This window comes from Vigna umbellata, chromosome 3 (genome assembly GCF_029865625.1).
Source record: "Vigna umbellata cultivar VRB3 chromosome 3, Vumbellata_1.0, whole genome shotgun sequence".
Classification (NCBI taxonomy): domain Eukaryota; kingdom Viridiplantae; phylum Streptophyta; class Magnoliopsida; order Fabales; family Fabaceae; genus Vigna; species Vigna umbellata.
In genome coordinates this window covers 51,461,864-51,524,589 of record NC_142167.1, presented here as the reverse complement: position 1 = coordinate 51,524,589, position 62,726 = coordinate 51,461,864, and the positions used below count along the sequence as shown (strand labels likewise).

General features: G+C 32.6%; 4 protein-coding genes and 2 pseudogenes across 7 annotated transcripts in view; 4 read left to right on the top strand and 2 right to left on the bottom strand.

The window, feature by feature from the left end:
• Positions 1-4,895: 4,895 nt before the first annotated feature.
• Positions 4,896-6,030, top strand: LOC148202898 (transcription factor MYB106-like). The gene is made up of 3 exons (XM_088109306.1): positions 4,896-5,028; positions 5,154-5,283; positions 5,382-6,030. Exons 1-3 carry the CDS (start codon positions 4,896-4,898, stop codon positions 6,028-6,030), a joined length of 912 nt encoding a protein of 303 aa, XP_087965432.1.
• Positions 6,031-22,868: 16,838 nt separating this feature from the next.
• LOC148202897 (transcription factor MYB8-like) lies at positions 22,869-24,003 on the top strand (annotated as a pseudogene).
• A 5,555-nt stretch (positions 24,004-29,558) lies between these two features.
• LOC124848515 (uncharacterized) lies at positions 29,559-30,850 on the top strand (annotated as a pseudogene).
• Positions 30,851-44,128: 13,278 nt separating this feature from the next.
• Positions 44,129-47,758, bottom strand: LOC148202896 (protein argonaute 7-like). Its single transcript, XM_088108170.1, has 2 exons — positions 46,087-47,758; positions 44,129-45,921 (listed from the first exon to the last, which is right to left on the bottom strand). Exons 1-2 carry the CDS (start codon positions 47,355-47,357, stop codon positions 44,463-44,465), a joined length of 2,730 nt encoding a protein of 909 aa, XP_087964296.1. The 5' UTR covers positions 47,358-47,758; the 3' UTR covers positions 44,129-44,462.
• A 3,595-nt stretch (positions 47,759-51,353) lies between these two features.
• LOC148202895 (hyperosmolality-gated Ca2+ permeable channel 2.4-like) lies at positions 51,354-57,474 on the bottom strand. Of its 3 annotated transcripts, none has more exons than XM_088111017.1 (11): positions 57,190-57,474; positions 56,341-56,666; positions 56,049-56,204; positions 55,826-55,889; positions 55,431-55,640; positions 54,774-54,965; positions 54,191-54,489; positions 53,811-54,087; positions 53,363-53,638; positions 51,954-52,187; positions 51,354-51,844 (listed from the first exon to the last, which is right to left on the bottom strand). In XM_088111017.1, exons 2-11 carry the CDS (start codon positions 56,619-56,621, stop codon positions 51,689-51,691), a joined length of 2,145 nt encoding a protein of 714 aa, XP_087967143.1. In that variant the 5' UTR covers positions 56,622-56,666; positions 57,190-57,474; the 3' UTR covers positions 51,354-51,688. The 3 variants fall into 3 exon arrangements, with proteins under 3 accessions (XP_087967143.1, XP_087967142.1, XP_087967144.1); XM_088111016.1 differs by having other exon boundaries at positions 57,072-57,473; XM_088111018.1 differs by lacking the exon at positions 57,190-57,474 and having other exon boundaries at positions 56,069-56,204; positions 56,341-56,478.
• Positions 57,475-62,010: 4,536 nt separating this feature from the next.
• The window catches only part of LOC148202894 (uncharacterized), a 5,934-nt gene continuing 5,218 nt past the window's right edge, over positions 62,011-62,726 (top strand). The window contains exon 1 of one of the 2 annotated variants that reach the window (XM_088111014.1): positions 62,011-62,332. The gene's annotated coding sequence lies outside the window, so the exon portion shown is untranslated. The remainder of the gene's footprint in view (positions 62,333-62,726) is intronic. The other variant, XM_088111013.1, reaches the window with a different exon arrangement.

Here is a 62,726-nt window from a genome sequence, read left to right as displayed (position 1 = left end):
TTTTTATTATTATTTTATAAAAGTAAATTGATTGATTGAAACAACAAGAAAATATATACTTTACTGGTATTGGTATGGGTATGACCGTATATCCATTATCATAGAGATAAAATAAGACAAAAAATTTATACTTGAGTATTGAGTATAAATAACGAAATCGGTTTCTAACTGTATTCATCGTTTCCATCCCTGCTACTTAGGACCATCAAATATGATTCATTATTTATCATTCTAGTTAGAGAGAGTGAGAGTGAAAAAAAAAATATGAAAATGTTTTTTTTCTAATAAATGTTCAACAACAAAAAAATAATTCGCTCCCAATAATTTGAACTTTCTGAATGTTGTAATTTTATTACGTTGTAAAACATGTTTCATCATCTTTGGTTGTGTGGCTGCTATGAATTTCTTTTTCTTTTATTTGGGCCAAACCCACCCAAATGCAATTATTCCACCCACTTCCTTTTGGGCTCTTTCTTCTCCCACCTTCAAACTTTCTTTTCTTACCCACTTCATCATATAAAAATATTTTGACCAATCTTGTCTATCATATATCCAAAACATATTTTAAATCATATAATTTGAAATGCTTAGGTTGCATAATCTTGGATATAATTTTGAGCATATTAATATTAAAATAAAATATAATTTTATGTTATATAATGCACAAAAATATTTTAAATTAATTAATTCATAATAAAAAACTGCAATTTAAAATATGGGTTCAGATAAGGTAATTCGGAACAATAATATATAAATAGTCTAATCCATAAAAAAATTATCTAGTTGTGAAATATGTAATTTAAATTTTGGACTACATAATTTAAAAAATAATTACTTTATGATTATTTTAAATTACATAATTCAGAATATGATTTTCCTGTTATATATTTCATATAGTTACGTGTTGTTATCATAGAGATATATTACTTTTTTTTAAAATTATCAGTATAAAAGAGAAATTACCAAGTGTCAAAAGGAAACATCCTTGATTTTGTTCTGAATACTCTAATTTGTTAATCATTTTCACACACACACACTTACATGCTTGTGAGATATTATTATACTTTTATGATTGAACCATGGTGACTGGCTCATAGGAGTTGGTCTTGAAGGTGTAGCACGTAATGATATTATTGATTAAAAAAAATAGTATTTCTTAAGAATTGAATGTGCAAGTTGGAAAGTGTTCTGTTGGATATATCTTGATGTGTTTATGTTCTTATCGTCAATTGCAGGGTGTTGTGTTAACTCATAATAGTTGGTATATCATTTGGCCTGAATCCAATCAGTCATATGAGTTGCTTTAGTGAATGTTCTAGGTAGCACAATTGCTTGGAAATGCTGCTCTTTTATGGACTGAAGACTCACCTGTTTGCTTATTTATTTATATATGTCAGTTTGTTCATGTAGGGCTGTTCAAGTTTTGCCTGTCTTTTAATTAATTAATTTATTTTTATTTTTATTTTGTCTTAGGCCCAGAAACCCACCAGAGATAAGAAAACATAGTTATTCTTCTTTGAACTAATTATCCTTTTTCTTCTTTAGAAATAGGTTAAATAAGTGTAAAAAGTAGAAATATGTTTTTAATAAAAATAGGGTTAATTTTCTCTTTTTTTTTGCCAAATAAAATTGGTTTTTAAAGAATTAGGTTCTTTCTCTTTTAGAAAAAATTTAGAAAATAAAAATAAAAATATCAAAAAATTTGTAATATCTTTTGATATAACAAAAAAATATCAAAAGATCGAAGAATATATTAAGTATTATTAATTATCATTCAAGTATATTTTTTAAGTCTCATCAATATGGTTTTATCAGCGAGTAAGTTCAAGTCTTACTCACTTAACAAGCTATTGTAATTTGCTTAACAAGAATGTCGAGAGTATTATTAAATAATTTTGAAAAGATAAGTATTTTGATTTTATTTATGAAATATTTCGTAGAAAAGATTAAGGATTATTAGTTACAATTCATTTAAGTATAATTTTTAAGTCTCGTCAATATGGTCCAATTTTCCCAGTGAGCAAGTTCAAGTCGTCCAATAAGTTATTACAATTTGTTTAGCGAGAATGACAAGCTTGGTATGTGAAATTATATATTTAAACATGTTTTTACAAGCGTTTTGATATCTTCCATTCTCAAAACTAGAAATCGTTTAGGATATTGGAAAAATGCTCTTTGAAATTTTTTGGACTGCTACGAAACTCTTCCTTCTCCTCCTTTGATCTTTATCTACATCCATCTTGTTTTGTTCTTTTGGGATCGAGGAGGAAGATGAGTCACAAAATTGCAAGTAGAGATGCAAATAAACATCATTTAGGCATTGAGTAGTACATAGAACTTTGGGAGAGGCATTGATTCTGATCTATGATTTCAATTTCTTTCCAATTCTTCAATTTTGTAAACCCTAAGTTCTCCACCATGGAGAACTAAACCTATTTGTTGATATTAGATGTAATAAATTGATTTCTTGTGTATTTTGCATATACTTTTCTGTTTTAATGTTAGTATTTGATTTTTGTACTTAATGCTTGACGTCTGCAACCATGACTTGATTGTAGTTTATGAGATGTTGCAAAATGTCTCTTAAACCTAGAATTGAATTTAATTTTATCTAGGGATAAAACTTTCTTTCATACTTAAAACAACAAAATATGCAAAAAATGACTCAACTGGACCACCACTAGTACAATAAGAAGAAAAGGCACCGATTAATTTTTATTATTGGCATCGGTTTTGTAACCTAGGCATATGTGGGCGAGGTAAAAATGACAGATTTTATGCCTTGGTCATGGACTGAGATAAAAAGCAGACAGGAATATGCCTCGGTTCTTACATAACCGAGGCAGTATCCATTCCACATTCTACTCCACCTCCGCCACTCGCCCTCCAAGGTGCACCGGCACTGCCATTTCCGTCGCCCTCGGACTTCTAGAGTCTTGCCTTGTCACCACAGGCTCCAAGATCATGCTCTTCACCTCCGGACCTGCCATTATCGGACCTGGAATCGTTGTTGATTCTGATCTCCGCCAACCCATCAGAACCCACCATCACATCTTCAACAACCAAGTCAGACACCACGCCAACTCGTGCTCTTTCTATAACCAACTCTCCAAGAGGCTATCTGATGCGTCTGTTATTCTTGATCTCTTTGCCTGTTTGCTCGACCAAGTTGGGGCCCCGAGCTTTGACAACCTGTTGAGCAGTATGGTGGATTCATGATTCTCTCCGAATCTTTCGAATCCGATCAGTTCAAGAAATGTCTCGGGCATATGTTCAAGTCTCCCATGGAATCGAAGGTGAGGAGAGCGACGAGGGCGTGATCGGAGAAGTGGTGGAGGAGGAGGAGGAGGAGGAAAGATCGATGAGAAAGACGAAGGCGGGGGGAGGGGGAGGGGGAGAGGAGGAGGGGAGAGAAGGAGAGTACTCGATGGTACTGTAGGTCCACGTGCAAATGAATTTGATCCACATCATTAAAATTTGCTTCGTCAGCGTGCCACGACTCAATAAATTTAATGCCGTCTATTGAAATTAACGGCAAGGTTCCAATTGACTCAATTTTACAAAAATAGGGACTTAATTGAGATAAAAATAAATACGAGGACCTATTTGAGACAATCTTACACAAATAGGGATGTCCGAAAGGATTAAACCTAAGTTATATTGTTTGGTTGATGTGCTTATTTGTTGTAATTCTTTATTTTTGTTTTTCAAGTTTCTATTGTTTATGCTTTTCCATTTTCAATTCTCATATATTTTGTTATATAAAATTCATTGATCTAACCTATTTATTCGAGTATCTTTTGTGTTTTTACGATGTATTGATGAAAATAAAGAAAAGAAAAAAAACAAATAGTATTTGTTCAACATGCAACCCTCAAAAAAAGAGTTTGTTTTTCTTTTTAGTATGATATAACAATATTTTCTATTTTATTAATGTTAAGTTTTGTAAATATAAAACAATTATTTCATAACTTTATATTGTTAACCGTATCAATATGAATTGAATGTTTGCATCATCAAAATATTAATATATATTGGTTGTGATTGAATCGAGGAGGTGCTTTTAAAGTAATAAATGCTGCCTCGTAGCTGACAATTTAGTTTAAAAGCTACTTACGTAAAAATATATTTTTATTCTATAAGTTTCAGGTGGGTATATTTGTTACTTGAATATAAAATATTATAAATTATAATCACATTTTGGGAAGTAGGGTCAAGAAATTGGGACTCATGTTTCTAAAATATTATAAGGATTTGTTTAATGTCAAAATATATTTTCAGAAGCTCTTTTAAAATTGGAGTGGTTAAACTGTTAACTTTTTCTAACGGAATTTTCAGTATATCAGTAGTCTATATATTTTTGGATAATTCAGAGTGAAATGTGTAGACTAAATGTTTGGAAGGTCTGGTAAAATAAGAATATCAGTATCATGTAGACTCAATAAATCTCAGTTTCATCAACTTAAATTGTATGTTTAAATTTATTCAATCTACAAAATGAATTATATTATTTCTATCAAATCTGGACTTAAAAATTTGAGATATCTAACACTCGTATTCTTAAAAATAGAAGAGCAAATAAATACTCAAGGATAACAGCAGAAAGTAAGAAAACATGATAAACAGGTAAATACTATTATATATGAACATTTCGAGATAAGAAAAGCAAGAGCCTAAAAAGAAGTGGGCATAGGGAGTTTACGGATCTACAACTTTGATATTGACCCTATCTTCTTAAAGATGACAGATAAATATTCACCCAAAAGGTTTTCCTATAGGGTACGGTATTTATACGTATTATAGTAACAATCACCTACTGCTGTACTCTTCCAATATATCCTTCTATGTATGCATATGACTGATTCGAGTTACCTTACAACAGTTCGGCATTGAAAATGGGAAGGATGCCATGTTGTGAGAAGGTAGGGTTGAAGAAAGGACCATGGAGTCCAGATGAAGACAAGAAGCTTCTCGACTACGTTCGGAAGAATGGTCATGGAAACTGGCGTACAGTGCCTGCCAAAGCGGGTAATAACAACTTCCGTGTACCCTTTTTTTCTCAATCAATGAGTGTGCATGTTGTTGATATTGAGGATTCAAAGGTTCAAATCCCGATTTTATTTGTTACATATGTATGATTTATATATATCTAGGTCTTGAAAGATGTGGAAAGAGTTGCAGATTGAGGTGGATTAACTATCTCAAACCTGATATCAAAAGAGGAAACTTCAGCGCCGAGGAAGACCGTACCATTCTTCAACTTCATGCTCTTCTTGGAAACAGGTGACCTTCTTTTGGTTTTGATACTTTCGTATTAGTAAATCAAAACGTTAATCATCTATTTCTCAGAAGCTAATCATGTTTCTCTATTGCACACACAGATGGTCCATCATAGCAGCTCACCTTCCCCAAAGAACCGACAATGAGATCAAGAACTATTGGAATACCAACATCAAGAAAAGACTGATCAGAATGGGCTTGGATCCCATTACCCACAAAACAATAAAAAAGAACACGTTTGAAACCAGTGGTGTTGGCCATGACAACCCAAAGGACACCATCAATGTTTGCCACGAGGCTCAATGGGAGAGTGCTCGACTCGAAGCTGAAGTCAGAGGATCTATGATGCAAGCTGGATCGGGGTCCTCGTATTTCTCTGGGCTAATTTTAAGCAAAATTCCAACTCAACCTTGTCTTTCATCACATTCAGTGTCAACCGAAAACAGCACAGCGTATAATATGTATGCCCTCGTGCTTGCCACAAATCATGATTTTCCGTTACCTGTATCCACTTGGAGCATTCCCACGCTTCCTGCAGTTTCTAATACTCTACAAATCAGGAAAACAGAAAGTTTACTTTCATATAAGGTTGATATTAATGATTTGGGAGCTAGAAGCCAAAGTGAAACAGAAATGGAAGTTTGTGTTTCAAGCTTACAAGACGATGACATTATGGTGGCTGTGGAAGCATTTAGAACAACAAGGTCTGAGAGTATGAAAGAGCTGTTTGATGAATCCACTTCCATTTAGTGTAAAAGAAACTTAATAGGCTCCATCCGCATGTTTTAGTGGCACCACACGGTCTTCCACTATGCTAATTTTTGTGCTACTTTTAGTGTGTTGGTATTATATGTGTGTATTAAGTTCTCCAATGTTGTGAGTGAAGAGTGTAGTGTTTGTATTTCTGTAAAAGTGATTGTTTTCAATATAAGAAATATACGATGGTAAGAGGTATTTTATTTTATTTATGGATGATTTTTCAGGGAAGACATGGGTATATTTCTTGAAAGAAAAGGTATATTTCTTGAAAGAAAAGTTTGAGGTGTTTAAGAAGTGCAGAATGATGGTGGAAAAGGAAACATACAAACACATTAAAGTTGATCGGTCTGATAGGGGAGACCAGTCGAGTTTATGAAGTGTTATGAGAAACACAACATAAGAAGATTCTTGACAATCCCATAAAGTTCTTCTCCACCCCACATTGAAGACATCCTTGATCCTCCCAATTGTCAACTTCTATTTTTATTTTGTTATACCCTTTGAGGGTAAAACAGATGTGATCATAGAGATAGGGTTTTGTAAACTAATTACTACTGGATCTACCTTTTAACATTCTAATACTCTTTTTATTCCTGTGTTTGCTTTTCTTTTGTGATCGGGGCATTCTATTTATTCACATTCATATATATATATATATATATATATATATATATATATATATATATATATATTTCCAACTTTCCCTCAATCTATTTATTCACATTCATATGTTAACCCAACAAGCTCTAGTGAATACGATTTGAGAACTAACACAAAAGTCCCTCGAGCAAACTGGGACAATTTGAGTGCTAGTACCAAAACTAGAAACGAAAAGTCCCCCTGAGCAGAACTAAGTCATGCAGAAAAATACTTAAATAGCAGAAAAATACTTCTTTTCTTATCTCGACAAGATATAGAATAAGAATTTATTTTCCTTGTGTTGGGGTGTCAGTAGTCATTTCATGAAAATCTGAAGTTTTAATAGTGTTTGGTGGTGCCAATATTAATGTCCAAAGATCTCTTAAGCGCAACACATCGCCAACCTATCATAGAAAGAGGATATGTTTTGTTATTTTCACGCCAATCTTGGTTAAAAATTCACTCTTCAGCCTGTTTTAAGAAATTGAAAAATATTCTTGATTGAAATATATTATGTTGTATATTACAAAATTGCATTGTGTAACTCAGTATTATTTGTCGACATGCATAACAAAAATGCATTTTGTTTAAAAAACATGTTAAGATACGTAACAAAAATGTTTTGTTGTATTATTAGTTGATTTGCCTGTATAAAAAAATATATTTCCGTCAATGATTTTTGTATCACAGTTAAAAAAGTTGGGATGTGGAAAAGAAAACAGCCTACGGAGGAGATACTGCATACATGTCATTCATTAGGTGGAGATATTCACATTATAGAAACATTAACATTTTGCATAGCTAAAAAAGTAATACTAATTAGCAAATAATGTCGAACTTGATGTATATATAATGTGGAAAAATTGACCTAATAAAATCTTGTGTAAAAGATTCTTAGATCATTTTGTTGGTCAAAGGACTGTAGTTATATACAGTCAAGTCAGCGTACACAAAAAGGCAAAATAATCCAACTGGGAAATGTACACACTTGTACAACACCTTTTGGAGTATAAGGAATCTTCCAACAAAGGAAAACCTTGGACATAAGGACGTAGTGTTGAATAGTAGAATATGTACACTATGTAGGGAGTAAAAGAAAACAACTAGACTCCTATTCCTGTACTATAATATATATAGTGTTTAGGGTATAAAATATGTTATAGATAGATAGAGTAAATACAATATACCATAACTAACCTAGGTCAATTTCCAACATTTTTTCTTGTTTGTAATTAACCATAAAAGGAATTTAGTTTGAAAGATTATGTGAATCTCTGTTATCTGTAATAAATATGGTATCAATCCAAGTGATATTTAGACAAAAGAAATTTGATGCAAAAAAGAAATATTCTTCAGAGCAATAGGTAAAATATTAAAATATATCAAATTTAGTGTATATCTTGAGTTTAGGGTTTAGGTACATTAATTAACGTATCTTTACCACCTATGTGTTGGGATAGGTCTATCTGGAAGAGGTTCCATATGGGTTATACAAACACCAATAATATCTAAGTCAACTATATAAGGGATTGACATCACTCTCTACCCAAAACCTTAAAGCAATGGGTCTTTCATCTTTATATAATGCTTTACTTTCTCATTTCTATGTAATAGTTATTTTATTATTTCTGTGTAATATAATAGAGCTTTGTATAAGGTTAAAACTAGGGATGACATCGGGTGGCGGCACGGATAGTGCCTACCCCCAACCTGACCCGACAAAAAAAAAATTCACTGCACGGATACCCGCTTAAAAAATATTCGCGGATATTTTAAAACCCGCGGATATCCGTGGATACCCGCAAATATTTCAAAAACTATATTTTTATAAAATATTATAATAAAACTTAAATAAAATTACAAAAAATATTATAATATAATATATATTAAATTAAGTAGAAATTAAAATTTAATTTTAATTATATTTAACCTTATAAAATATAAATTAATGTTAATTTTAATTAAATTTATCTTAATAAAATATAAATTAAATTTTTATTTTTATTTTTTGCGGGTAGCGGATATCCGCGGGTACGGATAGTATAATACCAGCACTTGACCCGTTTATAAGCGAGTATTAAAAAACCCGCTACTCGCAACCCGTGGGTAATAAATATCTGCGGATACTAACTATCCGTCACTGATTTTATCCACAAATATCGGCGGGTGCGAATTTTTTTGTCATAGTCAAAACTAATGTCTTTTTTATATTATTTTTTTCTTGATGACAGAAAAAGAAGAAAAAAACAAGTAATATCTTTACTGATGTTGGGTTTCTTTGTAATATAGAAATGTCTGCCATCCAGTAACCCCATGGCAGTTCTGCTACTAATTCCAAGGTTAGATTATAGATGCAGTCAACTCTGTGACATCCCAAAAATATAGCACACAACTATATACAGGTGTCCACATTTAGTAATATGATAGAACAATTACTATAATACGAACGTCAAACTTACAGTTATTACAAAATAATCATTAAATTTTTCGTTTAACTTTGCAAGAGCTTCCTATACTACTATCGAACGTTCAACATATAACCGAACAGTTATATTTACAGAACAAAAATGGTGAACGTTTCGTTCACCAAAACTATACATTTTATATGACCGAACGGTCATCAACTATTCAGTAGGAGTCTCACCACCCAGCTCCTGCTCCAACGTAAGCTCTTCCCCTTCTGCTCACATCCAACAAGGATGATCATTGCAATAGAAAACCGAACGGTAACATGGATAAAACAGAAAACAAGGGTAAGCTACTATAATTCAATTAAGCAATGTATTCACACATGTAATAAACTACAAGTCCTTACAGAACGAACGCTATAACATACAGGAGCCAATATAGATATCACACATAACTGAAATATAATATTACTACACAACCGACACTTGACTTGACCATCCGAATTGTATGAATACGTAGCTTGAGGCTGTTCGTGTACTCGGGTGGTGTAGTAACTAGAAAACCATCAGCTGCCACCCGAGGTTAATCCGTTATAACTCACCCAATTACCTATGGGCTAGGACCTCCTGCCATTCTCACACAATGACTTACCCATCTCTACTTGAGAACTAGTAATCATCAGAATATCAGGATGAACTCCATGAATTTCATTATCGTATTCATACTTTACCACCACAATATCCTTTCACTGAGACATTCCTCCCCGGAATTCTCTTCCACATTACTTAAAACATACACATATACTTGAATACCCATAATGTTTCTCATTTATAATGAATCTTTACTATAATAAACAACTAGCACCAATCCATAACATCAGCATAACAAGATCAGACAACATTTCATATAAAAAGACCGAACGCTCACATAATACTACTCTTAAATACAACTGGACAGGAAAGATCAATACAACAGACAAAATAACCGATCGTTCATGTAATCGTGAGGACTTTGACATGAACCAAACCCATTTTTAAGAATACACACTCTAATTAAATCAAATTCTTAACTTAAGGCTGAACTATATTTAACTCGTCTCGTCACTAGAACGAACGGTATTCCACTATCCGACAAAACGGAACGCTTAAAGCTTATACTGAGCACTTATAACTACTGACACTTGGTGTAAGACCGAACGTTAAGATATTTTAGCTAAAATATAAATAAACTTATACACTATCATAAAGTAACATATCTTAAGCCTATTACTAGTACGAAGTTTACTAATAATAATATATGAACTATCACAAACCCAATTTACCTAATCCAATAAGACTGATTAAAAATGTATATAACCATCAACACTTGATATATTAATCACTTCCTATAAAACGAACGACTACAAACTGGTAAGGCCAAAATGCTAACTTTATTGATAGTTTATTCACTCACCATAACCGAACGGTTGAAACCGAACACCCAACTATTTCATAATTTTGCAGAATCCTTATCGACTTATACAAAACCACCAAAATCCAGAAATCATACAACTCATACGCTCATGTACAAATCATCAATCCATTCATTCCATACATACACAATCAACACATGCATAATTAAATTTAATAGCTTCTTTACCTCTTAACAGACCGTTCGCTCACAAAATGGAATTTGCACCATGATCAGACACTCAACCTCCCAGATTCACTATTTTTAGGAAAACAAACCACCCAAAAGACCATAACCGTGATCAGAACCTTAGAAGAAGAAGAAGATAAACACATGCAACAGAAACTTGGTTTGCATGTCCCCCAAACTAAACTTTATTAAAATCGGAAAGACCTACCAGTTCAAACCACTAAACGTTCGATAGAAAGTAGAATCCTTGCCACCATCAACCTTACATACACTCTGATGGATGATCAGATGGAAGAAAACGTGAGATTCAATGGAGGAAAAACTGATAATTTTAGAGAGAATTTAGAGAGAAGGAGGGGAAACTAGTTCAGAAGATTTGGAGGAGAAGATCGCATGCAGAGAGTGGAACCAACTTTTGAAATTTTAGCTTATATACTCCCTCAGAAAAACCGATCGTCCACTCTTCTGCCGCCACCTGTCTTCCACTTCCTGAGGCTCATTCTCCTCTTGCAGACACCTGTTTCCCATTACGATGGGGAATTTAATGGTTCTGACACAACCAATCTATGAGTAGAATTGGCTTAGAAATAGCAAGAGGTTATTTTAAAGTCAAGAATGTTTTTAATTTTTTTTTAAGGATTAAATATGTTTTTAATTTTGAAATTATTATAACTTTTTAGTTTTTTTGTTCTTTTAAAGTTTTATTTAGGCTTTTTTTTATATGAAGTAATGATTTTGGTGTTTTATGACTAATTTCGTTAGATTTTTTTTACATGACAAATAATGTGTTATTGTTTAAGATATGTATAATGTATTCTCAGTTGGTAAGATAGTTTGGTGGCAAATAGTGTGTCACATTCCTATCTCCACAAAACATGTGTCCCCAAATCGACAAAACATTTGAATAGTTTGGTGGAAAGTTCAGATAGTCTGATAAGGTGAATGAAAAACTCATATAGCTTGATGAAAAGTTTAGATAGTCTGATAAGGTACATGAAGAACTCAAATAGTTTGGTAGGAAGTCTAGATGACTTAGTAACGTGTATGGAGAACTCAAATAGTGTGCATTTGAGATAGCTTAGATAATACTTTACCGAGTTCTCTAGACTTTTGATCGAGTTATCTTCACCTTATACTAGACTAAGGACGTGACACAACATACTGTCACCTTAAAAAACTAACTGTATTAATGATGAAAAACTTAATCCGTGACTATTAAAAAATGCAGACGAAAATAAAACAAAATTAAAAGAAAACTAAAAAAAAAGTGATAGTTTAAAAATAAACTTAAACTTTCTTTTTTAATATCACGTGCGTAGAAGAAACATACAAACTATATCAAGATTCGTGAAAAGAAGAAACAGAACTATAGAGTGGAAAAAAAATGAAATTTTACAATATCATAATTTATTCCAGCTAAACTCATCACGTGTCAAAGAAGAAGAAAAATTCCAAGAAATAAATTTTTGTTTATGAATCACGTGTCAGAGAAGGAGAAAAGTCACATTACTGTATTTTCTACAGCAAACCCTATATCAGTAAGCTTGATTACGGCAGTTAGATATAGGTACACTTTGAGTAATTTTCTGGCCAAAAGTTCTTCCATTCCAACTTCCTGCTTTAGGGGTAGCCAAAAACAAGTTGATTGTTTGTCGTTTAAAGCATTAAGAAAATGAGTTATGACAGTATAATAACATTTGTACTCTCACATGTTTAGGCATGTTTATAATATGGAACAAAAATGATATGAAAAAAGTAGAAGTTGTATTTCCATTTTCTTAAGGAGAATACAAACTGATACAGGGAAGCAGGTGAAAGATATGGGTTGATGCTAAGCAGCAGTGTGATGCACATGAAAGTGGAAAAAAAGGACATTCGAAGGGCAGTATAGTTAATTTCTCTAGCGATGGTACGACTGGTTCAGATAAAGTTTCTCTAGGAATTGCAACATTCGTACTTTGTTGTCTCATGCATTCAATTAACTCAAATGTTGTGAAAACACCATTGGTTCAAACATATTGTATGCTGCTGAATATGTTGCTTCATTCATCGTGGGTCCCGATTATTTGTTGGAATCGCTTTAATTATCACGTGTAGACTCGATTCCCAACCTGATTTGAGTGGAGAGTTTGATAATATTGTCATGCATTTATGATTTATTAGGTTTATTTTTATTTTTATATCTTTTTAAATAATTCAGGGTTAATATTAAATAATTTCAAAACGGTAATATTTCAATTTTATTTGTAGAATATTACAAATAAAAATATCAAAAAGATCGATGAATATATTAAGTATTATTAATTATCATTCAAGTATACTTTTTAAGTCTCATCAATATTTATTTAGCGAGTAAGTTCAAGTCTTACTCACTTAACAAGCTATTGTAATTTGCTTAGCAAGAATGTCGAGAGTGGTTTTAAACATGTTTTCACAAGCATTTTGACATCTTCTTCCATTCTCAAAACTAGAAATCATCTAGGGTTTTCGAGAAATGTTCTTTGAGGTTGTTTAGGATATTACAAAGCTCTACATTCTCTTCCTTTGATATTTATATGCATCCATGAGGTTTTATCCCTTTGGGACTGAGGAGAAAGATGAGACACAAAAGTGAAAGTGGATATGTGAATGGAAAACACTATTTAAATGTGGAGTAGTACCAAGAACCTTGGAAGAGGCCATGATTTTTATTTATGATTTCAATTTCTTTTCTATTCTTCAATTTTTTAAACCCTAGGTTTTCATGGAAAACTATGTTAGCAAATTCGTGAAGTTAGAAGTTTTGATGATATCCAAATCAAGTCTCAAGTGCTTAGGTTGCAAGAAGATCGTTCTAAAGACTTGTATTTTGTGTTAAAGTTTTTGTAATAAATATACTTATGTATAGAGCTTCATTTGTGGTTGATTCTTTGTATTGGCAATAATCGATAAACACTTAAGATAATCGATTATCATAGAGAGGTTTTTAAGTTTGATAAAAGCTCTATTTGTCTCTGGAATAATCGATTACCAATCTATGATAATCAATTATACATAATCGATTATGACTTACAATAATTGATTATCAAGACTAGCTGTTGGAGTTTTTAGACATGTTTTTAGCTGTTGTGCTTTCATTATGCATAATCGATTACCATAAGTAGATAATCGATTACCACAGGTTAAATAATTGGCAACGGATTTTTTGGAGATGTCCTTGAGTGAGATCTTTACATATTGATTTAAGACTCTCATTTTGATACACGAAAGTATATCTAAGTATTTTGTTTTGTGAAAAATGTGTTTTAGGGTTTGTGTAACCCTTGTTGTGACTTTGAGAACTTGGTGTTGGCATAGAGCGAAAACTTTCACTAGGAGTGTAATTAAGTGTTGTTGTTGTTGCTGGGTGAAACCTATCATCCTTTGTGAAGATTCAAAGGAAGTGTTCATCTTTCGTAAAGCATTTGGAGGAGATGTCCATCCCTTGTGGCCTTCAGGAGAAGTGAGTTTCATCTCTTGTGGTAACAAGATAGGCGTTTTCTAAACCTTAAACTTGTCTTTCTTTGTGATTGTAACAGTTGTTTTTGTCCTAGTGGAAAGTTAAGCTTTGTTTGGGATTAGCAACCAGACATAAGATTTTTGTAATATGAACTAGTATAAAAATTATTTGTGCAATTTTCTCTCTTCCGTGCTCTATTATTTTAATTAATCGCTAAACAAATTAAAATATAGAGAAAAATACTAAAGGCACAAATTTGGGATAAGAAACCAATTCACCCCATCTTGGTTTGTTGTTCACGTTAACCATTCCGTTGCACCAATCTGACAATTGGTATTAGAGTTTGCTTTGATAGTAATTCAATGACGAGACAACAGATACACCGTTATCGGACCAGTGGCACCAATCTATCTTAACGAGTTCTAAGTTGGCATTCCATTCTTCTATTCCACCTGTTATCGGACTACCCAATTTCTACTATCACGCACGAAATGTCTATACCTCAACGTGAATGGGGTGTATCAAAAGTCTCACATCGACTAGAGATAATGCCAAATTATAATATATAAGTGAGGTGCAAACCTTATCTTACAAGCCGGTTTTGTGGGATTGAGTTAGGCTTAAAACCCATTTTCTAATCAGAATTACGCAGGGCCATAATGGATTACGTATATACTATTTCGAAGAGAAAAATATCACTATATGTAATATACCATCCAATCTTGAATTTTTATTTGTTTCCATATGCCTCAGTTATAAAGAAAGTTATTTCACTTTTTACTCTATAAATAATCAATTACAAATTTTGTTCTTCTAATAATAATTAATTTGAATGATAAAAATTTTGTTATTAAAATAATTTATACAAAATATTTTATATGAAAATAAAATAAAATTTAATATTTAAATGAATAAGTAATATTAACTATCATAACTCAAATTTATTTCATATTAAATATATATATATATATATATATATATATATATATTTATATATTTATATATCCTTATTATTAATAACAAATTTTATTCAAAATAAAATTTAACAAAAATACTTATGTTATTTTATATTCAAATATTCATTTAAACAATTAAAACTGTTAATATTAATTTATATTAAAATAAAATTTAATTGATAATATTAATTATTAATATTTAAAATGTTTAAAATTTTAAAAACTAATAAAAACATCTATTGATTATTTAATTAATATTACTTTATTTTAACGTAAATTATTTACAAATTGTTAACATTTCTTATTTTTGTTTGAAGAAATACAAAAAAAAAATAGGGTGAAGAATGAAATTTGTAATTGATTTTTCTGACTCAACGACCAAAAAATGAGGGAGAAATATGCTTTTGTATCTCCGTCTCAAAATATAACCATTTCATAATTCTTTTATTAATATTAGTGAAAACCTATGCACCGAATATTTTAATGAGTTATTAATAGTGTCTGAGTATATGATGCTAATGAAAATAGTTGTGTAACATTTGTAATTTGAAATTACTTTTAGCATATGAGTAGTTTATTTTTTGTTTTTAAAATACAAAATATTAAACATAGAATATATGTTTATTAATAATATAGATAAATAATAAAAAAAATATTTATTTATTCAGAAAAATAAAATTTAAAAATAATTAAATAACTTGCCCGTTTTAAGAGATAACTGTTAAAAGACGTTTTTGATATTATTTTTTAAAAATTATATATATTTTCACTATTATTAATAAAAGAAGTTGTGAAGTGGTTCTGTTGAAATGAGGATGCAAATATATAACTACCCATTACAGATCCTCGAATTCGATGTGGTGTCATAAAATTCTTAGTAAAGGGTGTTGTAGATATATATACCACGCATTTGGTTTTGTAATTTACTGTGGCATGAACAGTGCTATTTATGAAAAACATTGTTGGTGATTAAGACATTTCATGTACATACTGTGCAAATCTGCTGTATGATGTTCATCTGCTCTCTGTATTTGTTTTCTTGGCCGTACCTGTTTTCTGGAACTACTATTTTAATTAATATAATCCTATTCAATAACATGGGCAGTTTTAATGGTAAATTGAAGATAACTTTTCTTTAATTCCGCTATTTTGTTTATTATTTAATTTAAAAGTAAAACATTGGAGCTGCTATAAAATGTAAATGTAATATTGTAAAATAGCTGTTTAATGATGCCAAATCTTATTTGAAATATTTAGAATTTAATACTATATATTTTTGTTTTGTCTGTGGTGTTTTATAAGTTTGGTGCAATGCAATGCAATGCAAGGATTTAAGATGTCTTGATCGTAGGTTGTCAGTTTTAACAGATTCATGCAATGCAAGGTAAGCCATATATATGTATTACAAGACAAGGTTGTTATGTACCCTTAACATCAATTTACATCCTTCAGAACAAAACCAGGTACAATAATTAACATATCACATTTGTACGTCTTTATTAATCCAGTGACTGTTCTGCTACTCAGATTCCAAGGTTAGATTGTAGATGTAGGAACAGGAAGAAGGTTCTATTAATTAAGGAATCGGGTTTTCTTTTTAAGATTGAAGTAATGATGTGGGTAAGAAAAAAGAGACAAATAATGACAGTACTATATTAAGACTCTTGAAAAGCACAAACACAAATATGAATTTAGAAATTTTCGAATATCAAATTTATTACAGCTAAACTCGTCACCTGTCAGAGAAGGAGAACAAATTCCTTCAAATAAATTCTTGATTGTGAATCAAAGAAAAGTTTGCAATCATGTGTGCAAAGGAATTTCCTTTCTTAAGGAGATACGAAGAATGAAAAATCATGTTACTATTTTCTCCATCTAACCCTATGTCAGTAAGGAACCATATGTCTTCATTACTAAAGTTAGAGAGAGGTACAGTTAGGGTAATTTTCTGGCAAGATCATGCTACCTTCATGCTTTAGGGTTAGGCATAGCAATTTATGATACTACCACTTTTTCTAAAACGAAAATGAGTTATCCCAATACAATAAGTACATTTCTTTAAGCATTTAAGACCATGATATTTACTAGAAGACATATTGGGATATATATTTTAATATTTTATTGAGAACTATTTCAACTAATTTTTGTATTTCTTTTTAATCTGAGTAATAACATTGATTTTTCTTAACTACAGATAGAAATATTGTTGCAAGAAAATGAGTTGAAAAAATAAAAGAGCTATTATATATTTTGAAAACGAAAAGCATAAACCTGACAAGTACTCTTGTTTTTTTGAGAGAATTCAAACTACATATATTTAAAACGTGGTTGTCATCTGCTGCATACGGTAATGAGATGGGGGAGCAGGTGAAGATATCGGTTGAAACTTATTGTGCAGCAGCAGTGTGCTGTTTCATTCATTATATTGGTCCCAAATATTTGTTGGAAGGGACGAATTCTGATGTGATGCATCGATTTTAGAAACAGAACCATTTACTTCAAAATCTTGTATGCTGCACAGATGTGTTGTGTAGGACGGATTCTTAACATGGATTCGGTGTAAATATGTCACTCCATTAGTAAGATATTAGTCACAGATTTACTTTTAGTACCACTCCAAAAGGCCTCTTACTAAGGGATGTATCTTATGTGTATATAAATCCATGTGTATTTCATATTTTATCCGATGTGGGACTTTGTTTGTACCCAACACATATAATGATAAAAACACACTTTTGGTCTATTCTAACAGAAAAACAGAAATGATTATAATCTCAATTTAATTTGCTTGATCTTTTGGTTGTAAAAAGTAAGGTTGTTTCTTAAATATGGAGGTTACCGCAAAGAAAGCAGTAAGAAAGGCATTCAAATCTAGCGTATTTACTACATTTAAATGGATTTATTCAAAATTTAAATCTATATTTTAATATTTTTAATCCAATTCACTTCGTACTATATGACCACCATGCTGACCATTAGGCTGGCCAGGCCGATCACCAGGCCAACAACATGGTTAGATTATCAGAGGTAATAATTTATTAAACTCCTAATGTAGATTAAGGTATGATTGGACTGTCATTAGGTTAGCGAAAGGTAAAAACCCATTAGAACTATTATATAATGTTCTTAGGTATGACTTTAGAACATCATGCACACAATATGCATCTTTAGCTAATTAAACGGTCACCTACTCACTTAAGCATTGGAGTGCTTTCTACAAATACCTTTCCACATGTTATGGATGAGCGAAACAAAATGTAGTCGAGCTTCCCAACATGTCGATCAGTCTCCTCCCTATCCTGCACGATTTGCTGCAGTGCTCGGTCGACCACCTGCATATCATGCCTTGGTCTGCTACAGTGATTGGTTTGCTACGTCAAGTTCATGACTGCTATTGTGTTCCTCAACAATCTCCATTCTCAAATTCGGCCTAATACCCTTTGCGCGGTAACATTTTGGCCCCATCGTGGGGCCCGAACGACATCCCATTGCAATCACAAGGAGTCTAATGAACAACACAAGGGAGGATGACTACCTAGCCCGCTAGTCTTAATCATCTTCAATCATGACGACCCAACTTTCGTTCTAATGCACGTTCATCTTCATCCAAGCTTCAAGCATAGACCGTGACATGACACTATATATTGATCGGCCAGTTTCGATCAACAAGAACAGGTCAACAGGGAAAGTTCTTCGTGAACTTCTATCAGAACATTCTCACAATAGCTACTTTCTTAGTCAAACTCCTTAACCAAATATTCATTTCTACAATTTTCCTTTGGTTAACTTTTACTTTCTTCATCAACAATTCTTCCTAACTCACCTTATCCTCATTTGCATCTTCTCGCGGCATTGTCCCCTCATCCAAATGAAGGGCACCACAAATGATTAGATTCCCACGGTCCTCCTCACGAAGGAACCACTCCCAACATATCTATCAACATTAAAAATATTTAGTTCTTTCAATAATCACATGATTTAAAACATATCAAGTTAATGCATCCAAAGATATCAAGTAACTTACACCTTTTGTTATGGAAGAACAACTCTATTTTCTTTGACCTCAACTTTAGTGAAAGCCAACTTAGGATTCTAGGGAACACAACATCATGATTGGGAACCACTAAACACAGATGTTCAGTGGCCCAAAGCTACAAAAATACTATAAACTAACATCAACAACAACTCTTTTACAGTTTTAACATACCAAACTAAGATTATAATTTTCTTACCTGCAACACTGTAGCATTGTTACTAATGCCAAAAGAGTCCAAAATTTGTCGCTCCGGTATGATTATAGATCTCTTATTTAAATTCTTAACCAAAAAAGTTTGGACAACAGTTGCCCAATCATAATCATAGAACCTATCTATATCATCCAATATTGTACATGGCATGTTACTAACTATCCTAGATTTCCTAGAAAAATAAAATATAATATAAAAACACTAAAATATACAAACGACGTACACGATCTACATCGTTCTCCTTATTTTCTATTATTAATTTTATCTTTTTACAAGTTTGAACTAAACTATTCACTAATAATGCCACAAACATTCTCATCAAAATTTACCTCCAAACCACTCACACCCAATCTTAAACACATTCGAACATCAATCACGATAAATGGTAATGGACCTTTGTGTATGCAGTCACAACTTAATCGGAGTCTCATCGATACACGCAAGATCATTATCTCTTAATAAAACATTTAACTCATTATATCTTTCGTGTCATACCACGGTCATAAACAAAACTACCAAAATTTTCAAAAAACAATCAATGATTAATAAACATTATTAAAAGAAAATAAAGAAATTCTAATATTACATATTTACTTATCTTGTTTTCACCTTTTTCTTGTAGAATGGATTCCATTGATGTAAGAAGAAACAAGGTCGAAAAAAGAAACAGGGTCAAAAATTCGAAACTATACACCCAACAATAAACCAAACCAAATCCCTAAAATTGAATTTTCCAGATCATTTTGTTTTGGTTAATAATTCAAGCAATGTGAATCAATCATTTGTTGACCTGTGTCGGAGTTAAAAAATTGTCAAAAAAAAAAGATGTCAATATATCATTACCTATATATTATACAGGTTTTAACCACTATCTTATCTCTACTAACCCACTCACCTTAATTGTCCTTCCATTGGTATTTCAGTTTCCCACTTTTCCTTAATTCCCTGCACTAATATGTTTTCTGCACTAGGTCCAAGCCACATCTCGGTTTACTCCTTGACTAAGCAGAATTATTAGTGTCCAATATTAGATGGATTATCAATGTTAATCTGACACTACTATAAATAATTAAAAATATTTATAATTATTTTTTTAAATAACTTTTTCATTGTATTAAATTCAGTTTAACAACATAGTAATTTTGCTGACTCTTTGAAACATGTTTTGTTTTGTAGTAACACTATAATTAAACGAAGAAATGTTACTTTAGACAAATAAGGTGAAACTCTGGACTTGACATTTTGTTTGGTAATTTGATCTAACCATAAAATTTGTTTTACTAAATAGAACTGCGAAACCCACATGCAGACAAAGGACAACACTTGTTGGATAATCTCATTTTGTATAACCATCTTTACCACCTGTTTTCTTGTTTTCCTTAGAGTAGGCTGTGTTGGAGGAGAAAGTTAAATTATTTTTTTATAGGCAAAAATATATTAATAATAGAGCATTTGAGATGCTAGAATCCTTAAAAAGAAATATTTACAAGGATACTTTCTCGTACATATCCATTTGATTTTTCCTGAAATATCAAATATATCACCATTTTAAATCATTCCAATTCGGGTCTGCTGCACGGTGTATATATGTGATAATCGCATAAGAGTGGGTAGCCCCAAGTGATATACTAGTAAAACTACTGTGCTCCCATATGTCTGTCATTGTTAAATTGGTACTCTATATAAGTATCCGCAAATTTAATGCTCGGAAGTGTAATATTTTTGCTTTATTCTAGGATACGAATATATCCAAAATATACTGGTCATCATTGAATTGACGAGGATGCTTTTAAAGCAATAAATGCTGCCTCGTAGCTAACAAGTTAGTTAAAAGCTACCTACTTAAAAACATATTTTTTGTGGATGTATTTGTTGCCTGATCACCTTGTTAACGTTTTAAATATAAAATATTGCAATAACCACTAATAAAAAAACAGCATTTAAACTCGTACAATAAGTCTCGGTTTAGGAGAAACCGAAGCCTATCAGAATGCGGTGATATTTTTGTAATTCTGTCGAACTTATATGTCTCGGTTCAAAGGAAATCGAGGCATATAAGCTGTATTACCTCGGTTGCAATTTTAACCGATGTCTAAAATCCTGAAAAATTCAACGATTTTTCAGATCCTGCTTACTGCTTCGGTTCTGTGGCGAACCAAGGCGTATAAGTTGAATGTAATTTCAAAAATGCCATTTTATATTTTTCTTTTATTTATTTTTGAGGTGTATAGGCATCGGTTGCTTTGTTAACCGAGGCATATAGACATTTATTGCCTCGGGTAAGTAAAGAACTGAGGTAGTATAACTTTTTATACTTCAAAACTCGTTAAAAATTTTAACCTACTGTTTAATCTTCTTCTTCCTCCCGCAAGAGCTCTTCTTCCTCGCACACCCAAGAAGTCTTCTTCTTCCTCGTGCAAGCCTCCATTGCTCTGGCGCCATCCTCGTTGCTCGCTTTCTTCACACTTTGGTGCCTCTGGTTCTCTCGCTGTTGCTCCAAAGTGTCTCGTTGGGCTTGGCTGAGTTTTGCGAGATCGGAAGGAAACTCTTTTCTCATGGCACGACGAGGACGCAACGACAGCGACATGGTGGCGGTTAGGCGCTGGATCTTGCGATTTGGGGCTTGATTTCTAGTTTTGGTGATTTTTGTTTGTAGGTCGCGAATGGAGTTTCTGTGAAGACGAAGCTTTCAAAGGCGTTGTCTCACAATTTCCATGGTGGCACGATGGCTTCGCGTGATGAAGATGAGTTCTTGCGGTGGTTGTTGCAATTAGTTTCGCGTATGGAGGAGATCGCGACGAGCTCGCATGCTTGGAGGTTCGGAGATGATTTGGTGGAGGCGCGAAGAAGGAAGAAAACGCGGCTAGGGTTTCTAGAAAAATGGATATCCGATTTGGATCTAAAAAAATTAAAAAAAAATTAAAAAGACTCTACTGCCTCGGTTGTCTGTGAACCGAGGCAGAATCCGAAACCTTTTGCCTCGGTTCTGAACCGAGGCAAAAAGTCTACTCCTTTCTACCTCGCCTGTATATACCTCGGTTGCGGAACCGGTGTCTATAAACGAAAATAACCGCTGTCGTTTCTCTTAACTGCACTAGTGAACATTTTGAGAAATAGGGTCAAGAAATTGAAATTCTAAAGTGGCGTTCATAGACCTCAAGCCCTATATATTTATCCACCACAATTTCATTATAATATAATTCATTCATCAATGTTATAACTTTATTGATTGTCATTAGGGCAAAGCCACTTCCTAACCCTATCTTCTTAAAAATGACAGATAAATATTTAAACTAAAGGTTTTCAAAGATGGTACCGTATTTATACGTATAATGGTAACATTCACCTACTTATGTACACTTCCAATATTTCCTTCTTTGTATATGTTAACTCCTGGCTTGCACTCAGCCTAAGAACAGCAAGGACTGATTCGGGTTACCTTACAACAGTGTGCCATTAAAAATGGGAAGAGTGCCATGCTGTGAGAAGGTAGGGTTGAAGAAAGGACCATGGACTCCAGATGAAGACAAGAAGCTCCTGGACTACGTTCGGAAGCATGGCCATGGAAACTGGCGTTCAGTGCCTGCCAAAGCCGGTAACAATACAACTTCTGTATACCCTTTTTTCTCAATCATCGACTGTGCATGTTCTTGATATTCAGCAATCACGCTCCATATCCCCAATTTATTTGTTACGTACATGTATGATTTATATCTAGGTCTTGAAAGATGTGGAAAGAGTTGCAGATTGAGGTGGATTAACTATCTCAAACCTGGTATCAAACGAGGAAACTTCAGCGAGGAGGAAGACCGTACCATTCTTCAACTTCATGCTCTTCTTGGAAACAGGTGACCTTCTTTTGGTTTTCATACTTTCGTATTAGTAAATCAAAAGGTTAATCATATATTTCTCCGAAGCTAATCGTGTTTCTCTATTGCACACACAGATGGTCAATCATAGCAGCTCACCTTCCCCAAAGAACCGACAATGAGATCAAGAACTATTGGAATACCAACATCAAAAAAGACTCATCAGAATGGGCTTAGATCCCATTACCCACAAAACAATTAAGCAGAACACGATTGAACCCTTTGGTGGTGGCCATGACCAGTCCAAGGACACCACCAATATCAGCCACGTGGCTCAATGGGAGGGTGCTAGACTTGAAGCTGAAGCCAGAGGGTCTCAGTTGCAAGTTATTGGATCCGGATCTTCGCAACTCTCTGGGTTAATTTTAAGCAAAATTCCAACTCAACCTTGTCTTTCATCACATTCGGTGTCAACCGAGCACAACACAGCGTATAACATGTATGCCCTCGTGCTTGCCACAACTCATGATTTTCGTTCATCTATGTCCACTCTGAGCATTCCCACGCTTCCCGCAGTTTCTAATATTCCACAAATGAAGAACACAGAAAGTTTACTTTCATATAAGGGTGATAATAATGTCATGGGAGCTAGTAGCCAAATCAAAAAGGTAATGGAAGGTTGTGTATCAAACTTACAAGATGATGACATTATGGTGGCTGTGGAAGCGTTTAGAACAGCAAGGTCTGAGAGTATCGAAGAGCTGTTTAATGAACCCACTTCCCTTTAGAAGGCCTAATATGACGGCTTCTTTTAAAATATGCGTTGTTTTAACAAAATGCGTGATAACTTCTTCTCTGTGTAGGGATTTTCAGCTTCATATCAGTTTGGATGTCTCGGTATGTGTCTCACTCAATTTATGCGTTCTTATATGATAGGCGGCGAGATGGTTCTGTTATCAGGAAACAGATAATTATAATTTTTTTTCCTCATGTTCTGATGCTGTATTCTTGAGTATTCATCGTGGTTCAGATCCTGTTTCCTTTAGTTTTGGCAAAATATTTCTTATAAAAAAACTTCCGGTGAGTGCCAAGGTCGTGATGTTGCATGTTACTATGATCTCTATAAGGAATTTAGCAACTTTCAAGGAAAACCGCATGATGAAAAGAGATGTATGTATCGATTGTTTTCGGGAAAGTGTTTGTATGGTTGTTAAAATATCATTTTCCATAATTAAAATAGTTAACCTAGTCTTCTCATTTTGTCAATGTTTCTTTAGTTTCAGTCTTATTGGGCATACATTCAATACTATATTGCGTTAGTCATGGAAGACGTCATTTGCTTTGCATTGTTGTAGTAGTAATTTATGTATTTTTCTTGTTTTTTATTTGATACCACAGAAAAATGTAATTTCTTATTTTCAATTCATCTCTAATATTCTGTTTCACAATTTGCAAAATATAGCATTCATTTTCTATTGGCTCAAACTTAGAAATAATTGATCTATAATGTCATCCACAACTGATCTATAATTGATGCGAAAAGAAACAAATTGATCTTGATATTTTGATATTCGTAACTTTTACACTTAATTTATCTCTTTCTCTTTCTAATCATTAAATATAATATATTTAATATAGATGTCAGCGTGTAGGAAGAGGGGTTTGAAGGGTAATATTTATCTCATGCAGGGAAGAGCCTCAATATACCTGACAAAATCTGCAAAGTGTAGTGTTGGTGGGAGGGAATGGCTTATACATCATGAGAAAAAGGATCAACCAAAGCATCTAATTGAAGGACTATAGTTATGTGGCAGAAATAGAAACAGAAAGTAGAGATAATAGCAATCAGTATGTTTTTGTATGCATGTTATATAATACTCGGATGTAAGGAATCACCAAGGGTAACTTCCAGACGCAGCAAAGAAAACCTTGGAAGAATGAAATATCTACATGCTGTGTATATATATAGGTTTATGACGATAAATTTAGTACGTCAAATTTTAATAAAAAAAATCCATGATATTTCATACTATTAACTCTATACATTAAAAAAAAAAGGTAAATTACTCATCATTTCAACCATTTTTGTTTTACTGGGATTTTTGGCTTATAAACAAACGTTAATTAAAGGAGAGGGTTCTTGACAACAAGTGTATCACTTCAAAAGCTGCAGGCCTATTAATGCCATGGCCTTAGGAACAACCCTATTCAAACCCCAGAATTGCCTTAAATTAGGTGATGGATAAATAAATTATGTGTAAGCTTTTTCATATCTGATTTATAGTTTATGTTTCCCGTTGTTACAGTTTTGTTACATTAACAAGAGTATAAGACCTAGACAATATATAAATATTATTAATTATTTGGTTAGCATTAAAACTGATAATGAAAACAAGCTAAAAAATAAAAATGGTTGATTAGTAAATTAAGAAATAACTTTACAATTTTTATATGCTACTGTTGTAGAGACAAAAACAATTAACCAACCTATTCATTCACTTTCCAGCCCTTTCGAACATTAAACTTGAAATCAGTAATTTTTTGTACTACTTATTTGAAAAATATGGTGAACACTTACTTTTCTAACTCTTCTATTCACACACTAGTGCAAAATTGACCTTTAACGTCAGTCCATAGACGTCCGTCCACCAAAATTTCAACGTAAATAATTGACCGGTGGCATAAATGTAAATAATTGAGTGTGGAGACATCCGTCCTGGAGGGGGCCGGACGTCTATAAATCTTCAACTCTCCCGTCAGCCTTTTGAACGTCCAGGGGCCGGACGTCTACTATATTATAGACGTCCGGCCCGACGTCCGGCCCCCTCCAGGACGGACGTTCAAAAGGCTGAAGCAATCAACTCTTCAACTCTCCCGTCAGCCTCATGAACGTCCGTTAGAGGGGTCGGACATCTACTATATTATAGACGTCCGGCTCCCTCCAGAACGGGGACGTTCAAGAGGCTGACAAGGTAGTTGAACCCGTCAGCCTTTTGAACGTCTACTATATTATAGACGTCCGGCCCCCTCCAGGACGGATGTTCAAAAGGCTGAAGCAATCAACTCTTCAACTCCACCCGTTAGCCTTTTGAACGTCCGTCCTGGAGGGGGCCGGACGTCTATAATATAGTAGACGTTCGGCCCCCTCCAAGACGGACGTTCAAGAGGCTGACAGGGTAGTTGAACCAATCAGCCTTTTGAACGTCCGTCCTGGAGGGGGCCGAAGGTCTACAATATTATAGACGTCCGACCCCGTCTAACGGACGTTCAAAAGGCTGACGAGAGAGTTGAAGAGTTGATTGCTTTAGCCTTTTGAACGTCCGTTATGGAGGGGGTCGGACGTCTATAATATTGAGACGTCCGGCCCCCTCCAGGACGGACGTTCAAAAGGCTGACGGGTTCAACTACCCTGTCAGCCTCTTGAACGTCCGTTCTGGAGGGGGTCGGACATCTACTACATTATAGACGTTCGGCTCCCTCCACAACGGACGTTCAAAAGACGTTTAAAATAAGGACATACACACCAAAACGCGAACCCGCGAGGAGTTACGCGAACCCGTGAGAGTTCGCTCTGCGCCTTGCATTTCCAGGTTGGTTTTTATCTGTTTTGGACCATTTAATCTTACTTTTATTTCGTTTAAATTGTTCAGTGATGAAATATCTTTCATTTGGACAGATTAAAAGTCGTTTTCGGTGCGTTTTGGTACAGTTGGTTGCGTGTTCTTGGGTGGCGTTTTTTGGCCTACGTTTTAGGTCGTGCACTCCTCCATTTCCCTCCATTTTCATTTCGAATATGCTCTTCAGACGTGTGGCAGTGCACAAACAAACGTCCAAACCCCGTAATCCTAAATAACTCGTTCAGCCATATAGACGTCCGTTTCGACACAAACAGACGTCTATATAGACGTTTGTTGTGTCGGAACGGACGTCTACATAGACGTCCGTCCTTATACAACGGACGTCTACATAGACGTCCGTCCTCACACAACGGACGTCTACATAGACGTCACCCACAAAGACGTCGGGAGGTCGTCGGACGTTAAAACCCACAGAACGGACGTCTATACTCCTTTCTGCACTAGTGACATTTACGTAATGAAAATATTCTCAATTTTTCTCAAATATTATATTATGATAATTAATTTACTCATTTTCATATAAAAAAAGTGCATAGATGTTAGGACTGTTTTGAATGTACATTTATTTATGTTTTCTTTGAACAATTAACCTAAAGCTACATCTTGTTAAGGGTAATGGTAATATCAAACTTAAAAAATAAAGGACTGCAATTAGTCAAACTAGAAAAAAAAGGAAGTACATGAATATTTAATGATAGATACTATTACATCAGTTCCTAAACTATTTAACTGCGCCACTGCATTGGAAGGTCTGATACCTGATACTTTCTATAAATATGCAGGCGAGTTTGGAATCAAACTTTAATTTACTTGCCAACTATATAATAGTTCTTTTTCTTTTATTAAACCTATAAAAAAATAAAAGTAAAAGCTACGAACTGGAGGATTCAATTGGGTAATTAAACTCTAGGTATTTTCATGCTACGGATTGTAGAAGATATAGGACTGAGATTAATGGTTCTGAAAGCTTAGGACAGTGGTTTGAGGACCCCCACTACTGTGAAAAGCAAGGTAAAAGGGTTTTTCCAAGAAGTACTGTCGGAGACTACTGAATCTAATGTTATGGTAGGACACATAAAATTTGTTTTTATCTCTAATGTAGATAACATAACACTAACAAGTGGGTTCACGAAACTAGAAACTAAGGAAAGCTATATGGCAATATGAAAGGGATAAAGGTCATATATAAAGTTAAAAATATTGAAGTTAAGTGGGTTTGGAACATGAAGAAACACAAGAATATATATTTAAATCACCGTATAAGAAATCTCAGGATGAGATTAGAGAAGAAGACCACAACTTATTTGAATTACTTTGGAAATTAAATGTCGTCTTTTCTACACAATATTTTGTATGGGGAGAGTCCTATTTCACAGAGTAACAACATATGAAAATGTGATTAACAGAGGGATCATGGTAGGGAACACAATGTTTGTTATGTGTGCAACTAGTATATAAATGGTGGGCCTTTTTGGGTTGTAGGATTGTAGGACAAGTATGGTATATGGACCATCGATGGTAGGAGTAAGTACAATAAACCATAAAGATTATTAGTACTAGTTTCTAAGGTATTAGGACCAGTGAAACTATGATGTGAACGTTGGAGTATGTTAAAAATTGTATTGTAAAGATTATTTGATCAGGTTTAGTTTATTAGATCCAACTCCAATGAATCTTTGTCTCTTTTATCCTACGACTTTATAATCAATTACATTGTTATTTTGATACAATGAAGTGCTAGAAAATCAAAATAAATTCACTTTGTAATTTTACTTTTTTCTAAACCAATAATGAAGCATTAATTTAACTAAACACCAACTCGTTACGACTTTCGACCTAGATTAACCCATCACAAAATTCGACAACAAACACATCTATTTTATATATCATTATCGATTCTCACATTAAGACAAAGCTAACTGATAATGATAATTTTCAGCGGACGTAATGTTGGGGGACATTAACCTGTTCATACACAGTTGGGAAGCACGGATAATAGTAATGTGAAAAGTACTTGTCTAGCTTCTACTTATTTATAAACATTTGTCTTATGGAAAAATATATTTTCAAAACAACTTTTAAAATTGGAATGCTTAAGATGTCTTTTTTTCTTAAAGAGAATTTTCAGTATATCAGTACTCTATTTTGGATAATTCAAAGTGAAATTTGTTTACTAAATGTTTTAGGACGGTCTGCTAAGAGTGGTGTTATAGACTCAGTAAATCTCACTTTCATCACCTTAAATTGTTTAAATTTAATTCAACCTCACAAAATGATTAAATTATTTAAATTTAATTCAACCTCAAAATATTTATATTTTGATCAAATCTAATTTTAAAGATCTGATATCTCTAACACTCGTATTCTTAAAAATAGACGAGCAAATACTCAAGGATAACAGCATAAAGTTAGAAAACATGATAAACAGGTAAGTAATAAATATGAATATCTTGAAATAATAATAATAAAGAAAAGCAGGAACTGAAAAGGAAATGGGAATAGGGAGTTTACAGACCTACCACTTTGATCCTGACCCCATTTTCTTAAAGATGACAGAAACAAAATTTAAGCCAAAGGTTTTCACTTAGGGTACGGTTTTTATACGTATTATAGTAACAATCACCTACTGCTGTACTCCTCCAATATATCCTTCCATGTATGCATATGACTGATTCGGGTTACCTTACAACAGTTCGGCATTGAAAATGGGAAGGATGCCGTGCTGTGAGAAGGTAGGGTTGAAGAAAGGACGATGGACTCCAGAAGAAGACAGGAAGCTCCTCGACTACGTTCGGAATCATGGTCATGGAAACTGGCGTTCAGTGCCTGCCAAAGCGGGTATAATAACAACTTCCGTGTACCCTTTTTTTCTCAATCAATGAGTGTGCATGTTGTTGATATTGAGGATTCAAAGGTTCAAATCCCGATTTTATTTGTTACATATGTATGATTTATATATATCTAGGTCTTCAAAGATGTGGAAAGAGTTGCAGATTGAGGTGGATTAACTATCTCAAACCTGATATCAAAAGAGGAAACTTCAGCGCCGAGGAAGACCACTCAATCATTCAACTTCATGCTCTTCTTGGAAACAGGTGACCTTCTTTTGGTTTTCATACTTTCGTATTAGTAAATCAAAACGTTAATCATCTATTTCTCAGAAGCTAATCATGTTTCTCTATTGCACACACAGATGGTCCATCATAGCAGCTCACCTTCCCCAAAGAACCGACAATGAGATCAAGAACTATTGGAATACCAAGATCAAGAAAAGACTCATCAGAATGGGCTTAGATCCCATTACCGACAAAACAATTAAGCAGAACACGTTTGAACCCTTTGGTGTGGCCATGACCAGTCCAAGGACACCACCAATATCAGCCACGTGGCTCAATGGGAGGGTGCTCGACTTGAAGCTGAAGCCAGAGGATCTATGTTGCAACTTGGATCCTCGCAGCTGTCTGGGCTCATTTTGAGAAAAATTCCAACCGAAAACAACACAGCGTATAACATGTATGCCCTCGTGCTTGCCACAAATAATGATTTTCGGTCGTCTGTATCCACTTTGAGCATTCCAATGCTTCCTGGAGTTTCTAATACTCCACATATCAGGAATAAGGAAAGTTCACTTTCATATAAGAGTGATAATAGTATCATGGGAGCTAGTGGCCAAAGTCAAAAGGAAATAGAAGGTTGGGTATCAAACTTACAAGATGATATTATGGTGGCTGTGGAAGCATTCAGAACAGCAAGGTCTGAGAGTATCGACGAGCTGTTTAATGAATACACTTCCATTAGAAGGTCTAATATGACGTTTTCTTTCAAAATATCTGTGATTCTTAGTTTCTTCTGTTTGAAGGGTTTTTCAGTTTCATGTCAGGTTGGGTGTCTGTATGTGTCTCACCCACATTATGCTTTCTGGTATCATGAAACAGATTATTATATTTTTGTTTTCGCATGTTCCGATTCTCTATTCTTGAGCATTCCTTGTGCTTAAGATTTAGTTCCCTTTAGTTGTAGTGAAATATTTCTTATAAAAAACTACATACTGTGAGTGCCAGGGTCGTGATGTTGCATGTTAGTATAATCTCTATATGGTATTTAGCAACATTCATTGAAAACCATACGATGAAAAGATATGCATGTATCAATTGTTTTTCGGAAAGTGTTCGTATGATTGTTAAAATATCATTTTCCATAATTAAAAGAGTTAACATACTTTTCTCATTTAGTCAATGTTACTTTAGTTTCAGTCTCGTTGGCCGTACATTCAATACTACATCGTGTTAGTAATGGAAGACGTCATTTTGCATCAGGTAATAATATATTGACATATTTTTTTATAACCTTTTATCACTGAAACGTGTGAAAAGGTCATTAGTCCAGTTGATAAGATTTTTTAATAGAAAAAAAAAAGTGACGTGAAAAAGCTCCTTTTGGAATTTAGTTTTGCGGGTTTGTTTTAAGGGTTTAAACTGCATTTTCGTTTATTAGACCTTCTTAACGGAAGAGCATTGTTCATCGAACCACCATTTTATCCTTGTTTGTGTCGAAGTTTTGTCGTTCCTTAGTCGTGGGTTTCATCTTTGTCTTTTGCTTTAGGTTTTCGGACCCTTTTTTGTAACGTCGACGGTTTTATGTTTTTTTTTTTATTATTATTTTGGTTTGCACTTTTTGAATCTTTTTTCGTTAACATTAGGTTTTTCCTCTTTCTTGGTTCCACATTCTTGTGTGACTTTGTTTTGTTCTTTCGTGATTGTGCATTGTAGGGTTTTTTTTTTTTTCAGTGTCTTTTTTCGTTGGTTTGACTCTGTTTCTTTTTCGTGTGTTTAGGCATTATGGTTTTTTGTTTTTACAATAACGGAGTCCATTCCAGAAAAAAGGTAAGTAAATGCGTGTAAGTAGAATTGTTTTTTTTTACATTGAATCTTGTTTTTCGAATGACTGATTGTTTTGTCTTTTGCGTAGGAAGGTCCAGACATTTGTTCACATATTTTTAATATAAAAAATATTCATTCTCATCCTAATGCATTGTTAATGTCATGAATGGTAGCAAGACCAATTCTGTAGTTGTTTTTTTTACTCATTTTGAATGTTTTGTTGACAGCTTTGGTTTATTATATATTTTTAATGGTTATCATTCATTATCTTTGGGATTCATTAACATGAGAAAGAATATTTTTTGTATTAAAATTTTGTGAAAAAAAAGTGCTGGAGCTTTTGCAAATGATAAAACAATCAATCATTAGAAAGCAAGATTCAATGCAGAAAAGATCAATTCCACTTATTTACATTTGCTTACCTTGCTTTCAACTTTTTCTAGAATGGACTCTATTGCTATGAAAACAAAGGGGATAACAACATTTTTTTCACAACATTTTAATATCATTTATGTGTCATTTTATGATTGGTCCAAAATTACTCCACAATCAATAATAATAATAATAAACACCAACATGGACCAATAATAAAATTACATGTAGATGATGTTAAAATGTTGTCAAAAAATTGTTGTCAAAGTATCATTATCCAAAAAGAAAAAACCATAACAGCCTAAACACAAAAACAAACCGAATCAAACCAACCAAAGAGGACACTGAACAGAAAACCCTACAATGCACAATGACGAAAAACCAAAATAAACCTACACACGAATGCATAACCAAAAAAGAAGAAAAACCTAATTTTGACAAAAAGAGGATTCAAAAAATGCAAAACAAAGGAAAAAAAATGCCAAAAAGCAACTGAAAATCTAAAGCAGAAGACAAAGACGAAAATTCGCGGCCAAGGAATGACAAAACTTAGGCAAGAATAAGGGTGGAATGGTGGATTGATAAAGAATTTTCCTCCGTTAACGAGCTCTGAGAACCAAGGTAGAGTTTAAACCCTAACATGAACCCGTGAAACCAAGTCTCCTAAAATGAGCTTTAAACATCACTTTTTCCATTTAAAAAATATTACCAATTAGACAATAACCTTTTGACACGTGTCGGTCTAAAAAACTTGTAAAAAAATTATCAGTATATCATTACTCTTTTGCATTATTGTTGCGGTAATTTATGTATTTTTCTTGTTTTTTAATGTCTTACTCTAAATTCATCTCTAATACTATTTCACATTTTATATATGATTTATAGCCTTCTAATAGAACTACATTCATTTCTATCAAAATTAAAACAACAGTTTTGAAAAATATATATTGGCTCAACTTAGAAGGCACTAGAATTGATCCTTAATGTCATGCACAACTCATCTATGATTTTTCACTTAATGTATTTCCTTTCTCTTGAGGACAAAAAAATCCCTCAATATTTTACACCTTGGAGGAGTGAAATGTCTACATGGTATAATAAGAAGCTACCTTGGAGGCTAAAGTATCTCAATTTTAATTAATTTTTATTCTAATCATGTACAATAATTATTATAAATATAATTACACACTTACACATAAAAAAAATAATTGATGATAAANCAATTAATTATCTATTAAAGAGACATAAAGTGGTTATACGGGACGTATAAATTGAAAGATCACATCAATATAAAAATATATTTTCAAGTTGTTTTTTGTTATTATTCTTCGAATTTTATGGTAGATAAAATTGGATTTTGGATCGAGTGTCAGAGAAGTTAATTAGATTACTTAGAATAACTCAAACGTGTGAGCAATTTATTAACTATATAGAGTGAATTTGAAATTATAATATTAAGAGTGTTGCCCTTTTACCTTCAATTTAAACTGATTTGCTATCTAATATTTGATATTGATTAGTTCATGTTTCAATTTAATTTGCTACAACCACAAAACAGACATCTTAAATTTTTTCTTATAACATTATTTTGGTCTATGATTGGGTTCGCTTTATAATCATACAATTTTTTCAACAACAATGTTATGTTACACTTTTTTCTTACATATATTTTTACCTTCAATTATTTATATTTATACTTTTCTATTGTCTCATGTTTATCATTCTCTTTCTCATTGTTTTCCTTTTCTATTCATATCTTCAACAATTATAAAAAGAACGTAAAAATATCGTTTTTCTACTTTTTCAACTATCTTTCAAAGTAGATTTAGTTTACCTTTCGGCAACCTTCTGTCACCATCACTAATCCTTTTGAATTTACCCATCATCACTAATAATGTAATATATATATATATATATATATATATATATATATATATATATATATATATATATATATATATATATTATTTATTTTATTTTTGAAACATCTAATTCCGAAGAACAAGGGCCTTATAATTCGGGTTTGGTAGGTCTATTTGTTAAACTCTTATGGGTCGAGTCAAAACATGGATTGGTGATAGTGGTCCACCTCTAATTTGGTTTATTTGAGTTATTTATATTATTAGAGTTTATTTTCTTAAAATAATTTATATAACTAATATGTATAAGGAAATGTAAAATAACCAGTATTGAAATATTAAACTTAAAATAAATAATTTCTTGTTTAAAAAGTAAATTTTGAGTAAGAAACTTCATAAGTATAGTTATTAATTATAATTAGACTTTGTGAGTTCGAAATGAGAATAAATATGTGCTTGTGGGTATTCTCAAAACTGTCGACATGAAATACTCAAATTGATAAATTATAAGTATAAATAATATTTAACTTTTTTTATGGGTGTGGATATATATATATATATATATATATATATATATATATATATATATATATATATATATATATATATATATATTTGCTTCTTTTTAAATTATTAGAAGTCTTTAATTTAGTTTGTACTCTAAATTTATATAAATTATAAAAATTTTCATTATTATTAAGCATTAAACAGTAAAAAAACAATTTTTTATTGAATCCCTAACAATATTATTTTTTTTATAAAAAGTGATTTAATATATATTTGGATAACTATAAAGATAAATATATTTATTACTTAAAAAAAAGAAGGATGAAAGTTTTTTAATATTTATTGAATATGCAAAAATAAATAAGACATGAGCCTTTACACCTCTTTTAACTTCAATTTTATCAGCTTAACTAACTTATTTGTTAAGTTTTAACTCTTCATTATTTTAAGAAATATTAGAGTTTCCAGTTTCATCAATTGGAACAAGATATAGATTAGATAAAGTCACTAGTCCAAACAGCTCAGAAAAATGGTAACTGATTCTAAAAGTTTATTTGAATTTATTTTTCTTTTTAAATTTTAAATAAATAAAAACTCATGAGATTACCTGTTATATTGTCATCTAGCTGATAACAAAAAATGGTAAATATCATAATCTAACAATTTATTTTGAATTATTCATCGTCTAACATATCCGTTAATGTTAATTTAAGTTTTTCCTAACTTAACTTAATTTCTCACAATTGTATATTAATTTATGTCTGATATTTAATCAATGGACTGGAATCCAATACTTTCTTTGATTCACTGACCAGTTAGATTTTAAAGAATTAGTTATAATTTATTTTAAGAGTAAAATGTCAAATATCATGTATTAAAGTGTTCTTTAATCAAACTAGTTTCTTAAACTTCCAAAATATCTATAATAAATTTAAATATAGTTTTGGTTGTATTATACCTTAATTTAAATATCAGTGTTTTTTGATAAAAAAAAAATTCTATTTGCATTTTCACTATTGATAATATGTAGGATATAAGTTGGTATATAATAAAAAAATATCCTAGGATAAACACAAAATTACAAACACTCTAATCAAATAAAGAGTGACTCATTTTGTATGCTCAATTGTGTAGAACGCAGAGGTTGTATATTTATCTCTCCAACTCAATATGTCTTCATAGTTATCTTGCCAACTTTCTTGGTTATTTTCAATTCTCAACTAGCTAGTTAAACTTATAAGATTCAACTTAGAACAACCATGGACATAGCTCTTTCCATGCTAGAACAAGCATTAGAGGCTCGTGACCAAGCTATCAAAAAAGCCATTAAAGGTTATGCCTATACTAGGACTTGGACCCAAGGCCATCTTTGCTAACCACTTCTTCCGATCAACATGTCTCATGTCTCATATCTCATGTCTCATGATAGATATTACTACAAAAATAAGTTTTGGCGACCATTATTTTTTACTTTTGTCGTTAGTCCAAATAACGTCTTATTTGGATACATCAATTTAACATTGGAGGAGAAAACGATGTTGAATGACGTCGGTTAGCAGCCAAACCAACGTCTATTGACGACGAACATCACTCAATTAAATTGACCTTTAAAGTCATCAACGAAAGGATTTGTACTTTTGAGCGCGTCTTTTTGCAAAAGCTTTGGCGTTTAGTGATAGGACATCGTTGAATGTATATTTTTGTGAATGCTTTAACACTTAGTTGAAGGGAAACCATTGAGTGCGAGAATTTACACTGAAAATGGAGGGCAATTGTCATCGACTATGGTAAGGGCCGACTATTATGATTAAGGCTGATGCAAATGTGGCAATTTTTTTAAAAAAATTGTTTGTTTTTACAATTTTATCAAACTTGAAATACATAAAACCAACACTATTTTTTGTATTAAATGTTTCCAGCACACATTTTCAAGATTAAAAGCCTAAACTAATCAAAACTAAGACTAAAAGCTAAATCTATCAAAACTAAGAATTAAAATTAAACTAATGAATGTCTTGAAGAAAAACACAATTGTTGCTATAGTGGGTCCTAGGTCTTAACTCTATCGCTCTAGAAGATACACTGCCTACTCCGGTTGTATCTTCTTCATTGCGTCCTCTGTTATTGGTGATGGATTCTTAAACCACCGCAAAAATAACATAACTTCATTATGTTTTCATACTAATGTTTAAAGGTTAATATGATTTGTCATATGATAAATGTATATATTATTACCTCAATCAAATCATCTATAATTCCTCCTCAAATGATGGTTTTGTTTCAAGACATAATATAGTAGTCACATTCTCATGAATCTAGCTACTTGTTACACTAAATATAACAAAGAAAATAATCACATATCTAGGTCATAAATTGACATATGAAAATTAATAACTAAAATATCAATGAGTTCCAACCTTTCAATACAATATTTGAATTTATTATGCTTTAGGCCTACCTACAACTCTAATTACATTTGAAACATAGATTAATACTAATATATAATTAATTAATATGAAAAATTGTTACACTTACAATCAAGAACAAAACCATACAATTGTACATTGTCTTGGTATGATCACCATCCATTGTTAATGGGTCATATCATAAATCACAAATAGTTAGTCGATTAATTAAGTAAATCTTCATAAAATTTTATAATCAGTAACACATACCCACCAATTTTACTCAACCATCCATGTTTGCAAATATGTTTGCTTGAATTCAACTATGTTTCTAAAAGGTTGAATGGTCTAAGGTTCAATATATCCATACATGGATGTCCGACCTTGATCCACAATGATTATGTCCAAGTACCTATATAACAACAAAGTTAAGTATATATTAAAAAGTAACAATTTTAATATTTAAATATGAAAGAAAATGAAAAATTTTACATGCACCATTGTTGTAGAATTGAAATATTTAACATCTTGTTTTCCACGATGACTTCCAGCGCATCATTTAGAGTAATATACATAAGCACATGGCACTCGAGGTCAAATACTATAAATTCTTTAATGAAAAACAATTGTTTCAACTTAAGTATTATAGGCAAGTACCACACCATCTTAGGAGGTGAATCATCATTGTCTTCATCACCATTGTTTCCATTAACTTTATTTTTAAATTGTGATAAATTTGTTTCATGTGAATATTTATAAAGAAATTTTCATTATAAATAAGACCTCGTAGCTTTAGTTGAAACAAATTAAAACGTGTAATGTTTGAATTGTAATGAAAGAGCATGTACTGAGAGAGAAACTTTTGAGTTGTAATCTCCATTACAGTGAATGTTCTTCCGTTGATGTAGATTAAAATTCATTAACAATTCAATTGAACCACATTAGTTTTTTTTCTTATATAACCCCTTTCAAGTAAAGTATTCTTTATGTGAAAAACATGAAATAACACAAGAATATAGGGTTGAATTGTGCTTTAAAATTTTCATATTTTTTCACTTGCATCATTTGCGTAAGTAATCATAGTTTCATTCATTTTTAGAATATTTAATATTAGTTTTCTTGAATTACAATTGAGATTAAATCCATTATTTTAATTGGAATTTTCTCAAATTAGAGTCAATTGAGCTTTTACTAAAATCATTGATAAAAAACAGTTTTTAAGCCCTGATATATGCTAGACAATCTAGATGGACGAGTCTCACCAGATGATTATTATTAACTTTTACTAGATGGTCTATTGAATCATGATTATATATTATATGTTTGAATGTATACTGTTTCGGATGTGTAGGGCCGTGCTGCTCCAAGTCTCCAAATCCTCCTGTGGTCTTGCTTCGGGGCCGGTTCCTCTCCTCAAGGCTTAGCTCTCCTCTTGTTCCTGAGGGGTGGAGACCTGCAAAAGATTCTCCGATGCCAAAGTCGTTTCAGAGCAATGGCTTTTCTCAAGGATAGCAATAAATATGCATTCAATGTAACCTATCTATCACTCACCGTGGACCTGTATTTATAGTTTTTGCTATGGGCTTGGGATTAGTGAAAAGTTAATCACGGCCCAAAATGGCCCAATAGCTTCTAATTTCTACTTACCTCCAAACCAGATTAATTTACCTAAGCCACAACGATTAGCCATTTGGCCGGTTAACAAGGTACGGGCGTCCGCCCACGTGATATGGGCGTCCGCCTTACCCTATTCGATCCTTCACATTTATTTAATAGGTACTCTTCCAAGCCTCCAATGTCAGGGAAGGCGGACGGTCGTTGGCCCTTTGGATGACTCGGGCCACTGAACTGGGCGGACGCCCATTTACATGGGCGTCCTTCTGTACGGCGCCCGGCACTCTGGTACAGATTTGACGCAGTGGCCATACATACTTTCCAGACGTTTCGTCTCTCGGCCTTTTCTTGACGAACACCTTTTGTGAGTGTAGAGAGTGCGGGGTTATCTTGTGGTGATAGAATTCCATGTGAGTTCTTCAAAGTTTTTCTTACAAACAGAGGTTCTATCCACTTGGGCGGACGGACATTTAGTCCTTTGGGTGACGTGGGCACCGAAACGGGTGGATGGCCGCCTACTCGAGCATCCTTCCGTACGGCGCCCGGCACTCCCTGGTACATATACATATCTGAACATTCTAACGTATGTTTTGTGAAGTACCTAAAAATAGGGTTCTCACACACGCACGCACGTGTTTGTGTATTTTAAATTTTTAATATTTTTATTTTGTATTTTATTATGTTAATTTTGTAATAGTTGCAATTAAAGTGAGAAAACAATAAACTTAATACAAACATAGTGATCTTAACAAAATTAGAGATATAAAAACAACTTGAGAGATGATGAAAAAAAAAATGGTAGAACAATCACATATTGATATTAAAACTGCTAATAATAATAATTTCAGCAAGGGACAGAAATAACAAGTATAACACTCATTACATCAACTAAAAAGTTTACAAAATTTGAAGTGAATTTGAAAAAGTAGTACAAACCCCAAATCATAAATATGCATGTATCTATTTGGATTGTATTAATAAATTGTAGAGAAAAAGAAAATAAGCAGAAGCTTTTCTCATAGAAAAAGTTCATGTCAAAGATCGATTGATCGATTCTCTTCAATGCACACATTAATTATAAACAGTAGCACTGTGCTGCAATCATCACATCTATAGTAGGAAAGAAAGTGACCACAAATCTTAGATGCATGTGATTTATAAGTATTTGAAAATCATTATGATGCTACTTTTTTTTTATAATTTAAAACACTAACGAATACTTTTACACATATCTATTTACTCAATTGCATTTCTTTTATTCACTGTTTTTTCATTGTGAAGGTAGAGATTCCTGGGGATGCACAGCTGTGACTCCATTAAATTTAAATAATTTCATAAATTAAAATTAAAATTTTATTTTATTTCAACTAAACAATCACACCTTATTTTAAATAAATTTTTATTAATCACGTTTTTTTATTTCAAATAACAACTCATAATTCAATTTAACATAATTTAAATTAATTATATCTTATTTTAATTAATTTTAAACGTAAAAGTAAAATTATAATCTTATAATTTTATTAATTAAAACATTTTCTTTTAATCTATCACACATGTAATATCTCACTCTTTCCTCTCATTTTCCTAATTTTTCACCATCTTGTTTTAATATATACAAACTCATTTTCACATTTATTTTCTCATAAATTCATTTATTTCCATTCTCTAAACCAAATACTAAGAAAAGCTCAAATATGAGTTTATTATATATGATGAATAATGTAAGATGTAGTATAGGTGAGGAGCCTAAAGAGAGAGTGAAGTTGTATGTTGTAGGATCTTAGTAAGGACAGGTCCCTATCAGTGGCAGAAACCATATTCATTTATCAGTCTTTCTGTCCCTTCCCTTGCTATGGACGTGAACTTCTGAAAAGCATCTCTCACCCACACAGACTATCTAATATTTTTCTTCTCTTTCTATTCTCTTCTTCTATTTCAAAAGTATTAAAACAGTTTAGGTCAATTTTTCACTCATTTACACAATAGGTAGTGTAATTTTTTTGCTTATTCACTCTTTGGTACCTTAGAGTCAACAACAATTTTCTTGCTTCATTCTTATAGTTTAAATTCTTTATCAAAGTATATCAATAAGCTGTAAAACAAAAGAAAAAACATACTGTGCTTATTGGTTGTTATCTATTTTATATTTATGAAGAAGTGGAACACTTGAAAAAATATGGATAAACACTTGTCATGAAAGAGGACCATTGAATGTACAACATTAAATGTTCTTCACCAAATAGTCAAGTAAGCATTTAATGCTTGCAATCAAATGCCTCCAATATTGATGTTCTTGACAAAGAAGACAGAGTTAAAAAAAAAAGACAGAGAAAGAGAACCTCAAACCACCTTTGTAAGCTCCATTGCCTCTCCAAATCTTCATGAGAAGTGGTTTATTCTATCTTTTATAACTTTTTACAGAGTATATAGACTTTGTAGGTCTATCTTTTATTAATTTGTAAGACATTATTAAAGATAAAAAAAATTATTTCAAGAAACTAAAATATATAATTTTATTTATTTCTTAAATATTTTAAATTTTAATTTCTTTTATTTAGATAAAATATTTTAAGTTTCTTTATAAAATAAAATCCTATATTAAAATATTTTGATAATTCAATTTTATCTTTGAGTTTAAGTTTGTTTAGTTTGACTTTTTTATTCAGATGAATTCATCTCGAATCATTTTGATAGTTGGATTAAGACGAATCATCTTGACATTCAATTTATGTCAAATTGTATCAATTCTAGATTCGATATAACTAGTCTTGACCATTACATGAAATTGTTCAATTTGATTTTTGGTCGGACTAATTTGTTTTGACCTTTAATTTGGACCTAGTCGTCACGACCTACGATCCAAGTCGACTCGTCTTGACCTTTGACTTGAACCGACACATTAAGATCTTCGGTCCAAGATGACTCGTCGCGACCTTCATCCAGACTTACTCGTCGTGATATTTGATCCAATTCGAAGTCTCAACTTTCAGCTCAGGTTGATTCATGTTGCTCATCCAGAGTCAAATTGTCTCGACCTTCAACCTAGCTCACTCGGCAAGACCTAAGGCCTAGGTCGACCTTGCAAGACATTCGATCTTGGTCGACCCAGGTCTGAGTGACCTGTCTTACCTTTGACTTAAGTTGACTTGACTTTTTCTTTGACTCAGGCCAAATTAGTTCGACCTTTAGTCTAAGTCAACCTGATTAAGCCTTTTGGTTAAGCTGACTCGACTGAGCCGGCTTGACTCGACCTTCATAAAAGAACTGAAAAGGAGTGAAATTTTAAACTTCTTATATTTTTAAGGCATTTAAAAAGTTTTTACTTTGTTCACTTGTAATACCTTTCAAAATTTCTTAAATTTCAATTTTCTTTTTATTCGCTTTATCTAAATAAGTCATTTTAATATAAAAAAATTTAAATTTTTCAAACAAATTGTATTGTACTTGTCCAGATACATCTCGGCCACCCAGGATAAGATGCACTCAACTTAAGAATATTCTACCAAGACGAAACCATCTCAAACATACTAATAATGTAGATAAAATATGTTTAAGTTAAATATAAAGGTAAAGCGTATTAGCAAAAGTTAATTAAGATAATTATGTCACATTGATCAGACTCATCCAAATAAAAATCTATAATCATTATATAATAACACATAATACGAGTTAAATTAATTATGTTCATTTATTATTACATTCAATATTGTTGTCAGCTGTATTTTTATACTATTTCTATTTCAAATCCTAAATTCCCTATAAATTTTAAAACCATGCTAAAAGTGAAATATAAGACAAATAAAAGTCTTAGGAAAATGCAATAAGTCATAAGATAGGAGCATGAAAATTGAGTCATCTATATTGCCTAGGTGTAGATGCCTATGGAGCAAACAGTTTGATGATGGAGTAGTAAACCATCTCATGACCAATAACCATGTATATATGTTCTAGTTAACTAGTTAGTTAGAATATTGTTTGTAGTTCTAACCATTCATAACCACATTATGTCCCCTTTATAAGTATGTTTGCGTGCTTTCATAGGAAGATGCAAACCTAAACGCTTATCTTCATGATACAAAAGATTATTTAGTTTATTCTTTGGTCTTTGTTTTCATTTTGTAGAATTTGTTATTTATTTTATACAAATCTTTCATTATTTTGGACTCAATTTGACATTAGACGAACGATAACAATTTTTTTTGTAAGTTTATTGGAAATGCAATTCAACCTTCTTGTATATTTCTTGTTTTAAAGTAAATTATCATTATTTTATGATTTTAGATTATTATGATTTCAAATTATACTTATAAAAAAATCCCAATAAAATCACCGACCTAAAAGATGGATGACATTTTAAATTATAGTGAATGATATTTTGATAAGACATGTAATTGAATATTTGTTTTGGTAAATTAAAAATGTTGGATTTGTGTTAAGGAAATGTTGACTGAAATTATCTATCCAGGAGGATGGTTTGATGACTGCATATGTAATACTTTTTTATGAATGTACAGTGAAAGAGAAAGTAAACGAGGAATATAATAACCATAAATTATACAGTTTAAAGGGACAAAAGGGAAACTTTAAAGCACTCACTTTACTTCCTTTTGAAACCCCTGCTTTTCTTGGCTTTTGTTTTGTTTCTTCATCTCTCTCTCTCTCTCTCTGCATCTCTGATAATACAATTGGCTGGCATTTGCCGTGCAATGTGATTCTGTAACTGAGCTTCTGTACCATTCCCTGTGGGTCCAGCAACAGTCTTTTACACCTTTGATTTTTAGTATACCCATAAACTTGTCTTTTGCTTTCAGATTTGGATTCTTTACCCTGCCACATACACCCTCATGGTTGCATTGCATGCAAAAAAAATATGCTCCATTTCTTTCATTTACGCCACTTCCTGTGCTTTTCTTACCTCTTCATTAACTACATGTTCAAATTAGTGTTTAGCAACATTTTCAGTATATATTGTTGAAGAAGTGAGAGATGTAATAGAAAAACAAGATATTCAAACAGAAAAGAGATATGGTTGCATACATTGCATGCCAAAACAATGGTCCAGTTGTTTTATCAACGCCACTTATTGTATATAATGTGTCAGAAGAAGTGAGGGATGCAATGAGAAAGGATTATCTTCTGGTTTCCTTTGACTTGGCTTCATTTCTTTACTATTGTGCTTAAATGAAGTTATGTTTATAGTTATATAAATAGTTGCTGTTAGTCTGGCTTTTGTACCATATGTAGTTCACGTTTGCTAGGGTAACAAGCTAGTTGCACATATTGGATGCACAACTACCTAAACCTGAAAATTGAAGATTATGATTGCACAAGGAACTGACAACTATTTTGTCCTTTGGTTGAAGCTATTTTTTGTCTCTGGAAAATCAGATGTTTATTCTCATACCAATTTGTTAGCATCCATCTAAAAAATACATACAATTTTAACATTGAAATGAGATACATGGAAACAGGGAATAAAAGTGGAAAGGAGGGAGAAATGTGTTATGGATTTGGGTCTCTAGTTACAAATACCACTATATTAACATCTAACATTTGTCTGTAAAAATAATATTACATGGAATAGAACCAATACATTAATATAAGCATGCTGGTGTCACAATAATTTGCTCACAGGTGAATATAATGGTTTTTACTTGTTACCAGTTTAATAGCAAACATCCTTAAAACCTTCAGAACTAACTCCGTTTGTACAAGAATTATGAAATCATACTAATATTCTCTTGAATGTCTCAGCTAAACCAGAAAAATACAGTCAGAAAAGCCTTCTAATCAGCCTACACTATTTTCCTTTGAGCGGAGAACCTTTTAGTTAGATAAAACGCAAATCTTACAAGTCTTCAATTTTTTTCTGCAGCACTGACATTGATCCTGCACATGCTATATCAACTGATTACATGTCATTTAAATAAACTATCTAGAAATGGAATAGCATTGGCGAAGAGTTATCACTAGCAGTAGAACATGAGCTTTTTGATGTTTTCACTAAGTTTAGGAAGAGGTGCTGTCTTTGGAGGAGCAGCTCTGGATAGTGTAGATGTACTTCTGAACAAACCTAAGGACTCTGATCTTTGGAGGTAGAGTCTGCCTCTGTAGGCAGCTAAATGGGCGTAGTATGCTGGAGGCACCAAAGAAATTGGCTTGGTGCACCTGACAAAAGTGTAGCACAAGTTGTAAACCAGTTTCTGCAGTTCATCAGAAGTAAACTGGTTTTCATCCCACAAGACATGGTAGTGAGTTGGCCTACTTGTTCCTTTCACACCCCAATGGCTACAAAGGTAGAAATCAAATTCATTTGGATGAGTGATCACTGAATCAACCACAGTCCCTGGAGGAATGTTTTCATATAGAAAATGGTTCTGAGTTGAAGACTGGTAAGTTTCAAGGGGAAACAACCTTGTGTGATGCCTCTTTTGCACAACTGCAAAAGTAATGGAAGGTTTGTAACCTGGAAACCTTGTGCATGCACACCTAATTGACTGAAGTTCGTCTTCCAACACTTTGTAAAACTGAGTTTCACTGACCCCATCTCTGAAGAAAATAATTCTGCTGGGGAGTTTCTCTACCTCCTGATAAAAATCATCGAGCAGTTCCCCCACCATTGCACCAAGATCCTGAATGATTTCTTGTCTGTGTGTTTGAGACCTTATTCTTGAAATGTATTTGTTTGCTGTCGGCCAATTCATGCTACCGACAACAGCAGCAACAGATGGACTGAAATCATCAAGAGGGTGAGGATGTGTCACATCTGCACCCATGAATATCACTGGCTCATCAATATGAAAGAGACGTGGTAACTGTGAAGGCAATGAGTTGTACAAAGCAACCGTGCAACCACCAACTTTGGCGTTAATTTTGAGGGCCAAATTAGCCAGAAATTGTGAACTCAACTTGCTGAGATTGGGGTACAGGCAGCATTGGCTCACAACACCAACACTGGTCTCGGCAATTCGTTTCAAGTCTGCATACCCTTTGTGTTTTCTCTCCATTATGCAAATAAGAAGTTGGAGATTGTTTGAGGCAGTCCTCTGGATCCTCTTGAGCTTAGATTCCAAAAGGGTGACATTGTTAAGAATCTGGCTTGATTCAAACTGGGGACTAATAACTGTGTTCTTGTTGAGAAAAATGCCCAACTGTTCACACCTTTGAGATAACTGGTTTATGAATCTGGGGACACTGGACTTCTGCTCAGGTGTGCCCCCAAAACTAATCAGTGCCCACCTTTCAATAGTAGTTCCTTCGGAGACATGGCCATCAAGAAGGTTCCATTGCCGGTCATGACGCGAAGGAGTCAAGTTTCTCACATGACCTCCATCTCCAAGCTTTAGTTTGGGAGGGAAAAGAATTCTGCCAGTCAACTCTGTCATTTCTCTTGACACTTGGAGCTTGAATTCTTTTTCCTGATCACCACTGCCAAAAAGATTACATATTTAGACATTATAAACCAATACAAAAAACATTATTAATATTTCAAAATAAACAACCAAAGGATCCATAGAAAGTACATAAGAACCATAAATAATATCTATTCAACAAGAAAACATGGTGTACTATATTAACATGTAATTAAACTACCTGGTAGGCCCAACATTTCCTCTCATGACTCCTTCAATAATGGTTTTTCGTTCTCCCGGTCTTTGGCAGCCCATCTTGAGTATTCTTGCCGTTTGATCATCAGTGAGTTTTCCAAGGAACTTCTGGCCTTCACAGATCACACAAAGCTCCATAGGAAGATAACAAGGTTTACTCCTACTAATTTGCAAGCATGGCAATTTTCGGAATTGTATGTCATAGTTATAGTGATCTTTAAAGTAATCGAGCAGCCTCAGATTCTTGCCATCTCTGTCAGAAAACCAAAGGTTTTCGGTAGCCTCCTCAGTTAAGCCACAGACACGGTATCTTTGAACAGTTTCCCTATGGCAAACAAAGACCCTGATGTTCTTCAATGCCTTCTCAACTTCCTTCCTTTCTTCAGCAGTTAATTGAGCTGTCTTCCTTTGAGAAAGGTCTCGAAGGAACTCAAGACGTTTCTGCAGGTATGAAATGACTCCTATGCTCTCATGGAAAGCAGTTACCGAGAAATCCACATTGAGAGCCAGTCCTTGTTGTGTTGGTCTGAGACTCTGAAAGAAGCCTCTCAATCCAACAGCTCCTCCACCGATGTCTTTGCTTCTTCCCATTGAACTCGAATAGAATGACCTTCCAACAGGAATGCATTTCTCAGTAGGGCTCTCCCTAAGAACTACATCCAAAGCATGCAGATAATCCTGTGGAAGTGGAATCCAGTCATCACCCTCTTTGCTCAAGTAGTTATTCAACTCCTTCCCATTGATTTTCGAGACCAACTTGATATTTATTCTGAAAAGTTTAAGTTTTTGATGCTTCTCTTTCAAGTCAGGGATTTCTCCGTAAGGTGATGGAAGCTTGGAAGTGGGGACTGGAAGGCTTATGTAGAATTCTAGCTTATCATTTTGGAACTGAACTGGACTGTAAAGATTCTTTCTGCCATCATATGCCGGAGTAGCACCTGAGAGGACAGGAGAATTGTTATTTACCAATTTGTGCTTGATTGCTCTGGCAATATCCTTGGAGGGATTGGGTGAGATTTCAACATTGTAATGATATATCTTCTGTGATGGATCAAATTGTACCAAAAAGTGGTTGGCAAGAAGAGATATGACAGTGCCTTCTCTGCCACCGGAGTCTGGCCTCCTTGCAACAATCACTGACTGTGTCTTCCTTTCTGGAATTACTTTCTTCCCATCATCTCCTTTCAGGGATGCCTTTGATTGCTGCTCAACTTCCTTTCGTGCTGAGTCAGTGTAACAAACAACATGGTTCATCATTTTCTTTTCAATTTATGCACTGAATGAGTATCAAAAATTACACACCAGAGTGTGAACATGGAAACAACGTCCTTCTTCTCCCATTTCCCATCAAGCCAAGGTGTGTAGGAAATGTGAAGGATTTTTAAAAAAAGGAGAAAGCCACAATATGTTTGGTTTGACGAGGGTTCTATGGAATTTCTAACCGGGCGGCTCTGGAAAAAGTTGTGGAATGTTCACAAGGTATGGTATGTTTTGAGAAGGCGGAAAGCATGATTGATAGTTTGGATGAGGAAAAAAGATGAAAATCAATGGAAATCTATATGAGATTTGGATTGAAGAAGAGTCATGTGACAGTGAATGAGGAAGAAAGGCATGAAGGGAGAAAAGGAGAATGGCAAGGGGGGGATGAGGGAGGGAAAAAGGTTTTAATGAGTGGTCAAGTCAACAAGGTTGTACAGGTTGTACAGGTGTATCTTACGTGAGTGATTCAGAATGACAGTTTTAATGAAGAGTGGAGTGCTCTTACTTTTGGGCCCAACAATAAAATCATCTGGGCAGTCATTATGCTCCACCACTGCAATCTCATCAAAATATTTTCTATAATGAATTCTAAAATCTCAAATCTAAACTTTTGCATTTTAAAATATATTTTTATTTTATATTTTAGAATGTATATTCTAAAATACATTTTTTTTATTCTGAAAGATATTATCTAAATTATAAAAATTATTGATAACATATGTGTTGTTTGCTTTATTCCTTCTCTTTATATACTGCTCCTTTCGCTTGTATTTGCACTTTTCTCAGTTCAATGAAAAACTATTATTTCCTTTTGTCTCTCTCTTTCTTACTGAGTAGAAACTCTATGATGGTATCAGATGTTCTTTCTGCTGCTGCACATTGATTTTTTCTTCTTCTTGTTTTTTTTTTCCTTTCATGGCTTCTCAAGACCCCACACCTTCGTACCTTTACCTCCACCCCAATGAAAACCCTGCCATATCCCTCGTCTCACCGGTTCTAAATGCCACCAACTATCATTCCTGGAGCCGATCATTCATCACGGCTCTCTCTGCTAAAGACAAGGTTGAATTCATTCTTGGATCAGCCGTCCGGCCCTCCAAGACTGATGCTTCTTTTCCAGCCTGGTTCCGTTGCAACAGTATGGTTGTTTCTTGGCTTCTGCATTCGGTCTCTCCGTCCATTCGTGAAAGTATCATATGGATGGATCTTGCCATCGACATTTGGAATGATCTGAAACACCGCTTTGCCCAAGGCGATCTTGCCAGAATCTCCACCCTCAAAATGGAAGCCTCCACTTTATCCCAAGGCGAACTCTCCGTCACTGACTTCTTCACAAAACTCCGGGTTATTTGGGATGAACTCGACAGCTTCCGCCCGGACCCTGTCTGTATCTGTAAGCCAAAGTGTTCTTGCACTGTTTCTGCTATCATTTCTCAACGTAAAAATGAAGACCGTGCCATGCAACTCCTACGAGGTTTGAATGATCATTATAGCAACATACAATCTCATATCCTTCTTCTTGATCCTATTCCTCCTATTTCAAAAATTTTTTCCCTTGTTCTTCAACAAGAACGCCAAATAATGCATGAACACATTACTGCCACTATCAACACTTCTTCAACGTCTGCACCCACCCCCATTACTTGCAATTATTGCAACAAAACTGGTCACCAAGAAAATACCTGTTTCAAAAAATATGGCTTCCCCAACCAAGAACACAAATCGTTTAAAACCAACACTACCAATCCTCGCAAGATCTGCACTTATTGCCACAAAAATGGTCATACCATAGACGTATGTTTCAAGAAACACGGTTATCCACCCGGTCAAAAATTCTCCCTCAAACCCAGTCAGGTTCACAATACCATTTCATCCACTGATGCTGACACTCAATTGAAAAGCATGGGTCAAGAGTGCTCCTCTCCTGAAACCGTCCAACTTACTCCCCAACAATACCAAATTCTTGCTACGTTGTTTAAACAGTCCACCTCCAATGCGCACATCAACCAAGTTGGCACTGTTTCTACACACAATACTCTAGGTAATATTGTTTCAATTTTCCAAATGCAATCTTGTAATATCTGGCTTCTCGACTCTGGTGCTACTGATCACGTTTGTATATCTTTAAAATTTTTTACTGCTTATCAAAAGATTAAACCTATTCCTATATGCTTACCTAATGGCAAAATCATACATGCCCATTATAAGGGAACAATTCAACTTAATAGTAAACTTTCTCTATCTAATGTGCTATATGTCCCTGATTTTTCGTTCAACCTTATCTCGGTCTCACAACTCATAGCTAACCATAAATGTCAACTAATCTTTTCTCCTTCTGGTTGCATTATACAGGACATACAGACACAAGAGAATATTGGTCTGATTAAACATCACCATGGCTTATATTTCTTTGATTACTCTACATGTAACACTGACAATAACTTTTCTCCTGTTATCTGTTCTGTTCAACATCCCAATCTATGGCACGCTCGCCTTGGACATCTCTCACATACTCGGTTACAGCTTTTACAAAACAAACATGCTTACATAAATACTAATGATAATCAGAGTACTCTATGAATTATATTCTAAATTTTTTGTAATTGCAGAAATCCTATAAGAAAATAGCTAATAACAAGTTAGTAAGCTAAGTGAAGCTACTAGTAAGAGAAATGAAGAAACCGCACAAAAATATGGACAAAACATCGTTTGCAGAGGAGATAAAAAGTGTACAAAACCAGATAGAAAATGCAAAGGATGAACAGTAATAATTAATTAAATATGTTAAATTTAGTAATAATTAATTAAATATTAAATTATCTATAAAGCACAATTTAATTATATATATAGATACCTTGTTCTTATCTTATTTTTTTAATTTAATCTATCTCTGTGTCGGTATCCTGTCCTTTTCCATAATGGATGATTTTAGATATAATTAGTTTTTGTTAGTCAAGTTATAATCATGTTTCATTTAATTTGAGGTTCTCTTGGTTAAACATGTTACGGTTTTCATTTTCTGTATAGATTTAGATTAGTCATTGTATTCATGCTTGTGCAGTGTTTTAAATGATTTAGATGAAACAATATGAGGTAAATTAGATCTTAAACTCATTTTTGTATGATGATACATAATTAATTCCATTGTTACGAAATCACTTAATATGAAAATTTTTGGTAATTTATTCTATTAGTTCATTGCATTTCAGTTAGTCTCTCAGTCTAACATCTTAGTCAAACATATTGTGATTTTCGTGTTCTGTATATATTTAGATTAGTCATTAGGCTTGGATTCATGTATGTGCAATGGTTTAAATGATCTTGATGAAGTAATTTGAGGCAAATTAAATCTTAAACTCATTTTCGTATGAAGATGCATCATTTATGTTATGTTAATTAATTAATTTTATTGTTTTGAAAATACTTAAAAAGGAAAATTTCAATAATTTTAATTAATTGAAAACACGATATAATCAATTAAAAAAGGCATGCATTCAAATTTCTTTCTATTTTAATCAATTAAAATTGTCAGTGATTGTGTTTTCCATTTTTTTTTCTGCCTTGTTTTTGTTCAACCCTGTTTTAGAAATAAAAATTCAAATCATATCAAATGAAAACATCTCTAAAGATAAGAAAAATTATCCTCAATCATCATACAATCTGGAGTAGTCAAACTATCTACAAACCTTAACAATCTCATAGTTATAGCCAAAGAGCAATTTTAATTTATATTTATGGAAATAATATAAATTTAAACTTAAAAAATATTCATTTATTTATTTTCAGAGATTGTGTCCAAAAAGCCTTTTAAAAAAACCATGTCAAATGCAGAAGATTTCTTTCAACCTTTTGAGAATTATTCTTAACTAAACAACCAAGAGAAACAAACTGGTTTACACATACAAGACGTGACAATTCAACTTCAACCAAATTTACAACAGAAAAAATTAAGATAACAACCAATAGAAAGTTATTGATTAAGCAAGAATAAGATAAAAAAAATCTAAACAATTTATATTATTCAGCTCAAATAAGCACCAACTTCAGTGTCACTTACTCTAAATGTGGCAATCAAGCAATAAGCATTCTCTTTGGCTATGACATATTTTGTTTAGAACAAATATATACAAACAATGGTATAGGTAAGTTTTAGGCTCTTCATCTATGACAGTGGTAAAAATTGGCCACTCCTTTGGAATTCAAGACTTCTCTATTTGCACAAACAAGAATATACAAACACCTTTTGATTATGAAATGTGAATATTTTTCATCGTATAGTGGAGAGAACCACCACAACAGTACTAATATTGAACCCTTGTGCCTTAGCATTAAGCCTGAGGTATAAGGGGAGTGCGAAGGTCGTCATAGTTTGGTAAGTATTGGAGTGGAAGCAATGCAGGATCTTTGTAAGCATTCACCAAATTCTCATAAAACTGTGTCATTGTAGCACCATTTTGGTCTTGCCTATCCTTCTTTATTAAGCTCTGCAAACATAAACCAAAATCAGAATCAGAATGACAATGGATGAACCATGCAATAACCCTCTATTGTTTCAGAAATTATAAGGGTTGGATGGATAGTGGAGAAATGTACCTCTGCAGAATATGCAACAAATATGGGAAGAAATCGTTTTCGGCAGTACTCGTTGAAAAGAAGTGTGAGGATTGGTAGAGGCATTGTCAGAGTTGAGGCCATAGAAAGCTTTTTCAATGCAAAGATTCCCACTGCAATAATTTGCATGAGTACCAGAGAAAATATCATTGAATTGTGTATAATGGGCCAAAATTTCCCAGCTGTATCGTACTTTGGTGCATATACATTTATGAACTGCATAATATAATGGAAGAGCATCAGACTGAGTTATATCAGAAATTTCTCACTATTTCATGAATAAAATTAACATTGGCAAAACTTCTACAGAATTATAAAGGCTATATAACCAAACTTCACCGATCCTATAGTTTTCTCGATTATTTGGCAAGAATCTGGGAAACCAAACCGCTGCTCAACTATTAGCAATGTATCAATAAATACTATGCAGAACTTTCTTAATTGGAAAATCAGCTTAATTTCTTCTTAATAAAACCATTTATCAACTACTATGATCTCAACACTTTCAAGTATCTACTTAGTTCCATTGTTTTACAGAAAAATATTTCTCAGCAACATCGACCTTCCTAAGTTCAGAACTCCTCCCGAACAAATTTTCAATAATGGACAAAATTAACCAACATCAGATTTACTTTCATAGACACAAATCAATGATCTCAAAGATGCCTCCTCATCTAAAAGCCTTTTGCATTAGAAGTATGATTAACGTTATCATTTTACTTGGTGCTAAATTTACTTACTTTATATACCTAGATATGGCATAAATATCAATGTCCTTACGTATCCACGTAAAAAATCCATTGGTATCTTCGGATAAATCGGTTGCAATATTATATTACCTGTACCCGCGTATATCTATTATCCAAAAAAATTTAAGATTATAATTTAATTTATATTTTATTATTAAAATTTAAATAAATTTATATTTTATTAGACTAAATTTAATTAAAATTAAATTTTAATTTATATTTAATTAAATTTAATTTATATATTTTTTTAGTAATTTTATTTAGATTTTATTCTAAAAATTTATAAAATATATTTTTTAAAATATACTCATATATTATATTTTTTTTAATTTTATTTTAAAAATTTATAAAATATCTTTATTTAAATATATGCGAGTATTCATGGTTTTAAAATATTCACGAATATTTTTAAACAGGTATCCCAAGAGTTATCTAAACGGTTAACGGATATATTTTTTTTATTACAGGATTGGATAACGAGTAGAGTCTATATGTGTCCGACGACCCGTTGTCATACTTAACTTTTAGCAACTTTGGTACCACAAACAGAAGATAATTATAATTATGAAAAATTAGAAATGTTTGTAAATAAAATAGTCTTCTAACATATATCAGAAAAAAAACATCGAAAGAAATGCTAACCTGGTTTCGATAGATGATGTATGCAAGACAAAAGTAGGCCAAGAGGAATGGCAAAATTAATGGAGCAAGGAAAAAATATGTAATACCAAGAAGTCCAAAAAAGAGGACCCTCGGAATATCCTTGTGGTATGGAATAGATGGAACTTCAAATTCATCGTCGTCTGGACTTGTGAAAAGCCTTGTTATCCGACACAAAAGAAAAGGAATTACACGGAACAGTTCTGAAGACACACTTGTCCATCCTTGGGTGACAACATAGGTAATAAAAAATGATGCCTACAGTCAAACCAAAATCAACCACATCAGAAATATAGAAATAACTTTGTTATATTATTGTAACTTTGTTGCTTAGATCAAAGTGATAGATAGTATAAACAGTTTTGTTCTTAATCAGTTTTGGGAGGACAATTTTGCACATGTGTTAGCCATTAAATACTTTTATTTTAACCTGTGCTGGAACTGCAACTGCCAGCTTCCCAGGAATGTTCTTAGGATCAAGGATGGCTTGCAGCATGGATAGAATTGAGCCAGAAAATACAGATGCAAAAAAGACATTCCATACTGTGAACCACAGCACTTTTCTAGATGCACTCATTTCTATATCACTGTGTGAGATGTATCCTTGAATGGAGGAAAGGAATTTCATGGCCGGAGGCACCACTTTCAGAAACAACTGAAGAATAAGACTGGGGAGGTATCCTGTCACTATTTGACTGAAAAATTTTCTGAAAGCAGATTCACAAAAGCTTCAGTAACTTTTTGCATTAGGAAATAAAACATCAAATGACAAAACAAAAGTTATCATGTTAATAAACGAAAGTAACTTACATGGAGAGAAGACTTGTCAAGAAGGGAAACAAAATTTCCAATTCATTAAGGTTGGTAAGTCCCTGTACGAATACTACAGGTAAAAGGAATGAAATAGTGAAAAGAGTACACACAACTACAACCACCAACTTAGAAATCCATCGACGCATGAATGATTCAGAGAAGAAAGGCCAATACACATCACGAGGTTCTGGAGCAAATTCTGTAATCCACTGGGTGGGATTCACTGATTGCTTTATATGAAATGCAGTTGCAGCACCCAAACGAGACCTGAAGAACACAAAGGCAGCTCGAGCCTCCTTCAATATTCAACAACAACAGATATTAGTGGATGTAGCATGCACTTTTACACAAGAAAATTTTAAATAGTTAGATTTAAAACATTAAGAGATTACTTTTAAATGAGTCCAGATTCTCTGTTCAGTTTTTAGTGATGACCCTCTACTGAGTCTTTCAAATACACTGATGTCAGTACATCAAAATCAGTATATTTTCAAGGCTCAGTCGAGGTTCAGCACCAAAAGCTCAACAGATCCTTTTAAATTGTTTCTTTTGGAAAAAAGATTGAAAGATTACCACATACTTCTCCTGCCAATGAAGCCTCTGATTGCTTCAATCTGACACTCTCCTCAATGTCCTCTAATTTCTTTTGATATTCCTCTATAACATTGGTTTTCTGCCCAAAAATTCCAGAAATACCACGATTCATACGCTTCTGCCGACTGGGATCTGATCGTAATTGAGTAACTCTTTTGTACAATTTTTTGGCCTCACTCTTGATTAAAGCAGTGGAAAGATAGAGATATCAGTTGTATAAATCACAAAAGTGAAAACACAAATAAATAGAATACCAAAACACCTAATCTGATCAACAACATAGAAGCCATGTTCTAATTATATGTTCTAACTGTCTAAATATATTACTTTGTATTGCTTTTGTTCTTCCAAGTAACTATCCTTCCTTCTATCATAACTAATTAACTGTTCTAAACATTCAAACTAGATACTTTGATTTCTTTTATTCTTCCAAGCAATCCTAAATTGTTTCTATCATCCTTTTGTGATTCACTCATAGCTCTAATTTGATTTCTTTGTCAACTATAAGGGAAGGATACACATACATCTTAATGCTTAATGCACACCTTTAAAAGACTAAAAAAGAAGTTTCCAACAAAAAATAAAATATAGAGGTGAAAATCAATTAACAAGAAAGGAAACTAAAATCAAACATGATTCTTACCACGAGGCTATGGATTTTACCCGTTCGAGGAACAACCACATGCGACAGATATGTAGAAGGATAAAGCTCACTAAAGAATCTCTCAACACTGAAACTGATGCTGCTAGAAGAGGAAGTGGGAATGCTGTGAACTAAAATGGTGAAGTGATGAGGCTGAGGTTCGGAAGAATAAAAGTAAGAAATTCTTTTAGACGATATGTATTTATATTCCTGACAACAGAAAGACAGATATATTGTCATGTGTGAGTTGTATCTACTTGTACACTTCAATTAATGAAGAAAATTAAAAAGAAAGAAAAAGCCTTGTATTAAGTATGAAGCACAATGCATAAAACTATTCAGATTGCTTAAGCAGTTACAAAATATTGCCAAAAGCTAAGAGTTTGTGTTCTTACAAAAAAGAGTAGCATGCAAATGAAGCCACTGACAATATATACAGCACTGAAGTGGACCCACAGCCTGAAACAAAATCATAAAGAATAACATTCTGATACAGTTCAATCCATAATGAATCGGTAACAATACACCAATGTTGGAAAAAAAGCACTCCCAAGTCTTAGGTAAAGCTCTCTAAAGCAAGCTAATTGGAAAAACAAAAATTCTTGAGTTAGTATTCACCAATGAGAGCCACTGTTTACATTTGATATGGTGAACACATCCAAGGAGTTGCTGACAAAGTCCACAACATCAATATCTTTTAGCTGATTTCCCCAACAATTAACTGGAAGAATCACTAGCATCCCAATCATCCCAGCAAAGGTAAACATTTTCAAACTGCACACAAGAAACATGAGAAGTCAGTTCACAATTTAAGAGGTTTTATTCAGATGCTTCTGTTGCTTTGCTTTGGAAGAGTTGAAATATGGAAAGGGGTGACACACAAGTTTACTAATCATGAAGGTGAATGTACCTGAAGGTTATCATGCGCATAAACACAACACCATCTAACCCTGATAATGATAACAGTTCCTCCTCAGAAAGCCTCCATGCTTTTGCAACCCAACCTGCAGAAGGAATCAGTCTTTCTAAGTTGAAACGACTCCTCCTCTTCGATATTCCTTCATCCAGCAAGCGTGGCACATAAACTTCATAATTGCTTGGTTGTTTCCTCAATATAGAATACAGTGTGAAGAACAGCACACACAAAGCCGTGTTGATGCCAACAGATGTCAACAGTGCAGACACGATCATGTTTCCAAGGAAATCTCAGAAATCAAGAAAATGGTGTATAAGCTACTGCAAGAAACACAAACAACGGAAACAAATAATCAAATCTTTTTTCAGATTTGAAGCAAGCTTTGTAAATAAATTGCTTGAGGTTAAAATACCCTTTTGGCTCATCTTATTCTTAGTTTCGGTTTGGCCTTCTAAGTTTAAAGATAAATCACTTCATTTCTTCAATAATCTCTGTTAAGCCAAGTTGATTATTTCACTAGTTTACCACGCTATCTTAGTAAACTTGGCAATAAACAACGAAAATTTTATACATCATATGAGGTTTGCTACACCAGTCAAAGTTAACAGGGTTATGCAACAAACTATAGGAAGAAACAATTTCACTGGATTATTTGATTATGCTGTAAGACTCATACTAATTGTCAAAAGAGGAAAATGAAATCAAAACAAAGAAACTGCTCATACTCTTGAAATAGATGTTGAGAAGCCTGAAATGAAAAACCCAGATTCAGAAACTCCCAAAGTATGAGACTTTATCACTGTATGATTGGTGCAGTCTCTGAACACCAAAAGTTGAACCTACCCAAATGGCTATATTGGAGTGTTGGAAGGAATAGCTGATATTATGTTGCAAGTTTTGCTGCGTTGACTAGAATTACAGAGTGAGAAGAACCAAGAGTTGAGAACAGAAAAAGTGTGGGAAGAGAACAAAGATTACTCAAACGTCGTCGTAGGGAATACGCGTCAAAATAGTACGTGTGTCAGAAGAACTTTGGAACATGAACCAGTTATGCCAACTACCAAATTAGGAAGAGAATTACATCTTCTTTTATCGTTGTGCAACTACTTTCACTGATAGTTTATTTACCTTAACTCCACCAAACATCTCCTGAAGATTCTTTTCCTTAATTTTTCCAAGCTTTAAACTTCAAAACTAGACTCTTCTTATTCAAAGGAAAAGATGAAATCTGACAAAAGATATACGTGTATTATTTGAAGCAAATTAAAACTACATTTGAGAAATGAATACACCAGAAATTGTTTATTTAAAAATAATTTTTAGAAAGAAAAGTCAAGTCAGTACTCAATTATTAGCCACTAATTAAACATGTTCATATATCACTTTCAACTTAGCATTATAAAACATTAAATTATACAAGAATTTAAATTATAACATTGTACAAAATTTAGATTACAAGTAATATTCTAATTATTTTTAATTATAGTCAAATCTCACTTTAACTAGTCGTGTATGAAAGCGATGGAGAGGTTTTCAATTTCCAGTTGGAAAATTTATGTGATTAATTGATTTTACATTTACGAATTCATATTTTATTTTGGAGGTAGTTGAAAGGATGTTATTATAATTATGGTAGAACAGTCAACCGATGGCTTCCAATTTTCACTCATGGACTGTTTGTTTAAATAGTTTACGAAAAACGTGTCATTCTCATAATTTCTGAGATTATGTGAAATCAATTTTTTTGAAGATGTTTTGTATGATTTTTTTGTCATAACTTTGGTGCCTTAATTAAAAATAAATAAATAGTTTATAAAAACATATTGGAAATTAGGTTGCAAGTGTGAATGGCTTTATGCATCTCTTGTTGTTCACACTTCCCACTTTTTAAACTATCTTATTTTATCAATATTTGTATACTTCGTTTTATTGTTTTGAAATTTTAATTCTAAAAGATTAAAATTTGTCCTTTAACTTTAAGCAAAAATTAGAATTAGTCCCTCTTCAAAAATTTTGCACTAATTTAAATAAATGTGTGAATTTAATTCTTTTAATTAAATTTTGTTAGATTTATTTGATGTTTCAAATCCGTTTCATAATAGCATTTGAATTGTTTATACTAATTTCAATTTTTAGTGAAAGTCAAGGAACTAAAAACATATTTAACTCGTTCTAAAACTACAACAAAATTTGACTTTCATCATTTCAAATTTGAAAATTAACGTTTTAAGATTACAAATATTTCACTTTTCTTTTAGTCTAAGGTAGATTTTTTTTTTATTTCCATTTAATAACATTTTAAGATTACAAATTAAAATAACAATTTTTTCTTTTTTCTTTTTTTTACGTGTAAGACCCCAATATATATAACACTCACTAGAAAATGTTATTTTGTGGAAGTTGTAAAAATTTTCACAAATTAACAAGATTTAGGATTATGGTAGATGATCTAAATGACAATTAATTTAATTTTTTTTCTTGTTTTTCATTTTTCACTGTTGGGTGAGGGTATTTGTTCATTCAGTAAACATGTCTTGGCTTTTGATTATCGCTTTGTTGCTTTCCAGTAGTGCAAAATTGTATGAGTATAATTATGATGAAGTGATCTGCCATATGCCCCCTTTCTCTCCTTCCATATGTAAATAAAAAAATTTAATGATATGTAAAAGATCTTGGTATACAACACTTAAAATAATTGGCTTCTAGAACTTGATAGAGGGTATATTAGTTTTTTAGTTCAAATTAGACTAATACTTATGCAAAAATTTAATTTAACTAAAATAACCTTAAGACGTTGAATATGTTATACCTAAATTTTATCTAAAATTAAATAATCTATTTTAGCGATGTATTATTATTACAATTCAATTCGGTCAATAGATACGAATCAATATTTTAAAAGTTACATAACATTTAATAGATAAGGGAAGATTTGATTTACTTTATGACACAATATAGAACAAAGCAGCACCCCCACAGCTATAAGTGCAAGAATTTGGATGCATATTATTATTTACTTTTATTTTTATTGTTATCATTATTATTATTTTGTTATTATTATTATTATTGTATTGTTAGCTAGAAACAAAAGAGATGGGAAGTAGCACACTACTCCACACTTCAAATTCAATTCTTCATATTATGAATTCTCCTACTTTAGCTACGGACATCATGGACCCAACTATCAACCAATCGTGGTTTCAAAATGGAATTTTTTTTTTTAACCATTGACAACTTTTTTTAAAATACATTTGTGATTGGTTCGTTTTAAATATTCTTTTAAAAATAAATTCAAATAAACCAATAAAATGATGATAAATGTTCTGTTATAAAAAATGGTTAAAATATCATGATCCTTTCAAAATACAAATAAAATCTCTCTTTTACTGGATAAGTAATCATGCAATTTTAGCTTATCGCTATGCATATCCCTCTGTTTTGGTGGAAGTAAAATATTTACCTACTTCATCACCAAATGGGACCATATTGTCCATGACTGGTATGGAATATAAGTGACTTTATAATTTTAGGTGATTGAACATAATTGTCAGATATGCAAGTCAAAACCTCATTTGGGTACTCTGGTTGGATCTAAACGAGAATAAGCATGACTTAGACTAAGAATGCAAAGTCTAGTTAAATTGAAACCAATGAAGGAAGTAACTTAAATGACATTTAATAATCAACATTTGTTGATTTTTACGTTGCTTAAGATTGCTTTAATTGTTTTAAAGCTTTCTGTATTCGGTGTTGTTATTCTTGTTTGATGAGTCAAGATGATATAATTCTATTACACATTGACTTTGTTTTTAGAAAATGTTTCCTACTTTGCCTTTTCTTCTATCAGAAATTGATTATAAACGTTTTCTTACTTTCAACTTCATCGTAAATTTGTATTATTGTACTTCCATTGGTTGAACTCTATTTCTAGGATGCAATGATGTTCGAGACAGTGTCATCATCTGAACAAATTAGTTTCTAGTTGCATGATGCAGCCAAAATTTATAGTTGATTCTTATCAACATTGAAACTTGCCTAGTGGGTAGTAAGAAAATACCTTGGGATACCTGAAAATCATGTTGTTTAAGTAAACAAAACCCTAAAGCAGTGTGGCATGTTGTCTAAGTAGCTTTAAAATTGGAAAAGGATTGCTTATGATTGTGTGTTTTCTGTTATATTTCGGAATGCAATTGTCATAACAAAACACTACTTAATTTTGGATTCTATCTTTGTGGTTATGGATATGTTTCATTTTATCCCATGTTACAAAGTAGATTATGCAAGCTTAATTACAAATGTCGTTTTCAAGGAAGTAGTAAGACTTTGTGGCATCCTTAAACCCACAGTGAGTGATAGGGACATAAAGTTCTTAAGTTACTTTTTGAGGACTTTACAGGGAAAGCTTGGAACTAAACTTCTATTCTCTATCACATGTCATCCCAAACTGATGGTCAAATCGATGTGGTTAATATGACTTTTATTTAAATATTGAGGCACATGATAATTTATGATTCTAGAAAGTGGGAAGATGTTCTTCCTCACATAAAGTTTGTATACAATAGGACGGTGCATTCCAGTACTTTCCACTCTCCTTTTGAGGTTGTCTTTGAGTTCAATCTCCTAACACCTCTAAATCTCTTTGTTTTATCTTAAGAATAACTCTAAGTGGTCACATACACCACTAATATTTTGTTTGTGAGCTTTAATGCCTCTTAAGTACTATCCTATTGAACTCCCTTCTTGTCTTCTATCTTTCATCTTTTATCATCTTTCTTGTTTTTTGATTATATATGTCTTCATTTCATTTTGTATATTATGATTCCTCTTATTCTTTTTTTAGTTTATTTTTTAATTGAATAGTTTATGTCAAACATTTTGAAGTGAACTTTTCAATTATTTTAATGTCTAGTTAAAATCTTTCTTGAATTTTCTTAATCACCATAAACATTATATTTACTATTTTTTAAAATGGATATTTATAAAAAAATAAAAAATAAGTATATAAATATAAATATAAAGACATAAACATAATGAATTTGAATTAAGGAATACAAAACTAACTTGAAGTTTTATATAAAAAATTATAACACAAGTTTGCAAGTATATATGGTGTAGTTTTTTTATTTTGTAATTGTTTATATTTGAAAATTTTGAGTTCATAAATGAATTTTTAATATGAAAACGGAGACTTAGACTAAAAAATAAACTCATTTAAAATTTTATAAAAAATATTACAAATAAAACAAATTTGTTGTTTTACTTATAAAACATGTTTTACTTCCCTTTTTAAAAAAAAATATTTTTTATGCGTTATTCTTAACATTTAATGAAAACAAAAGCATAAAAAATAAAATAAATAATTTATTTAAAAGTACACTAACATATTTTTATATATACTTTTCATTTATTACTTTATTTTTTAATCTCTATTGTTTTTAAAAATATAAAAATTAAGATTTTTAACAACAAAATTACTCATAAAATATAAGTTGCAAAGTAATGTAGGTCAGTAAAACATTTTTCTTTTGAAAATCCTAATGAAAATTTAAACTTATATGTGTAAATCTTTAGACATAAAGATTAAACTTACACTAACCCATCTTAATTATTACACCCTTAAGACTGAAATGAAATCAATAAAATGAAACTAATAAACTCTGATTCCAAAACATTCAAAATCAAGAAATCCTAAAATCATTTTTTCGCAGCAAAATTGATAGCCCAAAATTGATAACCCTAAAATCAAGAACGCAGCTCCCACGAAGACGGTGCTCACCCTCACAGCCATTCTTCCGCAACCAGCCGTCGCTCAGAGCCAGCCGCCGCTCAGGGCCATTCGTCAGAAGCCACCATCGCTGTCCACTCCACTCACAGTTCACAAGCACATTTTGGTTGTTTAAAGTGTTCCGTCACCGTCTTCAAAGCAGAACGGTGTGCAAGAGCAAACTTTAGCTAGATTGGAGACGAAGGGGGTGCGTCAAGTCAGGTATTTACCAACTCTACTTTCTAAGATTTTTGGGTAACGTGTGTTTAGTATTTTGTTGAATGTGTTGTGCTCTGTGGTTATTTATTAATCATCCAGTTATTTATCTATGGATGTAATGCACGAGTCTTTCTGGATATGAAATGCTTAATTCTTATGTATATTAAAATGGTTGGAAATAGTTATGCAATCCAAAATTTCATTTTTGGATTGTGTAATGTCTGGAGCAAATTGTTATTGGTTGTTTATATCACAGTGGTGTATGGCTTCGTGCATAGTCCAACAACTGGACCCTTAATCCACCAAACAAAAAACTATTGGCCAATATTAATTTCTTCAAAAAAAAAAAAAAAAGACTCAAGTTTCATGTCGTGTGCTAGCCGCTAAGTGGTTCAGC

What these genes read in the sequence shown, in the direction of transcription:
- LOC148202895 (XM_088111017.1), bottom strand. Translation starts at nt 56,621, where the DNA reads ATGATCGTGTCTGCACTGTTGACATCTGTTGGCATCAACACGGCTTTG. An exon ending in ATGCGCATGATAACCTTCAG is followed by an intron (nt 56,205 to 56,340) that starts GTACATTCACCT and finishes TCTTGTGTGCAG; the next exon opens with TTTGAAAATGTTTACCTTTG. An exon ending in TTGTTGCATATTCTGCAGAG is followed by an intron (nt 51,845 to 51,953) that starts GTACATTTCTCC and finishes TTATGTTTGCAG; the next exon opens with AGCTTAATAAAGAAGGATAG.
- LOC148202898 (XM_088109306.1), top strand. Translation starts at nt 4,896, where the DNA reads ATGGGAAGGATGCCATGTTGTGAGAAGGTAGGGTTGAAGAAAGGACCA. An exon ending in TACAGTGCCTGCCAAAGCGG is followed by an intron (nt 5,029 to 5,153) that starts GTAATAACAACT and finishes ATATATATCTAG; the next exon opens with GTCTTGAAAGATGTGGAAAG. An exon ending in CATGCTCTTCTTGGAAACAG is followed by an intron (nt 5,284 to 5,381) that starts GTGACCTTCTTT and finishes TTGCACACACAG; the next exon opens with ATGGTCCATCATAGCAGCTC.
- LOC148202896 (XM_088108170.1), bottom strand. Translation starts at nt 47,357, where the DNA reads ATGATGAACCATGTTGTTTGTTACACTGACTCAGCACGAAAGGAAGTT. An exon ending in GGAAATGTTGGGCCTACCAG is followed by an intron (nt 45,922 to 46,086) that starts GTAGTTTAATTA and finishes TCTTTTTGGCAG; the next exon opens with TGGTGATCAGGAAAAAGAAT.